The sequence below is a fragment of the Elgaria multicarinata genome, chromosome 8 (assembly GCF_023053635.1).
Source record: "Elgaria multicarinata webbii isolate HBS135686 ecotype San Diego chromosome 8, rElgMul1.1.pri, whole genome shotgun sequence".
Classification (NCBI taxonomy): Eukaryota; Metazoa; Chordata; class Lepidosauria; order Squamata; family Anguidae; genus Elgaria; species Elgaria multicarinata.
In genome coordinates this window covers 85123137-85182773 of record NC_086178.1, presented here as the reverse complement: position 1 = coordinate 85182773, position 59637 = coordinate 85123137, and the positions used below count along the sequence as shown (strand labels likewise).

Here is a 59637-nt window from a genome sequence, read left to right as displayed (position 1 = left end):
TTAGAAACCTCAAACTCGGCACCTTGACAGCTTATCCATGTGTCCACATGGATGCCCAGACTCAAGGCAGTCCCATCATCCCCTGATTTTGGCGCGGCTCTAACCTCTAATGCACCACCCATAACCCTAATTCACACCCCTTTCGATAGCTCCGTCAATTTGCACGTTAGAAACCTCAAACTCAGCACCATGATAGCTGATCCACATGTCCACATGGACGCCCAGACTCAAGGCAGTCCCATCCATTATCCAGTCAGCTTATCCACATGGACGCCCAGACTCAAGGCAGTGCCATCATCCCCTGATTTTTGGCGCGGCTCTAACCTCTAACGCACCACCCATAACCCTAATTCACACCCCTTTTGATAGCTCCGTCAATTTGCACGTTAGAAAACTCAAACTCGGCACCATGATAGCTTATCCACGTGTCCACGTGGATGCCAAGTTTCAAGGCAATCCCATCATCCCCTGATTTTTGGCGCGGCTTAAACTTTTTAACTCACCCCAAATCAAGTCCCATTCTACAACTACGTCAATTTGCACGTCAGAAACCTATGCTTTGGTCCCATGACAGCTTACCCATGTGTCCACATGGATGCCAAGTTTCAAGGCAATCCCATCATCCCCTGATGTTAGGGGAAGTTTTGAAAATCGGACACTCCAGTATGTCAGGGATTTAAAGTTGCAATGCAGACAGCTCAATGGGGCCAGTTCAAAGGAAATCCCAACATGCCACAAAATAACCCTAAATCTTCTTCCACATTTGAAAAATGGATTATTGAACTTGATAAAGTCTAAGTGAGCGCAGGAAGGACTTCTCCCCTGAGTCAAAGCAAGACACATACACCATCCCTGCGATGGTGAGGGAGAAGGGAGGGAAGGCGAGAAGGGAGGGAAGGCAGGCAGGCAGGCAGGCAGGCAGCACTAACGCATAGCAAACCAACCCGTAAGCGGGCGCAAGGAGCAAGTGAGGCAAAGATGGCTGGTTGTTTCTTTCTAAGCCAGCAGTTATGCATTGAGGGGCACAGAGGAGGATGACTGGGAGCAAGCGTGCCGGAGGGTGCTGGGCACGAACCGCAAAGCCCATCTCCCAGGCACCAGGTGAGCAGAGAGGCAGGCAGAGCAGGCGAGGAGTCAGTCCTGGCAGATGCCCCACCACACCAGCACCCCGGGGGAGGCAGGCAGACAGACAGGCAAGCAGGCAGGCAGGCTGCGGGCATTTCTGGGGGCACAAGAAAGTGAGGCCAGGATGGCTGGTTTCTAAGACAGCACAGAAGTTAGTCATGCATTGCAAACGCAAACCATCCCAGCAAGTCGGTCACCGAGGAGGACAGGCTAGCAGAGGGGCAGGCAGAGAGACATGTCATAGATCTAGTATTGGGGAGGAGTCAGTCCCGGCAGATGCCCCACCATAGTAGCACCCTGGGTGGGCGTTGGAAAACGCCATCTTGTGGGTCCATACTTCCCCCACCCCATGTCCTGCAGGGTTGCCTGCCTAACCCTTGTGGGGATGGGAGATGGAGAGCTTAGAGTGGCAGTGCCAGCAGCAGCCTTCGGCTTTCCCCTGGAACCAGTCGCCTTGCCTGCCTCTTTCCCCAGGAAGATCGCCTGGTGCTGCCTCTGAAGATGCAACTTCGTGCTGCTGGTTCCATAATGCCCTGTAGATGAACCCCTGCTTAGGGTGAGTTTGCAGTGGCGACAGACAGCAAAGCGGGGATCTGCTCCCACCTCAAAGTGGTCCCACACTATACTTGTCTTTCGCTTCTGTGGTGACACCAATTGCCCGCCTGAGCTCTCTGGTGTTGCCACAGAAACAGGGGTTGCAGCGGAAGAGGGGTGGGATGAGTCTGGGGAGAGAGCCTCGGCCTGCTGCTGCTCCTCCTCAGCCCCCACATCCTGGGGGACCACCACCTCCTCCCCCTCCCCCTCCACTGTGCTGAGGACCTCGTCTAGGTCCATCAGCGGGCTCTTGGGCTCAAAGGATAATGAAGGAGTTGGGGATACTCCTCCTCCTCCTCTAATGGCACTGCTGCCACGTGCCTCTTGCAAAGGGGCACTTTTCCCATTCCCACCCTCAAAAAGAGAACGCCGGGCACAAGTTGCAGAAGAGAGTGGCTCTGCCTGCAGCTTGTCCTGCTTCTGTTGCCGAGCAGCCAGCCAAGGAGTTGCCCGTTTGATTTTCACAGCAGGAGAGGCAGCCTGCTGCTTACTGCTGGTAGCCTGAGCCTTGCTGCTTTCAGCACGCCTGCTCCCTCTTCTCATGATGACTAATATCTACTACTACTAATATGTATAAGAAGAATAAAATATTAATACTACTAATAATATGTATAAGAATATACTAATATACTACTAAGAATATGTATAAGAATATAATAATATGTTTAAGAATATTACTAATAAATGTAGGGAAATGGGACAAGAAGTGTGTGTATGCTTTCCCCAAAATGCTCAATCTGTGGCTGTTGCACTTCACAAAAGCAGTGCACACACAGCACACTCACAGTCCAAGTTACACAGAGAAGAAAAAGAGAATAATATTTTTTTGGTATTTTTTGGTATTTTTTTTGTATATAGATAGAAGGAAGAAGGAAGATCAAACACAATCAGGCTTTAAGAGAGGGGAGGGGGGGACAACCAAACAAACAAACAAACACACACTCCAAAATTTAAAAATAAAGTTTATATTAAATCAAAGTAAGGGAAAAACACAGAGCAAACTAAGCTAAAAGTCAGAAAGAAGCAAACAAACACACATGCCAAGCTAAAATCCTAATCTATTTCCAAAGTACACAGCAGCAGCTAACTAAGTAGACCCTCTCCCAACGAACGCAAAACTCACAAGAGGCTGAGAGCTCTCTGACTGTGAGGGTGACTCTGGCTTAGTCCCCGCCTCAAACGCTGGGATTGGAGGATGATGCTTCATGAGGTGATCAATTCTCATCAGGATTGGGAGTTGAATGTGCCTGTCATCACGTCAAATAAACCCCGCCGCGCCGCAGCCGGTTTACCCTACCGTTTGTATTGTAAATGTACCCGATTTTTTTAAAAAATATAGCACGCGACCCGCACGACGGAGAGAGCTGAGAGTAGTCTCAAAATGACCCCCATCCACGACTCTCTGAGCACAAGAATTTTCAGAACGATAGCTTCAAAAACAACCCAGTTATCCGCAATTCTTTTCCGCAATGCAATCCTATGGGCGAAATGTTTCAAGATGGCGATCGGAGCGGTCCGCCTGAAAGAGGAGCTCCGAAAAATGGCCACTTCTCTTCACCTTGCTTCTAGAGGTCCGCGGTCCGCTTCTACTCCGCCTCTGGGCAAGGCGGAGCAGGCCAATTCGCTACTGCTTCTACGCATCTAATCGGAGTGGAGCACATACCTAATGATAACCCCCTACAGCCCATTTCGCTAAAAGCAGTACAGGATCAGATCCAAGTTTCTGATATGCAGGATCCTTGGACACTAGCCCCACTGAGAAAGAAGCCCCACCAGATGAAGAGAGCAAAAGATTCCAACTGGAACTTAATACTGGATCGTCAATAGTTGGTTTTAGTGAATTATCCTAAGCCTGCAGGACTCCCTTCCCCGTCCCTCAAATATCTTTTCTGACTGTATCTTCACTCATTGCAAGCTGCTGTTGTTGTTAACAGGGTTAAAAGCTATCATGGTGCCAACTTTCAGCTCTTTATCTTTAAAAATGACAGTTTAAAAAATAATAATTTTAAAACCTCATTTTTAAAAAAAATTCCTAAAAAATCAATGGATGAACAGATCTGTTTCAAATTTGGTGTGGCTAAAGCTCTACCTAAATTATATCATGGTACAAAGTTTCATCTCTTTATCTTTAAAAATGACAATTTTAAAAATAATAATTTTAAAACCTCAATTTTTAAAAAAATTCTAAAAAATCAATGGATGAACGGATCTGTTTCAAATTTGGTGTGGCTAAAGCTCTACCTAAATCCTATCATGATACAAAGTTTCATCTCTTTAACTTTAAAAATGACGATTTAAAAAATAAAAATTTAAAAACCTCAATTTTAAAAAAAATCCTAAAAAATCAATGGATGAATGGATCTGTTTCAAATTTGGTACAACTAAAGCCCTTCCTAAGAGCTACCATTGTGCCAAGTTTCATGTCTTTATCTTGAAAAATGATGGAGTTATAAGCATGTTTGTTAATTCCCATTAGAGCTGCTCTTTGAAAGAAAATCCGGATTTCCCCTCCCACTCCCGGATTTGCCATCAAAACCCCGGACAAATCTGGGCAAATCTGGTCATATGGTCACCCTAGGATCAGTAGAACAGATACTATAAGGATGATGAACTCTATACTAATGAGGAGATAGCCCTTTTGGACTTTTTTGTGCATTGACCTTAGAAGCACAAAATGATATCTTGAGGCGTCTGACATCTTTGAGAGAACATTTGATAACCAGGCAAGCAGAATGTGCAAGCCCATTGGCTAAGAGGGAAGCACTTGGGCCAGTAGAGGACTGTGCCCTAATCCACCAGAAAAATGATCAAACCAGTGGGAGGGGAGTTGGAAATGGCTCCAATGGAGGGGAGAAAGGTTTACAGAGAGATCTGAGTGTAATAGAAATTATTCCCCAGGATAATAAATTTGTGCAGCATGACCCAGTGGCCAAAGAGATTACTGCAAATGCCAGCAGATTAAAATCTCTAACATGGGTTAATATGTGATAATTGGAAGAAGAGGAAGTGGGATCCCTGGAAAGGGCTCCTGAACCCCCTCATAAAGTTGACTGTGTTGAGAGTGACCATCTACCCTTAATGCTATCCCTAAACCTGAGAAGCCTTAATGTGCACGCTGATCACAATTTTCCAATTATTGCAGAGGTAGAAATGAGATCCTCACTGATTAGGTGGTCTGCTAAACTAGACAAAGCAACATCTGAGATGTTATACTCGGATTGCATTCTCCATCTTAGTGCTGTTCATTTTTGAGGTTTTTTTTTTTGGCCTCCTGAGAAAGAGGCAGCTCTTTATCTCCCTTTTGTGTGGGCGTGGGGGTGGGGGTAGAATTTCATTTAACTTTCATAGTGGGGGGGATTCTGCTTACTGGAGAAGTTCTCTGTGGCAGTGTGATTTCATCTTTACCTGATGAGGAGCTGTTGAAAAATGGATGAGATGTGCGTGTGTCTTAAGCCATTTTACAAGCAATGGTAACCAAGCCTCCAGTATTGGTATATACACTTCCTTATAGAGGCTTTCTAAAAGGAGGCAGGACTTTGGCAAACTGCCTAAACTGTGCCTGAAAGATGAACAATCTCTTTAAGTAACTCTTAAAAAAATACATTTGAAAGCTGATCATGCCATTCCTCCAAGAGCAACTGGATGAGGATGGGCAGAATAATGTGTTGTTACCTCTTTTTTCTCATAGAAGTCAACTTCAAATGGGGGGGGGGGAATGAGGGTGAGAAGATCCAAGTAAATGCTGTGTAACTCACAAGCCCAATTCTCCCCTTTAAATGCAGGTAGGGAATCGAGGGATAATAAGATTAATGATTATGATAAGGCTTTTTTTACAGTATAATTATGAAATACACTTTTATATTCTTAATGGGAATCACCTGAATGATAAACCAGGTAATATAACCTTTTTCTTTGGCCAGGGTGGAAGTGTTACAGACTACATGGTTGTCTCAATTGATTGGATTCCTCATATTAGTAGTTTTGAAGTATATTGCTATCCTGAGAGTTACCACTACTCATTCCACCTATCATTCATGGTGACAGCTGTGCATTAATTGCAAGTGGATAATATTAGGAATAAGCTCTCTATTAACCCTTCCAAAAGAATTAGATGGTCAGCTCAAGTGGGGCATCAATTGCTTGAGATTCTGTATGATGAGAAATGGATTTGGCTATGTAGTAATTTTATCCTTAACCCAGAGTGCAAGGAGTTGGTTTTGTGGTTTTCTAACATTTTACAGATACTAAAACCTCTATTTTCTAAATAGGTGTCCCTAAATCCATCTAATTCCACCTTTTCTTTTGAGTGGTATGGTAGAGAATGGAAATTGCCTAAATCAAAGTTTCAAGTGCTTGCAAGAATAGTTCATAAGATTCAAGCCCCTACACTAATTTCTTATTACAGTCAGTTACGATGTTACTACAAGACATTATTAAGACATAAAAAGTCTCTATATGCTAAGACTTAACGACAGAGCTCCTAATGGCTGCTCAAAGTAATGATTCACAGAGATTCTGGAAATGTATCAACAAATTGAGTTCCAACGGTCGTTTATTGAGGGAAGCAAATATCCATTCACATGTATGGGAGGCTCATTTTCAAGGCCTGTTCAATGAACCTATCACCCAAGAGTATTTATAGAAATCATAGATAACACCACACTTACCGCCACCACCATAGAGGACTGCCCACTAGTGTGGGATCCTGTTTCTCCAATGAAATCTGTGAATTAATTACCACTCTAAAGAATAGGAAGGCACCTGGGGAAGATGGAATCATTGGGAAAGTTTACAAAGCGCCCCCCCCCCATTGGTGTCCTTGCAGCTTTATTTACAGAAATTAATAATAGTCCCCCTGCAATGGAATATCAGTATGGTGACCCCCATATTTTAAAAAGGTGACCTAGTAAACACAGCCAACTACCATCCTATTAGTTTGCTGGATATTTCATCTAAAATTTATTCCAGCTATCTATTAAATAAATTAAATTGCTGGTTTGAGTCTAGCAAGCTGATTGCAACTGATTTGGGGATAAACTAAACAAATCCTCAATTGACAAAAGATCATTGATGCTGATGCAGAGACTTCAATCTGATACAAAAATCCAGATTGGGACAGATCTTTCAGGTTCCCTCTCAGACTTGATTAATTCTATGTGAGGTGTTCATCAAGGATGTTTATTAGCACCAACACTATTTAAGATGTATGTTAATTCTTTAATAATTGACTATGTGCCCTCAAATTGGAATCTAGCAGGATCTACTCTACTGCTTTAAAGTGCTTTATAACAGTTATAAAGCGCTTTAACTGCTTTAAAGCGCTATAAAACTGTTATAAAGCGCTTTAAAGCAGTAGTGTAGATCCGGCCTAGGATAGTTACGCTTCTTATGTATGCTGATGACACTATTCTACTTTCTCAGATGCAACAAAGACTAAGGAGACAACTAAAATCTTTCAATCAATTGGCTCTACAAGCAAAGCTGAAAACAACTATTAAAAAGACAAAAGTGTTGGTCTTCGCCAATAGATTCAAAATATACAAGTGGCAAATTGACGGATGCCTTATAGAGCAGGGCTGGATCTACACTACTGCTTTAAAGTGCTTTATAACAGTTTTATAGCACTTTAAAGCAGTAGTGTAGATCCTGCCCAGGTGAAATCTTTTTAAAAATTGGGCTTATGGTTTTTCTCAACAAGAAACTGAATATTCATTTAGTAATGCAAAAAACTGGCTACTAACACATGACTTCCCCATTAATGTTTTATTGGAGCAAAGGTGGTAGACAGAGAGGCCATAGCTAGACCTAAGGTTTATCCCAGGCAAATAGAGGGATCATCCCTGCCAGCTCCCTGGATCCCCTGTGTGTCATTTAGATGCACAGAGATGACCCCGGGACGATCCTGGGATACAGGTCTGGCCAGACTCTCCCAGCTCTCAAAACCTACGAGGCCACAGTTTTGCTATGGTGCTCAAATATGAGGGTCTTTTCAGAAAGTGAACCTGGAAACACCACAAAATAAATATCTATGAGCTATCTTTGAGCTACGTAAGGCAACGGAGTCCTCCATTCTCTGACTGGAAGCTTGCTTCTGTTCACTGAAGGTTAAAGTATAAACTCTTGCCCTCAGATATTGGTTGAAACTGAAAAAGTGAATAGGGTCTATCTTAGTATTAATTGCTTTCAGGGAGTTGTTGAACTTTAATAATAGAGTGTTTTTATCCTGGAATCAGGAAATTATTGAGATGTATGGACTCTCTTTGGTTATGTTGAGCTCTTCAAATTGTGAAACAGCTTCTCGATATTTGAAATCTTTTGAAGATAGAGGAAGAAGTCATAAAATAATAACTCAGATGCCAGAGCTTGGGTAAGCTATGGCCTCTTTATTAAATATTGGGAAATTCACCCCTCCATGGATCTGCACGTGAAAGTGCAGGAATCTAATTGCTCTTTCTCTAGGCAATTAGCCTGGGTTATGGGCGAGCCATTCAGCCAAGCCAGGAGTTGTGTAAAACTCAGCTCCTTTCTTATGCTGCACGTGTGTGCTTGAGGATAACCAACCCATTTCACAACCACTTGGGCTGCTTAACTCCGAGTAGGTGAGACAGTGAGGTCCCCAGGGGCAGGCCGTATCCTGGGTCGAGAGCTGCTGAACCCCCAGAGGACCAGGCCTCAGAACCTGCCAATCACCATAAAGGTGCCCAACGAGTGCTCACCAACCTCATCTGATCCTAAGATTCCTGCACAAACCTGCACCAATCTAATTGACCTATTTACCCACCCTCTCCTGAGACATACTGAGTTCCAGTATGGAGTAGGCAAAAACCTGTACACAGAGCCAATGTGTGTCAGGCAAAATTCCTACTCAGCCCCACATACAAAAGGGGTGACTGGCTAGTCCCATGCTAGACTTTTAGAGAGGGAGGGCCAAACTGAAGAAAGAGGCCTAGGGTGCATGCAGGACCCACTTTTAAAGGTGAGCCCCATCCATGCCTCTCCTTGGGAAGGTGCCTCACAGATGGGTCATCATTCCCCCTCTTCCCTCCTGAAAAAGCCCACCCCCACCCTAGCCATGCTGGCAGGGCATGAAAGGGACTTGCAGATAGACGAAGAAGTCAGGAAATAACTCAGACTCCAGAGCTTGGGTAAACTAGGGCCTCTTTATTAAATATTGAAAAATTCACCCCTCCCTGGATCTGCATGTGACAGTGCGGGAATCTGATTGCTCTTTTTCCAGGCAATTAGCCTTGGTTATGGGCGAGCTACTCGGCCAAACCAGGAGTTGGATAAAACCCAGCTCCTTTCTTATGCATGTCAACACATCTGTGCTTGAGGGAAACCACCCTGTCCCACCGCCGCTCAGTTTGCTTAATACCAAGTAGGTGAGACAGTAAGGTCCCCAGAGGCAGGCTGTATCCTGGGTCGAGAGCCACTGAACCCCCAGAGAACCAGGCCTCAGAACCTGCCAATCACCATAAAGGTGCCCAACGAGTGCTCACCAACCTCATCTGCTCCTAAGATTCCCACACAAACTGCCTAGGGGCAGCAGCCAGTGTCACCTTAGTGCCCGACCTGCATTGGTCTGTCGTAGACCATCTGAGGTGCAGGATTACTGGGGCCACTGCTGAGCACACCAGCGATCTCCCAAAATAACACCAAAACCATAGGTGCCAGAAGCATCAGAATGCACCTGAAGTGGAATCTCCAAAAGTAATTCCTGCCTCCAGAATAAAACCCCATTGTATTGGTCCAAAAACTGGTCCCATATCTGCTCTGATTTCAGCTGAGATGCGAATGTGATGAAGGGGGCACTTTGCCCCCAACATGGCATCGCACAGCCACCTAACAAATGCTGTTCCAGGAGCTATCATGCAGTATGCGAAATTGAGGTGGCCAACAAGCTCCTGGAGCTGTTGCAGCATGATCTTGTGCGCAGAGCGGGCCTGGGAGATTAGCCCCAGAGGGTGTCCAATTTATCGCTAGGTAGGCTGCAGCACTGGGATACAGACTCTAGTTGTATACCTAAAAAGGATAAGATTGTTGCCAGGCCCTCTGTTTTCTCGCTGGCAAGTGGGATGCCCAACTCCCTAGCCAATGCCTCAAATTCAGACATGTGTGAATGGCACTGGTCTGAATTGAGTGTACCCGCAAAGAGAAAAATCATCTAAGTAATGAATTGAGTTGAGGCAACTGGTACAGGGCCTCCTAGCCCACTCAAAAAAAGGTGCTAAACTTTTCAAATATGGAGCATGATATGGGAGGTCTCATCCACATAGAACTGGCCTTGGAAAGAGACCATGAGGAGATCAAAATCCTCAGGATGCACTGGTAGGGGATGAGAGGCAGACTTGATGTCACACTTTCCCTTTAATGAGCAGCAATTTTAAGGGGGAAAGTTTGTGATAAATGGAACTGCCTTGATGAGCCATCCGTTACTTAGGGTGACCATATGTTAAAGATACAGGACAGGGCTCCTTTATCTTTAACAGTTGTATTGAAAGAGGAATTTCATTTATATGCATGCAACATCTGGTGAAATTCCCTCTTCATCACAACAGTTAAAGCTGCAGGAGCCCTGCCCTCTTTTGTATCTGAACACGCTAGGCAGGGTTCCTGCAGCTTTAACTGTTGTGATGAAGAGATAATTTCACCAGATGCTGCATGCACACAATGACACCTGTTGAAATCCCCTTTTCTACACAACTGTTAAAGATACAGGAGCCCTGTACTCCTTTCCATATGGTCACCCTATGTGTATTTTACTCTTGTTTTTATGTGTTCTGTTTTATTGTAATGGCTTCTGCTACACAAATAAACTATTTGATTGACTGATTGAAGTAAATGATGTGAAGATTGGAGATGGGGAGGTTAAGAGGCTGCTGCCCTTAGTAGTACACTGCCAGTGCACTCCTGTGCAAGTATACTCAGAAGCAAGCCCCACTGAGTTCAATGGCACTTAGTCCCCGGAGTGAACTGATGCTGGATCCCAAACACTCTGAGGACTCCAGCGCCTGGAATAAACAAGATCACCCTTTCTTTCTTTTTTAAAGGAAGCTCTTGCAAGAAAAAAGCATAGCTTGCCCCTATTCCATCACAGTGAAATTTGTATTATTGTTATTTTTTAAAAGTGATGCAAGAGGACTGCAGCCTTACATCCATGTGTTTACTCTGAAGAAAGCATTACTGTGTTCAGTGGGATCTCGGAGCCGCCTTGGGAATGTTAAATCTACAGCAAATGTCTTTGCATGTCTACTCAGAAGTAAGTCTTATTAAGCAATGGGAGTTACTTCCAGGTAAGTAGGATTATCGTCTCAACCACACACACATGCACAATCAATTCTTGATCTGATGGTTCCCCCCTCCCCCCACTTCACTTCCTATTTCTGTATACAGCTCATTTCCAAATGCCCTGTTAGGTTTCTTCAGGCTCAGGCTCAGCCATTTATTCAATTCAATTCCAAAACGCTCTACACTTTTGCGTGGTATTAGAAGTCCTGAACCAACTGTAATTATTCTTTGTAAGTTTATTTGCATATTACTATTTGTGACAGAAAATGGATAGGGATGGGCATCTTTTACAATGGCCCTGCCTTTAAAATTAATTGAAGTTGACACCTATACAGTATTTTAAAATGGCCACACAGAACAGCTTTGCATAGGTAAGTATTAGGGGTGTGCACAGACCCCCCGCTCCACTTCATTTCCAGATCCGCCATTTTTGGAGCGGCCCGCTTCGCCCCGCCTCTTCTGCTCCGCTCCGCTCGGAGCTCCGGATCCAGATCGGAGCTCCGTTTTTCCCCCCCCATAAGGTTGCATTGAAAGCTAAAAAATTATACAACTTTTTTTTGTTTCAAGTTAGAAACCTCACGTTTGGCACCATGACACCTCATGGACATATACACATGCACGCCAAGTTTCAAGGCAATCCCATCATCCCCTGATTTTTGGGGAATTTATGGAAATCGGGCACCCCATTCACAACCCTTGGGATAGCTCCGTCAATTTGCATGTTAGAAACCTCAAACTCAGCACCAGGACAGCTTATCCATGTGTCCACATGCACGCCAAGTTGCAAGCAAATCCCATCATCCCCTGATTTTTGGAGCGGCTCTAACCTCTAACGCACCACCCATCACACCCCTTTCAATAGCTCCATCAATTTGCAAGTTAGAAACCCCAAACTCGGCACCATGATAGCTTATCCATGTGTCCGCATGGATGCCAAGTTTCAAGGCAATCCCATCATCCCCTGATTTTGGGGGAATTTTTGAAAATCGGGCACCCCATTCACACCCCTTTCCATAGCTCCGTCAATTTGCATGTTAGAAACCTCAAACCCGGCACTATGACAGCTTAACCATGTGTCCACATGGACGCCTAGACTCAAGGCAATCCCATCATCCCCTGATTTTTGGCGCGGCTTAACTCACCCCAAATTGTCCCATTCTACAACTACGTCAATTTGCATGTTAGAAACCTCAAACTCGGCACCATGATAGCTTATCCACGTGTCCACATGGATGCCAAGTTTCGAGGCAATCCCATTATCCCCTGGTTTTTGGGGAATTTATGAAAATCGGGCACCCCATTCAGACCCCTTGGGATAGCTCCGTCAATTTGCATGTTAGAAACCTCAAACTCGGCACCAGGACAGCTTATCCATGTGTCCACATGGACACCCAGACTCAAGGCAATCCCATCATCCCCTGATTTTTGGCGCGGCTTAAACTTTTTAACTCACCCCAAATCAAGTCCCATTCTACAACTACGTCAATTTGCACGTTAGAAACCTATCCTTTGGTCCCATGACAGCATACCCATGTGTCCCCATGGACACCAAGTTTCAAGGCAATCCCATCATCCCCTGATGTTAGGGGAAGTTTTGAAAATCAGGCACTCCAGTATGTCAGGGATTTAAAGTTGCAATGCAGACAGCTCAATGGGGCCAGTCCCAAGGAAATCCCAACATGCCACGAGATAACCCTAAATCTTCTGGCACATTTGAAAAAGGGATTATTTAACTTGATAAAGTCTAAGTGAGCGCAGGAAGGACTTCTCCCCTGTGTCAAAGCAAGACACATACACCATCCCTGCAAGGCGGGAAGGGGAGAAGGGAGGGAAAGCAGGCAGGCAGGCAGCATGCATTGTAGTGCCGCAAGGATGACTTGAGCACTAACGCATAGCAAACCAACCCGTAAGCGGGTGCAAGGAGCAAGTGAGGCAAAGATGGCTGGTTGTTTCTTTCTAAGCCAGCAGTTACGCCTTGAGGGGCACAGAGGAGGACGACTGGGAGCAAGCGTGCCGGAGGGTGCTGGGCACGAACCGCAAAGCCCATCTCCCAGGCACCAGGCGGGCAGAGCAGGCGAGGAGTCAGTCCTGGCAGATGCCCCACCACAGCAGCACCCCGGGGGAGGCGGGCAGACAGGCAGGCAGGCATGGGTTGGCGGGCCCAGAAAAGCTGGTACCTTGCACAAGTAAGCCATAGATCTGTGGGGGGGTCAGTCCCAGCAGATCCAGCTACCTCACAAGGACGGCTCCCAGGCAGGCGGGCAGGCGCATCCACTGTAGTGGCTGTACTCAACTTGGCGCACTACAAGACGAGTTGAAGTGAGAGCTCACTTCTCAGGAAACTTCAACTGTCCGTACGCACGAAGTGGCTGTGCTACGGGAGATCGGTGCATTACTGGAGCTTAGCTTTTTCTCTGAGGGGAAGTCCATGAGTTTCAGTGACAGCTTGCTTCTCAAAGAGGGCGTTACAGCGGAAGAGGGGTGGGACGAGACCAGGGAGAGAAGCTCGACCAGCTGCTGCGACTCCTCCTCCTCACCCACATCCTGGAGGACCAAAGCATCCACCGGAGTGGCTGTGGTGAAGTCAATGGCTGTCATGAGTCGAAGTGAGAGCTCACTTCTCAGATACCTTTAATTGCTCCATATGAGACTAGGGAGAGAAGCTCGACCAGCTGCTGCGACTCCTCCTCCTCACCCACATCCTGGAGGACCAAAGCATCCACCGGAGTGGCTGTGGTGAAGTCAATGGCTGTCATGAGTCGAAGTGAGAGCTCACTTCTCAGATACCTTTAATTGCTCCATATGAGACTGGGGAGAGAAGCTCGACCAGCTGCTGCAACTAATCCTCCTCAACCAAATCCTGGAGGACCAAAGCATCCACCGAAGTGGCTATGGTGAAGTCAATGGCTGTCATGAGTCGAAGTGAAAGCTCACTTCTCAGGAGGAAACTTAAACTGTCCCTATGCAGTCAGTGGTTGGGGAGAGAGGCACGGCCAGCTGTGCCTCCACCGTAGGGGCTGTGCTCAAGTGTCTGAACTTGAAGTTGAAGTGAGAGCTCACTTCTCAGATACCTTTAATTGCTCCATATGAGACTGGGGAGAGAAGCTCGACCAGCTGCTGCAACTAATCCTCCTCACCCACATCCTGGAGGACCAGAGCATCCACCGGAGTGGCTGTGCTCAACCTGGCGCACTACAAAACGAGTTGAAGTGAGAGCTCACTTCTCAGATACCTTTAATTGCTCCATATGAGACTGGGGAGAGAAGCTCGACCAGCTGCAGCAACTAATCCTCCTCAACCAAATCCTGGAGGACCAAAGCATCCACCGGAGTGGCTGTGGTGAAGTCAATGGCTGTCATGAGTCGAAGTGAGAGCTCACTTCTCAGGAAACTTAAACTGTCCCTATGCACTAAGTGGCTGTGCTACGGGAGTTCGGTGGACTGTTGGAGTACCAGCCGCAATTGGGGAAGTCCATGAGTTGAAGTGACAGCTTGCTTCTCAAAAAATCACCAGACTGGATCACGAATAGTGCATCTGATCCCTGAGCTCTCCAAAGGGCGACCCGTGGACTGCTGGAGTTAACCTCCCTCAATTGGGGAGTGACGGGCAGGCGGGCATGGGCAGGTAGGCAGGCATGGGCCGGTGGGCACAAAGGAGCTGGTACCTTGCACAGGTATGCCATAGATCTCTGGGGGAGTGAGTCCCAGCAGATCCAGCTACCTCACAAGGACGGCTCCCGGGCAGGCGGGCATGGGCAGGCAGGCAGGCAGGCAGGCAGGTGAGCAGGCAGGCAGGCTAGGGCCGGTGGGCACAAAGGAGCTGGTACCTTGCACAGGTATGCCATAGATCTCTGGGGGAGTGAGTCCCAGCAGATCCAGCTACCTCACAAGGACGGCTCCCGGGCAGGCGGGCATGGGCAGGCAGGCAGGCAGGCAGGCGAGTCGTAGATGGCACGCTGTTGCTCCACCATCCACTCCAGCATCAGGTAGGTGGAGTTCCAGCGTGTCACCACATCCTGCACTAGCCTGTGCTGTGGTAGATTCAACTCCTCCTGCTTCTCCCGCAGCAAGCGACTGCCCTTGACGCTGTGGTGGAAATGGCCTGCCACCTTTCTGCAGCTCTCCAGGAGGTTACGGATCCCGGACAGGGGACCGAGGTTGGGCTTGCTGCTGCCCATCCCAAGGCCATCCCTCACCACCAGGTTCAACACGTGCGCGATGCAGTGGACGCCCTCGAATCCGCCGTCGCGCACCGCCTTCACCATGTTGGCTCCCCCATCCGTGACCATGTAACCGCGGGTGACCTTCTGCCCAGCTAGCCACCCATCCACCATGCGGTTCATAGCCTCCGTAATCTCCGCTGCCGTGTGGGACTGGTCCATCACTTGCGTGTGGAGGAGGGCCCAGCAGTAGCCCTCCTTGCCAGTCCCTGTAGTGCTGGATCCTTCCTGCCCCACGGCTGCCCACCAGTGTGCCGTCAGGGACAGGTAAGCGTGCACTCCGCCCTCGCTGGACCAAATGTCAGAGGTGAAGTGCACCATCCGTGCCTCTGCCTGGCACAGACGACCCAGCACTAACTCCCTGCAGGAATGGTACAGGGAAGGCACCACCCGCCTGCTCAGGGTGGTGCGACATGGCAGCTTATAGTATGGCACCACAAGCGCCATCAGCCTCTTGAAGCCTGCGTTGTCGATGAGGCTGAATGGCTGGTCGTCCAATGCCACCATCTCACCGATTGACGTGGTGATCTGGGAGGGCGTTGGAAAACGCCATCTTGTGGTTCCATACTTTCCCCACCCCATTTCTGGCAGGGTTGCCTGCGGCAGGGTCTTGCTATTTACTGTTTTACTCTGTACAGCACCATGTACATTGATGGTGCTATATAAATAAATAATAATAATAATAATAATAACTAACCCTTGTGGGGACCAAAGCATCCACCGGAGTGGCTGTGGTGAAGTCAATGGCTGTCATGAGTCGAAGTGAGAGCTCACTTCTCAGGAAACTTAAACTGTCCCTATGCACTAAGTGGCTGTGCTACGGGAGTTCGGTGGACTGTTGGAGTACCAGCCGCAATTGGGGAAGTCCATGAGTTGAAGTGACAGCTTGCTTCTCAAAAAATCACCAGACTGGATCACGAATAGTGCATCTGATCCCTGAGCTCTCCAAAGGGCGACCCGTGGACTGCTGGAGTTAACCTCCCTCAATTGGGGAGTGACGGGCAGGCGGGCATGGGCAGGTAGGCAGGCATGGGCCGGTGGGCACAAAGGAGCTGGTACCTTGCACAGGTATGCCATAGATCTCTGGGGGAGTGAGTCCCAGCAGATCCAGCTACCTCACAAGGACGGCTCCCGGGCAGGCGGGCATGGGCAGGCAGGCAGGCAGGCAGGCAGGCGAGCAGGCAGGCAGGCTAGGGCCGGTGGGCACAAAGGAGCTGGTACCTTGCACAGGTATGCCATAGATCTCTGGGGGAGTGAGTCCCAGCAGATCCAGCTACCTCACAAGGACGGCTCCCGGGCAGGCGGGCATGGGCAGGCAGGCAGGCAGGCAGGCGAGCAGGCAGGCAGGCTAGGGCCGGTGGGCACAAAGGAGCTGGTACCTTGCACAGGTATGCCATAGATCTCTGGGGGAGTGAGTCCCAGCAGATCCAGCTACCTCACAAGGACGGCTCCCGGGCAGGCGGGCATGGGCAGGCAGGCAGGCAGGCAGGCAGGCGAGCAGGCAGGCAGGCTAGGGCCGGTGGGCACAAAGGAGCTGGTACCTTGCACAGGTATGCCATAGATCTCTGGGGGAGTGAGTCCCAGCAGATCCAGCTACCTCACAAGGACGGCTCCCGGGCAGGCGGGCATGGACAGGCAGGCAGGCAGGCGAGCAGGCAGGCAGGCGTGGGCCGGTGGGCACAAAGGAGCTGGTACCTTGCACAGGTATGCCATAGATCTCTGGGGCAGTGAGTCCCAGCAGATCCAGCTACCTCACAAGGACGGCTCCTGGGCAGGCGGGCATGGACAGGCAGGCAGGCAGGCGGGCAGGCAGGCAGGCGTGGGCCGGTGGGCACAAAGGAGCTGGTACCTTGCACAGGTATGCCATAGATCTCTGGGGCAGTGAGTCCCAGCAGATCCAGCTACCTCACAAGGACGACTCCCGGGCAGGCGGGCATGGGCAGGCAGGCAGGCAGGCAGGTAGGCGGGCAGGCGGGCAGGCAGGCAGGCAGGCAAAAAGGAGCTACTAGTTATTGAAGCAGTTACTTTGAGTATGGAAGATTTGTGTGCATGCTTGGAGGATTAACGTTGCTGCTGAGCCCTCCAAAGGACGACCCGTGGACTGCTGGACTTTACCTCCCTCAATTGGGGAAGTGAATGATGAGTTTAAGTGAAAGCTTGCTTCTCAAAGAGGGGTTACAGCAGAAGGGGAAGAGGAAGAGGGGTTGGATGAGACTGAGGAGAGAGAGAGAAGAGAGCATCCACTGCAGTGGCTTTGCTAGTGGCTGTGCTACGGGCGATCGGTGGACTGCTGGAGTACCTCCCGCACATAGGGGAAGTCCATGAGTTTCAGTGAAAGGTTGCTTCTCAAAATCAGCACACAGATCAAGGACTCCATTTGATCCCCGAGCTATCCAAAGGGACTGCTGGAGTTTTCCTCCGGTTCCCGGTGGCTGGGATGGGTCTCGGCTTCTCAAAGCCATGGCACTGCTGCATATGCAGTGCAGCTTCTCGTAAGAGAGCTGTCCCACGGACAAACGGTGCATTACTGGAGCTTAGCTTTTTCTCAAAGGGGAAGTCAATGAGTTGAAGTGAAAGGTTACTTCGGAAGTCTATGGCTTTCATGAGTTTCAGTGACAGCTTGCTTCTCAAAGAGGGCGTTACAGCGGAAGAGGGGTGGGACGAGACCAGGGAGAGAAGCTGGACCAGCTTCTGCGACTAATCCTCACCCACATCCTGGAGGACCACAGCATCCACAGGAGTGGCTGTGGTGAAGTCAATGGCTATCATGAGTTGAAGTGAGAGCTCACTTCTCAGGAAACTTAAACTGTCCGTACGCACTAAGTGGCTGTGCTACGGGAGATCAGTGGACTGCTGGAGTACCTCCCTCAATTGGGGAAGTCCATGAGTTGAAGTGAAAAGTTGCCTCTCAAAATCAGCAGACTGGTCGAGTAGTCCACTTGATCCCTCAGCTTTCCAAAGGGCGACCCGTGGACTGCTGGAGTTTAACCTCCCTCACCCTCAATTGGGGAAGTGAATGAGTTTCAGTGAAAGGTTGCTTCTCAAAATCAGCACACTGATCGAGTCACCCACATCCTGGAGGACCACAGCCTCTACGTAGTGGCTGTGCTGAAGTCAATGACTTCCATGAGTTCAAGTGAAAGGTTGCTTCTCAAAGGCGAGGACTCGCCTGTTTCATTTTCGCAGCGAGACAGGCAGCTGCAGTAACACTCACAACCACACACACAATGACAGCTTTTGCACAGAGGCTCATGAGTTCAAGTGACAGCTTGCTTCTCAAAACCATACTTCTGGATCAGGGAGTACGTCTTCCACTCCAAGCCAAGGGCACTCCAAAGGGCGACCTGTGGACTGCTGGAGAGAGGCAGCCTGGCTAGTGGTGGTGGTGCCAGGCATTGCCTTGCCCCCTGCTTGCACCTCACCTAAACACGTGCAGTCAATCATGGAGTCTTTTGGAACTGGGTGGAAAACTATCCGGATGAGTTGACTAAGCTGTACCGGACGCCACAGAAATGAAATGAACTCAAGTGCGGTGCTTTGCCCTCACAGTCAGTCACACACACACACACACACGCACGGTGACAAACTCTGCCTACAGAGACGAATCGAATGATTCAGAGTTGATGTTGTGAACTGTAACACAGCCACTAAATAAGAATAAGAATAAGAATAAGAATAAGAATAAGAAGAAAAATATAATAAAAATAATAATAAAAAGAAAAAACCAGCCTGCCTGAACTGTAGTGTGCCTGCCAACCAAAGGAGGGGTGGAATTAAAGGGAGGGGAGCCTGCCTGTCACTCCCACGAGGGCTTGAGGGTGGGGTATCCCAGCAGGGGTAGATTGCCCTTCAGAAAGACCAGCTGCTCCACCAAGTCCGGCTCCAAGCGAGAGCGGTGAGGGGTCACTATGTCGCCCGCCATAGAGAACACCCTCTCGCTTGGAACACTGGTGGGTGGGCAGCTGAGTCGATCCATGGCCACCCGCGACAGGTCCAGCCAAATCTGAAAGCGGGATGACCAGTAGGCCAGGGGGTCCATGGAGCAGTCCTCCATGGGCTCTGACAGGTAACACTGCACGGTGGTTGCAGCGTCATCCTGGCCGGTGGCTGGGGAGGGTCTCTGCCCAACCACGGCATGCAGAGCCTCTTCCCAATACCCCTCGCCTGTGCTGCTGCTGGGAGGGATGCAGGTGAGGCTGCTGCTGGTGCTGTTGCTGCTGCTGCGGGAGGGGTGGCCTGCTCCTCTGCCTCACTCTGCCCCACCCTCTTGGCCCATGCCGCCCGCACTTCGCCCACCAGCGTTTCCACCCAGTGCTGCCTGCTATTTGGCCCACAAAGCCCATCCTTCACACGAGGGTCGCACATGGCTGCCAACATGTGGACCCTGTCGGTTTGGATGGGCTCCAGCCTCTGCGTCAGGCCGTCCCTCAGCCTAGTCACCGCTTCGCGGACCTTGGGCTCGAAGCGCCTGCCGGTGACGGGATCCCTGTACTCCAGAAAGTCGCACATCTGTTTCTGGAGATGCCTGCATACAGGGATCACCTGGCTGAGGAGGGCAGAGCTTTTGCTCAGGGTCTCAGTGGCGTTCAGGAACGGCTTGAGGACCGCCACCAGCTGGGACATGGCATCCCACTGCTGCTTGCCCATGTGGTGGACGCCCATGTCCCTGACCCTGAACAAGTCGTAGATGGCACGCTGTTGCTCCACCATCCACTCCAGCATCAGGTAGGTGGAGTTCCAGCGTGTCACCACATCCTGCACTAGCCTGTGCTGTGGTAGATTCAACTCCTCCTGCTTCTCCCGCAACAAGCGACTGCCCTTGACGCTGTGGTGGAAATGGCCTGCCACCTTTCTGCAGCTCTCCAGGAGGTTACGGATCCCGGACAGGGGACCGAGGTTGGGCTTGCTGCTGCCCATCCCAAGGCCATCCCTCACCACCAGGTTCAACACGTGCGCGATGCAGTGGACGCCCTCGAATCCGCCGTCGCGCACCGCCTTCACCATGTTGGCTCCCCCATCCGTGACCATGTAACCGCGGGTGACCTTCTGCCCAGCTAGCCACCCATCCACCATGCGGTTCATAGCCTCCGTAATCTCCGCTGCCGTGTGGGACTGGTCCATCACTTGCGTGTGGAGGAGGGCCCAGCAGTAGCCCTCCTTGCCAGTCCCTGTAGTGCTGGATCCTTCCTGCCCCACGGCTGCCCACCAGTGTGCCGTCAGGGACAGGTAAGCGTGCACTCCGCCCTCGCTGGACCAAATGTCAGAGGTGAAGTGCACCATCCGTGCCTCTGCCTGGCACAGACGACCCAGCACTAACTCCCTGCAGGAATGGTACAGGGAAGGCACCACCCGCCTGCTCAGGGTGGTGCGACATGGCAGCTTATAGTATGGCACCACAAGCGCCATCAGCCTCTTGAAGCCTGCGTTGTCGATGAGGCTGAATGGCTGGTCGTCCAACGCCACCATCTCACCGATTGACGTGGTGATCTGGGAGGGCGTTGGAAAACGCCATCTTGTGGTTCCATACTTTCCCCACCCCATTTCTGGCAGGGTTGCCTGCGGCAGGGTCTTGCTATTTACTGTTTTACTCTGTACAGCACCATGTACATTGATGGTGCTATATAAATAAATAATAATAATAATAATAATAACTAACCCTTGTGGGGATGGGAGATGGAGAGCTGAGAGTGGAAGTGCCAGCAGCAGCCTTCAGCTTTCCCCTGGAACCAGTCGCCTTGCCCGCCTCTTTCCCCATCAAGACCGACTGGTACTGCCCATGAAGATGCATCTTCATGCTGCTGGTTCCATAATGCCCTGTCGATGAACCCCTGCTTAGGCTGAGTTTGCAGTGGCGACAGACAGCAAAGCGGGGATCCGTTCCCAACTCAAAGTGGTCCCACACGATGCTTGTCTTTCGTTTCCGTGGTGACACCACCAATTGCCCGCCTGAGCTCTCTGGTGTTGCCACAGAAACAGGGGTATGGGATGAGACTGGGGAGAGAGCCTCGGCCTGCTGCTGCTGCTCCTCCTCCTCAGCCCCCACATCCTGGAGGCCCACCGCCTCCTCCTCCTCCCCCTCCACTGTGCTGAGGACCTCGTCTAGGTCCATCAGCGGGCTCGTGGGCTGAAAGGATAATGAAGGAGTTGGGGATACTCGTCCTCCTCTAATGGCACCTGCCTCTCGTAAAGGGGCACTTTTCCCATTCCCACCCTCAAAAAGAGAACGCCGGGCACAAGTTGCAGAAGAGAGTGGCTCTGCCTGCTGCTTGTCCTGCTTCTGTTTTGGAGCAGCCAGCCAAGGAGTTGCCCATTTGATTTTCACAGCAGGAGAGGCAGCCTGCTTACTGGTGCCAGCCTGAGCCTTGCTGCTTTCAGCACGCCTGCTCCCTCTTCTCATGATGACTAATAAAATATTAATACTACTAATAATATGTATAAGGTACTACTAAGAATATGTATAAGAAGAATATAATATGTTTAAATGCAGGGAAATGGGACAAGAAGTGTGTGTATGCTTTCCACAAAATGCTCAATCTGTGGCTGCCTGTTGCACTTCACAAAAGTAGCACACTCACAGTCCAAGTTACACAGAGAAGAAAAAGAGAATAATTTTTTTTTGTATTTTTTGGTATTTTTTTGTATATAGATAGAAGGAAACACAATCAGGATTTAAGAGAGGGGAGGGGGGGGAAAGAACCAACCAAACACTACTACTATACTAATATGTATAAGAAGAATAAAATATTAATACTACTAATAATATGTATGAGAATATACTAATATATATACTACTAAGAATATGTAAAAGAATATAATAATATGTTTAAGAATATTACTAATAAATGTAGGGAAATGGGACAAGAAGTGTGTGTATGCTTTCAAAAGAAAGCTTTCACAAAAGCAGAAGGAACACAGTCAGGCTTTAATAGAGGGAAGGGGGGGACAACCAACCCAACCAACCAAACACACACTCCAAAATTTAAAAATAAAGTTTATATTAAGTCAAAGTAAGGGAAAAACACAGGGCAAACTAAGCTATAAGTCAGAAAGAAGCAAACAAACACACACACACGAGCCAAGCAAAATCCTTATCTATCTCCAAAGTCCAAACAAACACACAGCAGCCAGCAGCACTAACTAACTAAGTCTTCCCTCCACGAACGCCAACCCACAAAGAGACACAAAGCAGAAAGCTCTCAGGGTGGGTCTGCCTTAGTCCCCCCTCCAACGCTGGGATTGGAGGATGATGGTTCATGAGGTGATCAATTCTCATCAGGATTGGGAGTTGAATGTGCCTGTCATCGCTTCAAAAAAAATTAAAAAACCAAACCCCGATTTTCAAAAAAATATTGCACGTGAACCACAGGATGCAGAAAGTTGAGAGTAGTCTCAAAATGACCCCCATCCACGACTGTCTAAGCACCAGAATTTTCAGAACGATAGCTTAACCCCCCCCATTTATCCCCGATTCTTTCCCGCAATGCAATCCTATGGGCGAAAAGCCGAAAATCACCGTTTGAGCCGCGCTGTTGACCCAATTTTTAAAAATTCTAGCACGTGACCCGCACGACGCAGAGAGGAGAGAGTAGTCTCAAAATGACCCCCATCCACGACTCTCTGTGCACAAGAATTTCCAGAACGATAGCTTCAAAAACAACCTAGTTATGCACGATTATTTCCCGCAATGCAATCCTATGGGCGAAATGTTTTCAAGATGGCGACCGGAGCGCTCCGCCTGAACTAGGAGCTCCGAAAAATGGTTGCTTCTCTTCGCCTTGCTTCTAGGGGTCCGCGGTCCGCTCCTACTCCGCCTCTGGGTAAGGCGGAGCAGGCCAATCCGCTACTGCTTCTACGCTCCTAATCGGAGCGGAGCACATGCCTAGTAAGTATTTTAATCAAAGTCCACCTCCGATAATTTAATCCTTCTTCTCCAATCACATATATTACTTCTAATACATACACATCTGAAAACTGTTTCCAGTTGGCGTATACATGTCATTCTGAAATCGTGTTCTAGTGTCTAGGTATTTACAAATGTTGTTATTTTTCTCAGACTTTAAAAGCTGAAGTTGAAATTCCAAACCGATACATGTGGACTCGTAAGCCTTTTATTACAGACTTGCTGTATTCCCAAATCCAAAACAGTTCCGACCATTCTCCCAGAAGAATGGGAGAAACTTGTTTTACAGGCCTCTTGGTTAATAAACCCATTTCACGTTAAGCTTCTCCAGACACCATCATAGCATTTTTAGCATGGGGAGAGGGGAGGAATTAAGGGTTCTTTCCTCAAATTAAATTTGTTATCGTCCATAGTAGGTATGCACTCTTGCTTCTCAACCCAAGCACTCAAATTCTCCAGAGCTGGTCAAGATTATACCACTCTGGAGAATTTGCATGCTTGGGTTGAGAAGCAAGAGTGCATACCTACTATGGATGATAAATTTAATTTGAGGAAAGAACCCTTAATTCCTCTCCTCTCCCCACACCAAAAGCACTATGATGGTGTCTGAAGAAGCTAATGCAAAGCGGGTTTATTAACCAAGAGGCCTGTAAAACAAGTTTCTTACAAAGTGTCTTGCAACTATAAATAACTCTTGTCTAACAAGTTTCTTATCAAGCTTTTTGCTACGTCAAATAACTTTTGTTTAACTGTTAATTAGGGTAACCATATGAAAAGGAGGACAGGGCTCCTGTATCTTTAACAGTGGCATAGAAAAGGGAATTTCAGCAGGTGTCATTTGTATATATGGAGAACCTGGTGAAATTCCCTCTTCATCACAACAGTTAAAGCTGCAGGAGCTATACTAGAGTGACCAGATTTAAAAGAGGGCACGGCACCTGCAGCTTTAACTGTTGTGATGAAGAAGAAATTTCACCAGGTTTTCCATACATACAAATGACAACTGCTGAAAGTCTCTTTTCCAATACAACTGTTAAAGATACAAGAGCCCTGTTCTCCTTTTCATATGGTTACCCTAGTTGAGTGGACTAATAGTTAACACAGCATTTGACTGACACAACCCTCGCCTCTCTCCCCACCCTCCCTCCTCCCCCAGTCATCCCAGTGCTATCCCAGCAGCCTCTGCAAGTTGTGCTAGCTGTAGCAGAGCTGCCAGTGCAGTTTTGGGCACTCCTGCCTGGAAACTCTGTAGCCAGCCAAAATACTCCACTCAACCCTGCAAAATATTTCACTGAGCCCGACAGACAACACACTAACCGACGGTTGTGCAGATAGCCAACTCTGCAGAGCGTTGGTTATCTCAGTTGGTTATTTTGGGAAAATAGTCAACCGTGGGGTGGTTTTTGCCTGACAGACAACACGATAACCAACCATTGAACACTCAACTGACGGCTGACTACTTAAACCACCATTGCTTATCGTGTCATCTGAACCTAGCCTCTATGTTGGTTGCTTTAGGGAAATGTAGGGGTGTAGCTGTGAATTTGATTGTACCAGCAGAGAAATTTATTAAGGTCTAGAGGAGGTGTTGGAATGTATGTATCTGTGCAGATATACTTTATGAGACAATGCAAGTTTTAGTTCTTACAAGAGGCCTTAGCTGGGGAGGGGGGTCACCCTCTCTTTTTTTAGTACAGGCTTTATAGTTGAGAGAGTGTTCCATGCAGCTCCTCAGAAGTTAGTTAGTTAGTTAAAACATTTGTATCCCACCCTATATCATTTGGATCTCAGGGCAGCGTTAGTGTTTTCTCTTGTACTGTAGTAAATATTTAAATAAAAGAACTCTGTGGTGAAGGCACCTGAATCTATTGTAACTCCAAGCTGAGCAGGCCACACACATGTTGGCTGGGGAATGCTGGGATTTGTAGGACTTTTTGTCAATTTAAACGTGCAGAGAATTGCACCCTTCATTATTTAATTTCTTTTTATTAGGTAGGGGAGGGGGAAATTATTCACAACTTAATTCTACACAAAGACATATACACATGCGGGCAAAGAGGGAGAGAAGACAATGCAGAACGACAGAAAAAATAAATCTCAAAAAGCTTTTGCAGGGAAAATACTGAGAGAAGGATTGAATTTCAGTACAAAGGAAAGGGTGACTTTGAATGAAATTAATCTAAACAAAATTGAAGGCAAGGCACCCCACCCCAGCTAGAAAGAAAGAGGTTATCACTTCACTCCCTTCTTTCAGCTCTCAGCTGCTATGCTGTAGCAAAAAAATGGAAGAGTGAGAATTTTATCTTTTATTGTTGTTCCCCGCCTCGATCAGAATGGAGAAGCAGGTAAGAAATAAAATTATTATTATTATTATTATTATTATTATTATTATTATTATTATTATTATTATTTTAATGAAACACTCAAGAGAATGCAATGCAGTCCCTCCCACAAAGCACAGTGACTGAAACCCATGGTAAAATGTGCCGTAGGATTAGAAGGTGGACATGCCATTCACTCATCCACACTCCCTTCCTTCTTCCCCTGCTCATAAGCAGCATATCAAGAAATATGAATCCATGAAACATCTTTAAAACATGAGTTGCTGTAGAAGTCTCTGGATGTGTTGGCTTTGGAAGAAAGTCCACTTCACCTGGCCAAATTGGCCCAATTCTGCCTGGGCAATGGGCTGCATCCAAATGCAATGTACATACATTAAAAAAAAAAATTTATTATATTTTTATTCTACCCATCAGCCAAAGCTCTCCGGGCAGTGCACAATTAAAAACCATAAAATACAAGTATAAATTTAAAACATAAAAAGTTTAAAAGGCAATATAAAACCAGTTACGTTAAAGACCAGGGAAAGCCTGTGTGAAAAGGTATGTCTTCAGGAGACATTTAAAAGATATTATGTTTTCCGCCTCCCAAACCGCACGAGAGAGGGTCCTCCCGAGGGTGGGTGCTGCCACAGAGAAGGCCTGCCGCTGACGTTCTTCATGGCGGCATTCCGTTCATCTTGGATTGGCCAGTAGGGCTGCCTCTGAGGACCATAGCTGTCATCTGGGTGTATATAAGGGAAGGCGGTCTGCTAGGTATCCTGGTCCCAAGTTGTTCAGGGCTTTGTAGGATAACAACATAACCTTGTTTGTGGCTTGGTAGCTAACAGCTAATAAAGATAGCAAAAATTAGAAATGCTTTTAAAAGAAAACTAATAAAACAATAACAGCAGCGGATAAAAAAAAATCAGTTAAAACAAAACACCATAAAATCACCCAAATGCAGACTGATAAAATAGTTCTAAAGGCTTTACAAAGCTTTTTTAGGATGTTTTTAGGATGTTTTAATAATGTTTTTAATTCAGTTTTATGTATTTCATACTTATTGTTGTTCCCTGCCTTGATCCAAATGGAGAGGTGGGTAAGAAATATTTTTTGTTGTTGTTGTTGTTATTAAAAGACAAGCAGAAAAGGGGGTATGTATTTTCCTGGGGAAGAAATTGCTAAGAGAAAAGAGCCCAGGGGGTGTCTATACGAGGTTGCATTGGCACCTAAAGCCCCCACTAACCTGCACGTGTGCTTCTGCCAGTTATCCCCATGCAAGGAGTGAGCGCAGAGTTTGCCTTGATGGAGCTGCCACCACACCTGTGCACTGCTGTGCAACTGCTTCCGTGTGCCCCTCTACGTGTTTTTTAACCTTTTGTTTTCCCCTTCCCCTCATTTCCTTCTCCCCACAAGGGAGAAGCACAGAGGCACAAAAGTATCTCATCAATCAGAGTTAATCATCCATCAGAGTGTTCCTCTTCCTTTGGGAAAGGGATAGGGGGGCAGGATCCAGATGTGGGAGGAGGATCTTAGTGACTCCAGTGCCAGTGTCATCATCGCTTTGGGGAGGGTATGGCCTCACTGGAAAGGAAGAGGCCTGCCACGCTCCCTTCCTTCCCCCACCCCCATTGCCTGCAGCTCACTGGCCCTCCTCCTCTTCCCTGTCCGCAGATGGCAACCAACCAGGGGTCACCATCTGCTCAGCCATGCCTCCAATGCAAGACAGGAGCAAGCGACAGATGGCAGATGCCGCCGTCGCCTCGCCACAAGACGAAGAAGTCGAGATAAGTCCTCAACTTGTTAAATTTGGAGCTTCAGGGGAAAAGCCCTGGGATGGCTCTGCAATGGCTGCTGCGTCATGTAATTGAGCTAGGGCCAGTGCAGAGCCACCCCGGGGCTTTCCCCTCATCAAGACAACCCCCCATTCCTGGGACTCTCCAAACTACATATGCATGTATGAAGGGGTTCCTTGATAGGAATTTTGACTTCTTTGATTTGAACATCAAAGCCCATGTTTTATGCTTTTGAAAAGTCCCCACCATTTTGAAAGGGATTTCTCAAGTAAAGAGGGGAGTTGTGTGGGTGGCTGCTGTTCAGAAAACATGTGGATACATCCCTCTGGGTTGTGAGGTAGGAGCTAATTCTTTGGATCTTCGCCGCATGATTTGCAATCACATCATTATACAATGGAATAATTATAGTTTTATTTGGAGTGTGATTTCCACCACCTATCTGATATAAAGGTCCCTGAGAAGCTTCCTCAATTCTCTGTTTCTACTGCCTTCAAATGAAGTCGAAACTAAGCTAAAACAATTTTGTGGTGCCATTAACATTTGCAGAGAAATTTCTCCTTTACCACTCTGGGAGCTCTAGCTCAATACCAGAAAAGCTGAACATCTGTAAGGAAGCGTGAGGACCTTGCTTTGGGGTGAGTAGTCTTTTTTTACAGAGATATTTCTTTCTTCTTAAAATAAAATAATCCATCAGCAATGTTCTGGGGAGAACTGTAATGTAGACAGCCTTTTCTTTTCACCTTTTAAAGAGCCACCCTTCAATCATCCTTCACCTTACATTTATATATATTTAAAATCAATTGTGCCAAAACCCTTTTGTCTCAAAGGGTAAGAGACTGTGACCTACAGGTTTTAAGATCTGCAGCAGATAGAACTTGCTCTCCTCTGTTCTTAGGCATTAACCTGAGTTAAAGAATGGCAGACGCGAAATATTTTTAAATACTTAACATCCCTAAATATCAGTGTGCATTAACTCTGGCAAGATTTATTGTCCTGCCATCTGCTCTGTTACAGGTGAGGTTTCAGAAAATCAGTTCTCCAGATCACTTATGCCCATGTGGAAGCAATGATATTGAATCGGTTATCCACGTTCTACTCTGTTGCTCTTTTTATAGAGGGATTAGAGAGAAATTGTTGCTTGACACCAGATTAGAAATTAATGCACTTCTTGGTTGCTTCAGGGCCACAGAGGACAGAGACACAATTGACGCTTTTGCAAAATTATTTTTGAATGCTATGAGAATTAGGTCTCTCCAGAATTGATTCTGCTGCATACTTCTCAAATTTGCATGTAACTTCGCCCTACTCTTTTATATGTGTAAAGTCTGGTCGGTAACCATAATAAAGTTGATGATGACGAAAATCAATTGCAGAGCATTTCCAAGTATTGTGTATAGGAGTGTATGTTACTTGGCTCCTGAGACATTGTGGGGTCTTCCATGCATGCACCTTTGCAGTCATGATTCACCTCTATTCCACGAGAGGGACTGGATACATCAAGCGGAACTTGATGTAGTAGACATGGTTGACATCTATTATGGAAGAGGGAGGGGATGGGACAATTATTTCTTGTGATAGTGTTTTAATAGGTTATTTCTCCCCCCCCCAATATTATTATTATTTTATTTATTACATTATATACTGCCCCGTAGCCAAAGCTCTCTGGATGGTTGACAATGATTAAAAATGTGTGTGTGTGTGTGTGTGTGTGTGTGTGTGTGTGTGTGTGTGTGTGTGTGTATGTATGTATATATATGTATATGCCAGCATCCTCAATTTGCTGCTCTCACTGGACAAAATTATAATAGTGTGGGTGATATTTCCATGGTGTGCTCATTTATCCATTTCCTTAAAATGGTTGCCTAAGGCAAACTAGTATGATACTGATTTGCCAACTGGTTAACAGCAGAATTACTATTTGCTCTAAGTATAATATTGAGACTTGGGGCATCATTTACTAATAAATATACTCTGAACCAGAAAAAGGAGAGTTAAATGGAATAGGAACCAGTACTTTTTAAATAGTTTTTAATGGTGCTGCTTTTAATGATGCACTGGTTTTAAATGTTTGAATTAATTGTATGTAATTTATGGTGTTTTTATTTGTGTTGTACCCCACCTCGATCCAGAGGAAGAGGTGGGTAACAAATAAATATATTACTACTACTACTATTACTATTATTATTAATGGGCACACATTATGTAATAGTATATGCTCAATAATTGTAGAGCATATACATTGTAAATGCTCATAATTGTAGCGCTTAATGATATATCTTCAGCTCATAATCTACATGACACACCCAAAGTTTTGTATTGGAATTTGAGTGTATGTTAATAAGTACATAGGAACTGATGAAATCAGACCATGGCTGGGGTCCAAAGAATTATTTTAGGTGTATCCAAGAACTTGCATTTTGCTTTGTTTTTTGAAGAGCACGCATGCCTACACACACATACCATGCCATATCACAAACATCTTTAGAAACTCCACTGAGAGCTCATTCAAGAGCATTAGCAGGAGGTCACTGGACTATCAAAGGGCTCCTTGGCCCTCAAAAGCACTGCCACCATCATTCTTTGCATGGAACATTTAAAATGGTTAGAGCAGCCTTCCCCAAACCAGTGCCCTTCAGATGTGCTGGATCGCAACTCCCATCATTTCAAGACAGCATGGAACCAGGTTGGGAAGGGATGAGAGAATTGTCAGCTTGCATGCCTTGCTTTATCCCTGTTAAGGGAACCCACTGAGAGTGCTGTCCTTGCTGAGAGACACTCACTGCTTCTGTCCATTTCAAAAGCAGCTTGCTGTCATGCCTCAACTCCAAGAAGAATCCTTTGAGGAAGAGAGCCAGGTCATGGTGCCACAGCCAGAAGTACAGGGAGGGGGAGAGGCCCTGATTGACAGTGTTTCAGAGGTTTCGCAAGTGCAGGAGGCAGAAGTAGGGGTATGCACTGCCCCCCCGATCCGCTTCTCTTCCAGATCCGCAACTTCCGGATCAGGTCCACTCCGCTCCGCCTATAGTCCACTTTGGTTCGCTGCGAAGCTCCGGATCCAGATCGGAGCTCCGCTTCCCCCCCATAGGCTTGCATTGAAATCCAAAAAAGCCTACAACTTTTTTTCTGTTAATGTTAGAAACCTCAAACTTGGCACCATGATAGCTTATCCATGTATACACATGCATGCCAAGCCTCAAGCCAATCCAAGCCTCCCCTGATTTTGAACCACAAAGCCCATCTCCCAGGCAACAGCCGGGTGCAGAGGCAGGCAGAGATATGCCATAGATCTATGTCGGAGGAGTCAGTCCCGGCAGATGCCCCACCACAGCAGCACCCTGGGGGGAAGGCAGGCAGGCAGGCAGCAGACATTTCTGGGGGCACAAGGAAGTGAGCCAAGGATTGTTTCAAAGCCAGTAATGCAAACCATCCCTGTGAGGTGGGAGCAGCACAGAGAGATGCCTTTTGTTTTGCATCCCATAACTAGGAGGCTAGGAAGATAAGACTAAAGCTTTGTGATCTTTGCTTCAGAGTTGATTGACTGCACTGTGATCACAGCCATTATTAAATAACAACAATAACAATAGTAACATTAAAAATAGCAGTACTAATTAATATTAATAGCAACAACAACAACAACAACAACAACAAGGAGTTGAACCACAATGAAAGCCTGCCTGACTTCACTGAAGAGGAAAAGCCAGGAGAGCTTGGGCTATGGGGTGTAAATATAAAATGGAATAAATAAATAAATAAATAAATAAACAAACAAACAAACAAAAGAGGGGTGGAATTAAAAGCAGCAGTGTTGCTGAATAAACAACAACAAGATTTTTTTTTAAATAGGCTATGTCTGTCTTTTACCAGTAAGAGGAAAGTGGACGTGCCCAGGGGGAGGGGGATATGCCAATTTTTGACTGGCCCTAAGTAAGTACCAGTGTTTAAGAAGCTACCTGTCACTTCAACTCATGACAGGCATTAGTCTCCACTGGTTACTCTTTGGAAGGCTCTGATGACCCTCCAGGGTGGGAGAGTGTGTGCACTGGGCACGTCCACATGCCCTAGGGGACCTTATCCCCTTGCACCACATCTATTCAGTTGTTCCCCAAGGTTAGGGTGGGTAGCAGTGCTGTGTTTCTTATCTGTTATTTATTTGCTTAGTATATGATTTCAGGTGGTGTTTGTGCATTTGGTGGGGCTACTGTTTTAAAAAACACTGGGAAAAGTCTGTTAAGACTAAGAAAGAGAGGTTTCCCAGTATCCCAAGTTACTAAGTATCCCATTTTGCCTATCCCCTCCTCCAACTTTGGGATTGGAGGATGCTTCATCAGGTGATCATGACTGGGAGTTGAATCTGCCTCACAGCACTTCAAAAAGGTACCTCTCCTGCTTTTTTTACCCTATTTTTTAGAAAATTATAGCAAGCAAACTGCACCACGCAGAGTGCTGAGAGTAGGCTCAAAATGACCCCCACCCACGACTCTCTACGCACACTATGTATCAGAAAGATAGCTTTAAAAACAACACAGTTATGCCCTAATCTTTTCTGCAATGCAATCCTATGGGCGAAATTATCCAAAATGGCGGGCGGATTGCTCCGCGAAAAGAGAAGTGCTCCACCTTTGGCTGCTTCTCTTCACCATGCTTCTCCAGGTCCCTGGCTCACTTCTCCTCCTCCTCTGGACAAGGCGGATCAGGCCAATTCTCTCCTGCTTCTCCGGTCCGAGGAGAAGCGGAGCACATCCCTAGGCAGAAGGGCAGCCTGGCACATTGGGCTGCATGCCAGAGGTGCCTGAGTTGCAGAAGGTGGAGCTGGATGTAGTTCAGCTGGCGCAGCGGAGAAAAAGCAAACGGCTGGAACAGTGAAGGAGGAAAAGCCAATCACAGCAGGAGAGAACACTTAAGTACCTCATATAGCCTTGGAGACCCAGCTGTGCTAATTAATAGCCAGCTACAGTATAAATCAGACCAGGACCAGGCATACCTCGCTGAAGGCAAACTGTCCGTTTCCTTGACTTCTTCACCTCCTGCATCACAACTCTGATTCTTAGACCCTCAGCAACATTTCTGATACTACTTTTCTGGACGCTCCCTGACTGCTTAGATGCTTGGCTCCACGACCCCTTGGCAACAGACTACGGACTGACCTGACAACACTTCTGCTTTGCGATACCTGACTGGAATTTCACTGAGAGGACCTGGACTGCTTGCCCTGCCAACCTGTCTTAGGACACGACCCACCTGTAAACACAACACTTGCCATCTCTGCCAAGAAGTGCAGTTGGGGGAAAGAGACTGCTCCTCTCTCTCTCCCTCTCTCTCCCTCTCCCTCTCTCTCCCTCTCCCTCTCTCTCCCTCTCTCTCTCTCTCTCTCTCTCTCTCTCTCTCTCTCTCTCTCTCTCTCTCTCTCTCTCACACACACACACACACACACACACACACACACACACACACATACACACACACCTACCTCTAAGGACCCTTTGGGTTTGCAGAACTAGTTGTACACTTTCTTGGATACTGGAGTGTCTCTGAAAGGATAGTCAAAAAAGGAAAATGGCAACAAATGCAAAAGGGAACTTATCTCAAAATGTGACTGCATAAAAATCAATCCATACTCACCCCAAACATGTTTCAAAGTTGTCTGAATACTTTATTTTCCCAGGAAGGTGCTTTCTTAAATTCTCTTTTATGGCTATCTAACATTGAGCCAGCTAAGAAAAGGCCCCAGATGGCTGTGTGGAAGCTGGGAGGGGCTTGCAGGCATTTCAACATCTATGAAGCATCTTGGGTATGAGAGGCATATGAACAATCTCTCAGCCTCTCACACTTTCTTCAAATCACTGCTGCCTTGTCCCTCAGAGTCCAGGATTTCAGTTAGCCCTAGAGTTAGGGACAGGGAAACTGATGTGTTCACAATGATTTCATTTGTTGAAAATCATTCCTTTGGGGAGCCACCATGTGTTCCCATCACTCTAGCTGTCATATATTACCTGTGACTGTGAGGTATAAATGATAAAATCTTACTTCGTCATTCACTGCTGTGCTAAATGACTTCTTCCAGTGTTCCCTGGGGTTTGGTTTGATGAAAGACTGCTTTGAGGTAACTACTGAATTTTGGAAGGTTTTGTTCCTGTCCTCCATCTAGGGCCAAAGTTTCATCACAATTCAAACTGGAAATCTGCTATTCGGAGGAGTCTGGGCATACTTCCCTCATTCTGGGAAGATACTAACAATGCACTCTATCCAGAAATAAGACTCATTGAGTTCAATGGGGTTTTCTTCCATGTAGAAGAATCTCAAAGGTTCAGGTTCAAGGGGAATCATTGTTTTTTTCCTGTCAACTCAAAGCTGTGGGCTTGCGATTGTTGCTTTAAACTTGTAAAAATCATGTTAATCTTATTAATAAACAACTGTTTTGTTCCATACAGGTTGAAGATGTTGGGTTTTATTATAGTAGCCTGTTTCTGCCAAGGAATTTTCAGGACAGAAGCATTCAAAATTCCACAAGAACCTGTGACTAAATATACAGTGGATCCTGAATGCTTTTTGAATGTTGTAAGTGAAGACAGTTTTGAACATTGGTCTTTTGGATGGCTGGTGAGAGAGATGAGATGGAAGCATTAGACTCCTTAAGTGCCATTCTTTTTAGTTGAAAGGTGGGGTGCAAATCAACTAAATCAAATAATGAATAAGGGTTCATACTCCGCACAAGGTCTTATCTGCTGCATCCAAAGCCACTCCATTTCCCTGGAACAGTAGCCATGGAGCTGGTATAGCTAATTTCCTCATTGCTGTTGATATGAACTGCAAGCGAGCAGGATTTGTGATGTGGTGAACTCAAATCCTTCCCAGTTTCACTTTGGATTCTTCAAGCAATTACAGCAGGGCATGGGAACTATGGGCTTAAGCGAAAATCCACAAACTTGCCCATTTCAAGCATATGGGCAAAAAGGGGGAAATGGAAAGGGTAGAGACTGCTGAAGGAATGGGAGGCATTGAGATGGCAATGGATGAATGGTTTGATAGATCCATCCCATGTGTGTCATGTCACCATGAGCGCATTCCAGGTCTGGCGTCAGTGGAATGTAGTGTGTATATTTTGCACTCAAATGACTCCGCTTGCCTTTCAAGCCAAGACACAAGTTTCTTCCCAAAATACAGTCACTTTTTGAGTGTTTTTTTTAAAAAACAACAGTTTATGCAAATTGCAGTTGCAATTTGCAGAGTTTGCTCAAATTGTGACTGCAATCTGCACAAATTACACATATTGCAGTCACAATTTGTGCAAATTTCTGTTTACACAGCTTTTACATAACAACGAAAATCCACAAACTTGCCCATTTCAAGCATATGGGCAAAAAGGGGGAAAGGATAGAGACTGCTGAGGGAACGGGAGGCATTGAGATGGCAATGGATGAATGTGTGTCATGTCACCATGAGTGCATTCCAGGTCTGGCGTCGGTCGAATGTAGTGCGTATATTTTGCACTCAAATGACAAGGCATGGTTCAATGAACGTTTCTTTGGCAAGAAACTACACCACTGGTAATGACTTTATGGAAACCTGCATGTGGACTCCGTAACATCTAGATCCATCCCCCCTCCCCCAATACTAAACATGGCATTGGATGGGCCAATCATGCAGTAACTCCCCACATCACCATCACCCTACTCTGGATTTTTAGTAACAGTATAATGGATCCTTAAAAGTTAAAATTGAAGTGCTGGCCTGGCGAACCACTTCTATTTTCATTTTTTTTAAAAAAAAGGAATTATATTTTGTCAACTCCACTTTTATAAATTTTTCCACTAAGCACCATCAAACTATCCTTTGCATCCCGACTTAGTCATACTTAGAGCAGACCCGTTGAAAGAAATGGCTCACAATTTCAATGGGTCTACTCTAATTATGACTCCATCTGGATCCAACACTATGTAGGTTTGTTTATTTGTTTGTTTTTCAATTAACCCATGGGTAAAAAATTGAAGGGTACAAAATCAGAAGAACTAGAATAAAATGGAAGGAACTAGTTATGTACAGCCACTGCCTTGTGTTGAGAAGACCTTTGCAAGTGTAAGCCAGCAGTTCCAAATAAACAAAACCACACAGAAGAACCCCACAAGGGCTAGTGCCAGACTATTTTGCACCCTAGGCAAGGCGAGCTACTTGCACACACCCACACCCCAAATTGCCAACTTTGATTCAGCTGTTCAAGAAGAGTTTCTGAACTATTATATTTTCCTTTTATTATGTTTTTTTTTCCTAAAACAGCTAATTTGTATAAAACTGTGACCCTTAAAGGTCAATACTGCACCCCTCTGAGGTCTGCGCTCTAGGCGGCCTAATGGTAGCGCCAGCCCTGACCCCACAGCATGAAGGTAAAAAGAGCAAGTCCAGAGACTTGCCTGCCGAGTGGCTAGGTCAACATCAGGATCCATATGGGTGCAGATTGGGAACAGTGGCACTGGCATGGATGCAGACGTGTGCACAAATTGTGGGCCCTATTGTAACAGAGTACTGCATATGTTGTGACCCACCAAACTGACTGCAGCCATGTATGGTGGACCATTCGATGAGCCTCCATTTATTGGCTATCTGTATCTGCCAGAAAGTGAGAGTTATGTTTGATCTATCAATATTTTAATAAATTACAGCACTTGAAATCTTTTGCTCATTACAGCTTTCAGCTCAAGAATGAATGTGTGTTTGGAGATGCAGGGGGTGGAGTTGCATGTCATAAATACAGCCTATAAGTGTCCAAGTCCATTTTCCTTATCTATGGTGACCATATGGAAAGGAGGACTGGGCTCCTGTATCTTTAACAGTTGCATAGAAGAGAGAATTTCAGCAGGTGTCATATGTATGTTTGCAGCACCTGGTGAAATTCCCTCTTCATCACAACAGTTAAAACTGCAGAAGCTATAATAGAGTGACCAGATACAAAAGAGGGCAAGGCTCCTGCTCTTTATTTTTGTTCAGTCTGGTGAATGCAAACTACCCATATAAACTAGCTCAACACCATTCCTGCACCAGCTTTTTGCTGGGCCAACCTTGGAATATGTGTAATTTAACCTATAAGGACACATCTGATCTGACCTTGGCTCCACCATGTTTAATTGTCATTATTCTTGGTTTCTATTAACAATAAGCAATAAATGAAGCAAATAAATGCTTCATTTAGGTAGAGGATTCCTTCAAATAAGCCTACTGTGTTTTCCTCCTACAGACTGAGATTATCCATTATCATGGCTACCCAAGTGAGGAATATCAGGTTGAGACAGAAGATGGATATATACTCACAGTTGACAGAATACCTCATGGGAGATATAATGATGGAAACAAAGGTAATGCCATGGGAAAAACTAAGTGAATCAAATACCAATTTCCCCCCTTTAATTTACTCATGTAATTTGTTGGCCATAATATTTTGCTTATTCAGTGTCTACCTTAAGATTTCCTGTTGCTTCTACTTTATATATGTTATTATCCCTTTAAGAGAAACCAAGCTTCCCTCTGGGGAAAAGAGAGATAAAGCAAACTCCAGGACAGCCATGTTAGAGTTTTGAATTGGTCCAGGAGTCTGTTTAGACCTTTGCTCCACTGAGGGAATTCTTTTCAACAATACAAGTCTGCTTTTTCTCTGGCTTCCTGGACTGGAGTAGAATACAAACATGTATTGCGACGCTAGCATTAGGTGGTTCAAGGAATTGCAATGCTGATGGGATCATTTCTTTTTGCATTCTAGAACATAGAAAGCACAAAATTAGGTAAATTCACATTAAAGTGGGAGCTAAACTAATAACCAACCATGGTGTGAAAAAGTCTAGGCCAGTGTTTCTCAACTTTTTCCAACTGTGGCCCCTTCCGACCTTGTTTCCTTTCTGTGCCCCCCCTGTCCTACCGGTAGAAAGGTAGCTATTTAAATGTTTTATTTGTAAATAGAACATGTTTTATTTATAATTTTTATAATTTATACAAATAACAATTACATAAAAATGTATACTTTAAGTATTTCTCGATCAATGTGACCCTTGTGCTTGATGACCAGCAACAAGCTTTTTTATATCCGGTTCTATTGCTGTGAGGGATAACCGAAGATCATCTCTGTCCATTATGTTAAGGTGATTCTGCGTTAGGCTGAGTAAATAATTCACATGACTGAAACCTGATTCTACCAAATACGAAGTAGGAAATGCCATGAAAAACAATTTTGCTTTATCCCAAAGCTGTGGAAACTTTTTAGATATTGTACTCTTTATCCAAAAATTGTGCTTTTCTTGACTGAAAGTTAATTTGGCTGCTATGTCGCTCTGTAGCTCTATGAGCACTTCTTGCAAAAAACCCCCATCAACGTCAGCAGCATTCACAGCAAATGGATCAACTACCCAGGCCGGAATATCCATGTCCAGCAGATCACGGAAACGAACTTCCATATCATTATAAAGCTGCATCAAATGATCCACATACACAATTATTTCATCATCTTTCATCACTAACTGCTGCCAAAGAGGAAAACTGGGTGAATTCTTGACTCATGCAAGCACCCTGCTAGTTATTTTGAAACCAAGTTTTGAAACCTCTGTGGCCTCCTATTCATAGAATCATAGAATAGCAGAGTTGGAAGGGGCCTACAAGGCCATAGAGTCCAACCCCCTGCTCAATGCAGGAATCCACCCTAAAGCATCCCTGACAGATGGTTGTCCAGCTGCCACTTGAAGGCGTCTAGTGTGGGAGAGTCCACAACCTCCCTAAGTAACTGATTCCATTGTCGTACTGCTCTAGCAGTCAGGAAGTTTTTCCTGATGTCCAGCTGGAATCTGGCTTCCTTTAACTTGAGCCCGTTATTCCAAGAAGAGAGCATGGCCCTCCTCTGTGTGACAACCTTTTAAGTATTTAAAGAGTGCTATCATGTCTCCCCTCAATCTTCTCTTCTCCAGGCTAAACATGCCCAGTTCTTTCAGTCTCTCTTCATAGGGCTTTTTTTTTAGGAATTGAGCACTTCAGCCTTTTCTTTGTCATCTGTTATCAATTTGCCATCCTCATTAAGCAGTTGAACCACCATTTCTTTCCTCTGTCTTTTACTACTCACGTATCTGAAGAAAGCCTTTTTATTGCTTTTAGCATCCCTCGCTAATCTCAGCTCATTCACTGCTTTAGCCTTCCTGATGCCATTTCAGCACTTCTGTGCCACCTGTCTGTATCTTCTTTTGTAGCCTGGCCTTCCTTCCACTTCCTATATGTATCCTTTTTTTTTTTTTTTCAGGTCATCTCTAAGCTTTTTGTAGAGCCACATTGGTTTCCTCTGTTGTCTTCTACCTTTTCTCCTTGTTGGAATTGTTTGTAACTGTGCCTTTAAAATTTCCTTTTTTAAATACTCCCACCCATCCTGCACTCCTTTTCTCATTAGGCTCACTTGCCACGGGACCTTACTTATCACAGTTCTGAGTTTATTAAAATCAGCTTTCCTAAAATCCAGAGTACGTGCATGGCTACACTCAACTTTTGTCTCCTTCATAATCAAGAATTCAAGTATGACGTGGTCACTTTCCCCCAGAGTTCCCGTAACTGCCACTTTATCCACTAAGTCATCCCTATTGGTCAATATCAAGTCAAGGATTGCCGATCCTCTAGTTCCTTCCTCCACTTTCTGTAGGAGAAAGTTATCACCCATACATGTCAGGAATTTCTTGGAAGGGCTGCTTTTGGCAGTATTGGTCTCCCAACAGATTTCAGGGTAATTGAAGTCCCCCATCACTACTACATCACACTTCCTTGAAACACTGGCAATTTGTTTCTCAAAAGTTTCATCCTCATCCTCTCCTTGATTGGGTGGTCGGTAGTAGACTCCGATTATCATGTTCTTTTTATTCCTTGCCCCATTTATTTTAATCCAGACGCTCTCGATGGGGCTCCCAGTCTGATCCACCTGTATTTCTGTGCAGGGATAGGTATTTTTTAACATATAGTGCAACTCCACCTCCCTTTCTATTTCTTCTGTTCTTTTTGAACAAGTTATATCCTTCAATTGCTATATTCCAGTCATGGGAGTCATCCCACCAAGTTTCAGTTATACCTATCAAGTCGTATTTGCCTTCATGTAATAAGAGTTCAAGTTCATTCTGATTGTTTCCCATGCTTTGGGCATTAGTATATAGACATCAAAGACCATGTGTTTTATAGTCTGGCTTTGTTCCTACATTGTTGCGGACACTATTTTGGGGCACTATTGGAGCTGTTCTCTGTACTGTGGTGCATTGGCCTTCATCCATTGTTGCCTCGAAGTTTACGTCTCCCGCCCCCATAAGATTCAGTTTAAAGCCCTCCTGATCAAGTTCTTCATGCTGTGGCCGAACACATTCTTTCCAGCCCTTGTGAGGTGCAAACCATCCCTTGCCAGCAGTCCATGTTCCAAGTAGTGTAGCCCGTGGTCCCAGAATCCCAAACTCTCATGTCGGCACCACCTTCATAGCCAGTCGTTCATCCGGAGTATTTTTCTTTCCCTTTCTAATCCTTTTCCAAGAACTGGGAGGATGGATGAGAAAACTACCTGGGCCCCAAAGTTCTTCAGTTTCCTTCCCAAAGCTTCAAAGTCTGAAATGATTTCTTCGTATCTCTGCTTGGCGACATCATTTGTTCCCACATGGTTGAGAAGAAAGGGGTATGTGTCTGTGGGCTTTATGAGCTTTGGTAACCCTTCAGTCACATCTCTAATCTGTGCTCCAGGGAGACAGCACACCTGGTGAGTCCATGGGTCTTCACGACATACTTGGGTTTCAATCCCATGCAGCAGGGAGTCTCCCACAATGACTACTCTTCTCTTCTTCTTGGTTGACCTACCTTCTGCCTCTTGTTCACTGTTGCATGGTGTCTCCTGTACTTCTTCCTCTGCAAACTGTCCTTCAGTCTCATCGTCCAGTAGCTGAAAGCGGTTGCTTAACTCTAATGGTTCCACCGGTGCAGAATGCCTTCTAGTTCTTCTGCTCCTAACTGTCACTCTTTTCCAGAGAGTTTCCTCTTCATTGGCTTTCCTCCCCTCAGCATACTCCACTTCTGCTTCAGCTGGCTGATGCTCATCAATCTCATGTGCTTCTTATTGCTGTTGCAGTTCCACCGTTCGGTCTAAGAATTTCTCGTCTTCTCTTATTCCTTGGAGGGTGGACACTCGCCACTCAAGTCCTCTCACTTTTTCTTCCAAAAGTGCCATCAGCTTGCACTTGTTGCAGGTGTACGCCATGTTGAGCTCAGGCAGAAACACAAACATTGCACACCCTTTGCAGGTCACCACCTCTAGGGACTCCTTTCCATCCATATTGTCTATTTCTGCTTTGTTTTTTCCTTTCAGATTATAGTGGAATTGCCTTAGCATGAATAGTCTCATGCTGTGCCCCCCCCATTTACGAGATTTTCAGCTGCAGCCCCCTTGGAATATCCTGGGGGGCCAGGGGGGCATATGGCCCCCGGTTGAGAAACGCTGGTCTAGACAGATGACACATTAACCAACCATTGACTATTTAACCCACCATTGACTATTTAACCAACTGTTGGTTATCATGTCATCTGAACCAAGTCTTTGATATGTTGAACTACTCTGGTCATCAGCTTCCCTCTCAGCCACCTAATATAGTGGGAGACAACATCATGTGTTCTGGACTTAGGTTGCAGAATATGCCATCGTAGCGTTGGGGACAATGAGATGAATCTAGATTTAGTCATGCTTAGAGTGCCTTCATTGGCATCAATAGGACATAAGTTAGTCACCACTAACTGATGTCCCATGATTTCAGTGGGTATCTTCTACATAGTGCTAAGTCTAGATCCAATCCAGTGTGTGTGTGTGTGTGTGCGTGTGTGTGTGTGTGTGTGCGTGTGTGTATAATATATGGATAATTGAGAGTAAGCAGAGTTTGCTGGTTCAACATTTTTGTAAACTACAAAGACATGCACAAAAGTAGTCTTTTCTGGGCACAGATCTATCACAATGTTTTTGTACACATACATTTGTGACATACTACTCCCTTTGGAATGCAAAAAACAAGCTAACCACCCCATCACCCCAGCAAAGGCTCTTTTACATTCTGATTTACTAATTAAATATTATCTGTCTTTATCAGAACTGGTACAAGTAAAGAATACTAATTTGTCTAAGTTCCATTGACAGTTAATGAGAAATCCAATGATCTCCTGTCCTCATTGGAATCTGGCGTCCTTTACGAAGACCTTTTTAAGATGTGCCTTAAGCCTGCTGCTTCTGGATTCTTCATGGAATTAGGATTGGATCTCTACACAACACTTTTGTTTTTCCTTTCCTGCCTTTCTGTAGATTCTGCTACATAACCTCTAGGAGATGCTATGGTGTATTGGTATGAAGCAGAATAATGGATCTACTCTGGTAGAGAGTTGCACTTTATATCATGATTCCAAAAATAACCACATCTTTCCTTCTCCCTGCCACTCCCTACAATCTGAGAAAGTGGTTAGAAGACACAGAAGTCATACTGGCAGTTGATGGTGACTAAAGCACCCATAAGCTACCATGAACAAGGAATTGCAATGCGCCTCTTCGTATTTTACAGGTCCCCGGCCTGTTGTGTTTCTGCAACATTGTGTGGTTGGAGATGCTTCCCAATGGATTTCAAACCAGCCCAACAACAGTTTGGGTTTCATACTAGCAGATGCTGGATATGATGTTTGGCTTGGGAACAGCAGAGGGAACTTGTGGTCTTCAAAACATAAAACACTGGACCCAAAAAAGAATGACTTCTGGAAATTCAGGTAACAAAGCACATGGACAGTAACACTTGATGTGAAACTAATACTTCTCTCTATCATCATATTTATGAATGTGACTATTTATGTGACTAAGAATGAAATTAGAAATGTTTACAGCTGCCATGTTCGTTTTCTCTTGGGTCTTTACAAAGGGTTAGCGGACTAACCATAGCTTAGTTTGCTGTTTGAATAGCCCAATAAATGGAGAAGATCTAATGTTTTCAACCAAAGATGCATGTAAAAAGATCTCAAATTATGTCATTATGAGCCAGTTCTAGTTTTCCATGCATATTTTCCCTTCAATTTGTGCTAATCCTTGCATCTGATTTGCACATCATTAAATCTGATAAAGCATTAACTCACTCTTCCCCATAATTTTGTTTCTATCTCCAGTTTTCATGAAATGGGATACTATGACATTCCAGCAGTCATATACTTCATTCTGGATAAAACCGGTCAGCAACAATTATCTTATGTAGGCTTTTCTGAAGGCACAACAATTGGTACGTTACAAAACGCAGGGTTGGGATGGGAAAAGAGCTTCTCAAAGGGATTGGGAAATGTTCCATCAAAAACACATTGGGAGAATTCAGGTCTAAAAAGAAGTAAAGACATTGGAGATAAAAAACATACATTACATCACAGTGCATCATGCCACCCTCTTCCCATGCTGATCAATTGTGAATGCCTGCAGTGTGGAAATCTGGTAGCCCATCTGCCCCTGGCAAGTATTTCTTGATGGCTAAGTCAGAAACAGCGACGAACAAGCCACCTTCTCACTCTCTCCATATTTGCAGGCTTTTGTAAACTGTTCTGAAGTGTTCATTTTAGGAACATAGGGAAGTTATACGGAGTCAGATCATTGGTCCATGTGGCATTTCTGTCAATCCCATCCCTACTGTGCAATAAGGCTCTCCCCTTTTCAGCAAGCCTATGACCCTCCCATTCCACTATACGAGAGTGATAGAATCCTATTGACACTGAGGTTTAACAGGAGTATACCATTACCTCTTTATCACCTGGAAAAGCTGTGAGGATCATGTCTCACTGGGGAAAAAATGGTAAATTTCCTTGATGACTTGGTATATCTTTTATTTCCTCAGGTTTCATAGCTTTCTCTTCTTGGCCGAAACTGGCAGAAAGAGTGAAAGTGTTTTTTGCATTGGGACCCATAACAACTGTAACATTTGCTACAACCCCCTTGGTAAAATTGGGACTACTTCCTCCATCGTTATTACGCGTAAGTCTTCCTGGACTTTATTCATATTACTATAGAATGATGCATAGTCCAATCAAATACCAATATTTATTTAAGCATTGATCCTACTTTTATTGTGTCACAAACTCCAAAAACTGCTATCAGACACATAACTAGAAACAAATTGATGTAAGTCCCACTGAACTCAATGGGACCTATTCCTATATATTTGTATATACTGAGCCGATGTGGTGTAGTGGCTAAGGTGTTGGACTGGGAGTTGGGAGAACTGGGTTCTAGTCCCCACTCGGCCATGGAAACCCACTGGGTGACTTTGGGCCAGTCACAAACTCTCAGCCCAACCTACCTCACAGGGTTGTTGTGATGATAAAATGGAGAGGAGGAGAAGGATGTATGCCGCCTTCAGTTAATTGGATATAAATGCAACAATAAATAAATATTATTATTATTATTTATTTATTTATTTATATAGCACCATCAATGTACATGGTGCTGTACAGAGTAAAACAGTAAATAGCAAGACTCTGCCACATAGGCTTACATTCTAATAAAATCATAATGAAACAATAAGGAGGGGAAAAGAATGCAAACAGACACAGGGTAGGGTAAGCAGGCACAGGGTAGGGTAAACTAACAGTATAAAGTCTGCACAACATCAAGTTTTAAAAGCTTTAGGAAAAAGAAAAGTTTTTAGTTGAGCTTTAAAAGCTGCGATTGAACTTGTAGTTCTCAAATGTTCTGGAAGAGCGTTCCAGGCGTAAGGGGCAGCAGAAGAAAATGGACGGAGCCGAGCAAGGGAAGTAGAGGCCCTTGGGCAGGCGAGAAACATGGCATCAGAGGAGCGAAGAGCACGAGCAGGGCAATAGTGTGAGATGAGAGAGGAGAATTAGGAAGGAGCTAGACCGTGAAAAGCTTTGAAGGTTAACAGGAGAAGTTTATATTGGATTCTGAAGTGAAATGGAAGCCAATGAAGAGATTTCAGAAGTGGAGTAACATGGTCAGAGCGGCGAGCCAAGAAGATGATCTTTGCGGCAGAGTGGTGAACAGAAACCAACGGACTGATGTGAGAAGAAGGAAGGCCAGAGAGAAGAAGGTTGCAGTAGTCCAACCGTGAAATAACCAGTGCATGAACAAGCGTCTTGGCAGAAGAGGCAGACAAAAATGATCGAATCCTGGCAATATTATACAGGAAAAATCGACAAGATTTAGCTACTGCCTCAATATGAGGAATAAAGGAGAGCGAGGAGTCAAATATAAAGCCAAGGCTACGAGCTTCCTTGACCGGAGTAAGCGTATCATCATTGACAGTAAGAGAGAATGAGAGATGAGGAGAAGGTTTAGGAGGAAAAACAAGCAATTCAGTCTTTGCCATATTGAGTTTCAAACGACGATGAAGCAGCCAAGCTGAGATATCTGAAAGACATGCCGAGATACGATCGTGAACATCAGGAGAAAGTTCCGGAGATGACAGATATAGTTGTGTATCATCGGCGTACAGATGATATTGGAGGCCATGAGATTGAATAAGCTTGCCCAAGGGCAACATGTATAAGGAAAACAACAACGGGCCAAGCGCCGAGCCTTGCGGGACCCCTACTGAAAGGGGAAAGGAGGAAGATGAGTTGCCATTAGCCAACACGCTGAAAGAGCGACCCGCTAGATAGGAGGCAAACCAGTTATAGACAGAGCCACAAAATCCAAGGTCATGAAGGGAATCTAAGAGAAGATCATGATCAACCGTGTCAAAGGCTGCAGTTAGATCAAGGAGAATAAGAACGGAGTAATGGCCTTTAGACTTGGCAGTAAGGAGATCATTGGTGATCTTAGTAAGGGCTGTTTCGGTGGAATGCAGAGGACAGAATCCAGATTGAAATGGATCCAAAGCAGAGTTACTAGAAAGAAAGTCAAGACAGCGAGAGTAGACCACACGCTCCAGGATCTTTGAAACAAACGGCAACAAAGAGACAGGTCGGTAGTCAGACAGAGATAGCCTATCAAGAGTAGGTTTCTTGAGAATGGGAGAGACTGTAGCATGTTTAAAAGCAGAAGGAAATGAACCCGAGGACAGAGAAAGATTAATAATATGAAGCAAGGAAGGGAGGATAGCAGGAATAAGATTAATAAAGACACGAGAAGGAATTGGATCACGAGAACAAGTGGAAGGCTTCGAAGAGCGCAGTATTGTAGACAGTTCATCCGCTGAGACCGAAGGAAATGCAGAGAAATTTGCAGGAGGAACTGACAGATGAGGAACAGGAACTGGAAGAGGAGCAGAGCTGGCCAGATCAGAGCGGATAGTTTGGATTTTAGCATTGAAAAAAGAGGCAAAGTTATTAGCAGACAGAGAGGCGGGGAGAGATGGTGGATTAGGCTTCAGAAGAGAATTGAAGGACGCAAAGAGCCGCTGAGGATGCCTAGCATTTGACTGGATCAGCGTTGAGTAGTACTGCTGTTTGGCCAATGAAATGGCAGAAGAGAAAGAGGAGAGTACAAATTTGTAATGGACAAAGTCCGCCCGGTCCCTGGTCTTACGCCAAAGGCGTTCAGCTGCCCGGGAACAAGAGCGAAGGTAGCGGAGGGAAGAGGTGAGCCACAGTTGGGGTTGAGAAGGGCGAACTATCCGAGTTGTAGATGGAGCAAGATTATCAAGAGTTGAAGATAAGGAGGAATTAAAGAAGGAGACAGCCGAAAAGACAGAAGGAAGGGAGGAGGCTAGAGACTGGAAGAAAGCCTCATAATTGATAGATTGCAAGTCACGACAAGAGTGAGAAGCGGGACGTGAAGGAGGAGGAGGATGAGTAATATTGAAAGAAACTAGGTGATGATCTGACAACGGAAAGTGAGCAGTAGAAAAGTCCAACACAGAGCAATTCCGAGTGAGAACAAGATCCAGACAGTGTCCAAGGGAATGTGTGGGTGCATCAGACCAGAGCTTAAGATCATAAGAGGAAGATAATGAGCGAAATCGTAGAGCTGCAGCATCTTGAGGGTCATCCACATGAATATTGAAATCACCCAAAATAAGAGTAGGACAGTTATCAGAGAGGAAAAAGGACAGCCACGAATCAAAATCAGAGATAAATTTTGAGGACGAGCCTGGGGGGCGGTACAGAACTGCAATCCGCAGTCGCGATGGAGCGAAGAGCCTCACCACATGTACCTCAAAGGAGGAGAAGCAATGTGAAGATGGAATGGAAAGAGGCTGGAACTGGCACAAACTAGATAATAAAAGACCCACACCACCACCCCGACCCTCTGGGCGACTAGTGTGAGAGAAAGACAATCCTCCAAGAGAGAGGGCAGCAGAGATGGCAGTATCATGGGCAGGAAGCCAGGTCTCAGTAAGAGCAAGGAGGTGGAGAGACCTAGAGATAAACAAGTCCTGGATGACAGGGGCCTTAGAAGCAACAGAGCGACAGTTCCATAAGGAACACGAAAAAGGCAGCTGAGAAGAGGGGAGACACCGGATAGGAACTAAGTTAGGAGAGACGAGATTGGAACGAGCCATAAGGAACAGATATGAGGAGAAAAGAATTGAGAGGAGAATAAACAAATAAACAAATATTTGTAGCTTAAGGCTGCAATATTGTGCATACTATCCAGAGAGTATTTATTCCAAGTAAGAATGCATAGGATTGTGTTGTTAGATTTGTAATCCTTCTCTCTCTCCTCCCTTCCTTCCTCTAGTAGTAGTAGAAGTAGTAGTAGTAGTAACAACAGTAATGATAACAATGCTAACAATTATAATGCTTAGCATTTGTATGGTATTTTCATGTATTTAAAGTGCTTCATACATGTTATCTGACTGTAATCCTTATAAAACCCCTGTAAGATAAAATCAGTATTGAGGTCCCTCATATTGCAGCATTTGAGGGTGGGGGACTTGCCTAAGGCCACCTAGTGGGCCATGCACCCATGGCAGAGGTGAGATTCAAACTGAGGCCTTCTTGATTCATAACCCGATCTCTTAGGCCGCAATACTATGCTCTCTTACATGGGAGTAAGTCCCATTGAATTCAGTGGTGCTTAATACAGAGTAGAGATGTATAGGACTGTGCGATTAACTTCTGCATAACTATAAGAGAGTAACATCTTTGCATAATTAAATTCAGCTAATTTAGCTGGAAAGCGAGGACACGAGAGCTGGAAGAGGTCCTATATTTTGTTCCCATTTTCAAAGGGGCTTTCCATTAAATTTATGGTAAAGAAAGACAGAGCAGGATGTGTACAGCAGAGAGCAAGGGTGGGTTGATATTTGATTTGTCTTAGTGGTAATTTATTACAAATATTTATTTATTTATTTATTTATATTTCAGGCTATACTGGGCAACAAAGAACTGCTTCAGTTGCCTTTATTTCTGAGAAAGCTGTTGGCTGCGGTTTGTAGTCATCAACCTAAATTGTGCGCTGGTGCAATTAATTTTTACGCTGGAGTAAACATTGCCAATTTAAACATGGTAAGTGGGAATTTTGTAAAACTTGAGGGAAATCTGAGGCAAGCTTGTATTTACATTCAGTTGTCTTGGGAGGAGAATGGAAGGCTAAGTTATTCTTTCTCTGGGATTCCCTGATGTTTTAAGTAAGACCAACCTGAGCTCTACTAGAAATCTCTGAGAGAATGGTTTTGATTCCCTGACTGGGTTTGGATAACATGATAACCCATGCTGGGTTAAATAACCCATCATGGATTATTTGACTCACTGTGGGTTATCATGTCATCAAGTTAGGGATTTTTAAACCTATGATTGGTTATTTACCAAATGTGGGGGTCACAAATAAACCTTTGGAAAATAAGCAAAAACAGACAAAAAAAGTGTGTTTCCCCCAAGCACAAAAAGTGTGTTTCCCCACAGTTGCACAGGTCCAAATTTGCACAAATGCGAATTCACAAAAATCTCAATTGCACGAATGTGCATTCATGTGCACTCATACCTGTGCAATTGTGTGCTTTAGGCTATGAGGGAAGTGCACGGTTTGCTTGCTTGCTTCATTTCACAGGTTACCCAGTGAATTTCTCAGGGACGTGTTAAAATTACAGTTTAACCCAGAGAGCCACCGGCCTGACAGACATGCAACCTCCCCAGTGTTAATTGGAAATGGAGGAATGAATTCTCTGTAGGCCTTGGGCCTCTCTTGGTGCCACAGCTAACTAGGAGTAGGCACTAAACCACTAAATGGTGTGGAATGTTCCTACCCGCACTGCTGTCTTGGCTGCTGCAGTTTCCTGCTACAAGTTGCTAGGGTGCATTGAGCTGGGCATATATAATGTTTCTGGTGCCGTCCTGACTGATGCCAAAGACTAAAAACCCCTTGGCTCTTGCTCTTTGGTTTGTGCCAAAGCCTGGCACCTCTGCCAAGGAGCAGCCCTAAATACCAGGCAGAGAATGGAGAGAGACAAACAGCTCCACCTCTTTCGGTGAGATGGAAAACGGACTCTCCTCCCTGCAAGAGAGTCTCCCCCACAAACAGATTCTGCCAACCTTTCCTTACTCTCCTGCAAATTTGTATAGCTCTAACTAGGCTGACCCTATGGAAAGGAGGGCGGGGCTCCTGTGTCTTTAACAGTTGTGTAGAAAGGGGGATTTCAGCAGGTGGCATTTGTGCGCACGCAGCACAAATGAAATGAAATTCCCTCTTCATCACAACAGTTAAAGCTGCAGGAGCCCTGCCCTCTTTTGGATCTGCTCACTCTAGTATAGCTTTGACTGTTGTGATGAAGAGGGAACTTCACCAGGTGCTGCATGCACACAAGTGACACCTGCTGAAATGTCCTTTTCAGTACAACTGTTAAAGATACAGGAGCCCTGTCCTCCTTTTCATATGGCCACCCTAGCTCTGACCACATCACGTTTGTGGCTCTGACCACATCACCCCTGTTCTGTAATAGGTAAGAACTCTTAGATTCCAACAAAGTCCCTTTGAATTATAGCTATAGGGTAGATGTCATTCATTAAGACAATATGATTAATAACTGTTTTATTTCAGAGCCGAATTGACATGTATACGGCACATTTTCCTGCTGGAACATCTGTGCAAAATGGCCTTCATTGGCACCAGGTATATTGATTTTTAAAATATTTTATTTATTTATTATGGATTGAATCCAGACTTAGTCATACTCTGAATAAATTTATTGAAAATGGAACTTACGTTAGTCCCTGATTTCAATGGGCCTGCCTAAATATGACTACAGCTGGATCTATCCCTATTAAAACACATATATCTTATTTTTCCATCCCTAGTAGGTAATGAGTATAATTAAAAGATAATCACGTGAAATAACAAATATTCCAAATGCAGTAATACAATATTAACACAAGTACATAAAAAATATTGAACCATTTCAGTTTGCTTCAAGGAGCCCCTATTGAAATTTATTGCTTTATATAATTTCTGTCTCAGCTTCCCATATCCAAGCAGCAGTTTTTAACTTATCAGCTGCATGCAGAAAAAGAGAAGAATGTTTTAATATCTCGGGGTAGAATTCCACACTGGGACTGTGGCATTCCCTAACTTTTGATGGCTCATTTCCCCCCACACACACACACTCCAAAGCATTGAAGATATTTTTAAATTAAGCCAGGTACTATGTATTAGATACCTGTCCAAGCAATAGTAGTAAAGACATTACAGCTGCAGCACTCATTTTAATGAGTTCCAAATGTTCATTAAAGGGAGGCCCCTTTGCATTGTTATCTTGTGTGCTGAGCCACCAGGGCCACAGGTTGGTGTATCCCTCCCCAGGCAGTGAAGAGTTAAGGTACTGAAGTGGCTCCATCACCATTGGCTCCTTCATACAGGAAAGTTATCAAGGCTTCCTGTTCAAGTTGGGACTTTGACTGGACATTGATCATCTTTCCTGGCTCTTGCTCCCTGGTTCGGACTCTAGTCTTCACCTCTTCGCTCTAATAGTTGGAAGAATCCCTTGGTTTTGTTGGGAATATTGCAGCTTGCCTGTACAGCACCATGTACATTGATGGTGCTAAATAAATAAATAAATAAATAATAAGTGGGCAGTGTTGCAGTTAGTGAGTCTATCTAGGGGCATGACTAGACTGCGGGGGGAGGGGGGAGGATCTCGTGATATTCTGCTTGCGAGATCCTCCCCTTTGTCCAGATGCGTGTGCAACATCCCAGAAGGACAGATGTCACGCCCGCCATTTTTTAAAAATAAATTACAGCAGGATGAGTGCATGTGCACTCCAACTAAAAGTGAGTTGCTGTTGTTTTAAAAAAATACCCACTCCCAACCCCAACCCCGATGGGCATGGAGCATCTTAAGAGCTCTGTGCCCTTTGCCTGGTTCCCACCTCCTCACATTTACTTGCAAGGAGGCAGGACGAAGCTGGGATGGGCGCCCACAACTCCCGTGGACTTGGGACAATCCTGAGACTGCAGGAAGAATCAGGCTAAAAGGGCCTGCTGATATCTTGGGGAACTGGAGGGATCATCCGTCCCTGCTCCCGGGATCCCCTGTGCATCATCTGGATGTACATGGACAATCCTTGGATGATCCCCGGGATAACGACTGGTCTAGTCATGCCCTTAGACAATGCTAACAGGATCTCTATAGCCTACAATGTGGTTTCCTGTGATTTCTTCCTTTCGTTCCTCCGCTTCCTTCCCCACCCACCCCAGCTGGCCATAGAGTCCACTGGCAAGAGCAACCTGTACTTCTGGTGGTGCTCTTGCCAGTGTGGACTCTCTCCATGATAGCCGTTGCATAGCCAGCAAGGACAACCTGGGACCTATGCTGCAGGGAGGGGTAAGTGAACCACGGGAAAGCCCTTCATGGTTGTGTGACAGCCCCCCTTGAAGTGGTTTTCCTACCCTTCCCTGCCACGTGGATCCTGTGCCCACCGCTGCTCCATGCACATCTGATTGGGGTCCTTTTTTTGGCGTCAGTACTTTTGCACTGCGCTGAGTCTCCTTCTGCTTACCCCTGGTCTGCCGTGTTGCCTTGAGACCTTGCTGCCTGTCACCTGGACCATTGAGACCTTGCCATTTGCCTGATACGTGTTTCAGCAGACCACCTTGGACTGCTTAGACCCCTCAACCTCCAACTGCTAGGTTCAGATTCGGAAATGTGACTTGCAGATCTGATGAACCCATGTCCACTCCCCAGCCACCCCAGCCCTTTTCTCCCCCCTCCGTCATCCTCTTGCAAGGTCATGATGCTGACTTTGAAGGAGCTACCATAGAGCTTTCTGTAGCAGCTGGGTGGGATGAGGTGAGACTCTGCAGAGGGATCTCAGGCCTGCCAGGTCATAGTTCTGACTATAGCCAGCCAGTGTGAGTAAGGATTCATTCTGCCATATCCTATGAGTCACTGGGACACACTTTCAGGGACGATACAATTGCTCTCTGCATCCAGCTCTATGTAAATACTAATTATCAGTGTCATTCTTAATAAGGTGGTTGTTCATGTCTATAACTATGCACTATTTATTTGTAGCTATTAAATGGAAAGGTGTTCCGAGCATATGACCATGGCTCTGAGGAAAAGAATATGGCAAAGTACAATCAGGTAGGAAAGTAAAATACTTAATATGTTATATGCTCTGCACTTGTACTTTTGAAATCAGAATTACATCTCTGATTGGTGTTTTTGCTTCTTTGAATCAAACTATTTTTGGTGCCTCTTACCAAATCATACAAATTCGGCAACAATAGTTTTGAGCTAATATTCAGAGGAATGCCTATCACACATAGCTGAGTAGAGATTATTACTTGTACTTTTTCTCTCATCAACCAACTAAAGTCTGTTTTACGCATAGGGTGACCATATAAAAAGGAGGACTTGGCTTCTGTATTTTTAGCAGTTGGGTAGAAAAGGGAATTTCAGCAGGTGTCATTTGTGGGCAGGCAGCACCTGGTGAAATTCCCTCCTTATCACAACAGTTAAAGCTGCAGGAACTCTGCCCTGAGTGACCAAATACAAAAGAGAGCAGGGCTCCTGCTCTTTATTTTTGTTCAGTCTGGTGAATGAAAGCTACTCAGATAAAAAAGACACCTGCTAAAATTCCCTTTTCTATGCAATTGTTAAAGATACAGGAGCCCTGTCTTGCTTTTCATATGGTCAGCCTAAAGGATAATATCTAAAATCTAAGTTTACATTCCATTCCAGAATCTAAAATATAATGACACTTAAGAGGGTTTGGTAAATTTGGGGTTAAAAACATTTTAAAAGTTTAATCTCTAATCACGTCTGGAAATAATTCACAGAATCAGTTACACAACCATAATAGTGAATTACAAGGGGGCTCTGAAAGTAGCTTTTTTTCCTTTGCTCAACTCCATAGAAGTGACAAGATTGCTCCACACACCTATGCAGCTTCAAATCAACAGGCTCCCCCACCTTCTCTCAGCTGTGCTCCTTCATAGTTGTGAAGCTTTGGATCAACAAAATTCCCCCACCCTCCCAATCATAAAGTGAAATGGAGGAGTTACTTCTGAGTAGACATGCAAACATCCACCCTTGCATCCCTCTCTCTCCCTGTGGTTGGAAGGGTGCCCTTAAGCCCTATGTTGTGAAGGACTGAGCAATAGCAATAATAATAATAATAATAATAATAATAATAATAATAATAATAATAATAATAATAATGCAGGGTGACCATATGAAAAGGAGGACAGGGCTCCTGTATCTTTAACAGTTGTATTGAAAAGGGAATTTCAGCAGGTGCCATCTGTATATATAGAGAACCTGGGGAAATTTCCTCTTCATCACAACAGTTAAAGCTGCAGGTGCCCTGCCCTCTTTTAAATCTGATCACTCTAATATAGCTCCTGCAGCTTTAACTGTTGTGATGAAGAGGGAAATTCACCTGGTTCTCCATATACACAAATGACACCTGCTGAAATTCCCTTTTCTATGCAACTGTTAAAGATACAGGAGCCCTGTCCTCCTTTTCATATGGTCACCCTACTTCCTACTACTAAAAATAATAGTAGGGGCTGTCTTGGTTGTGGCCCTGAATGACTGAGAGCAGCATTAGCAGCAGCGGTACTAATATTACTACTAGAAGTACTAGAAGAAGCTGGTGCTGCTTTCCTCCCTGAGTTGTGGCTGCAGCACAGAGGGGATGAAGGGGACGAGAGAGAAAGAGGTTTACAAAGCATTGATGTGTCATACATCCCAAAGCTCAGTTTGCATACTCCTACTTCATGATTACCTAGCACTCAATGGCCCCATTCTGACAACACGCTAAACCATGCTGCTTAATGGAATGCATTAAGGTTAATGCATTCCATTAACCATTTTGTGGTTAAGCAGCACGTTTCAGCGTGTTGTCTGAATGGGACCAATGAATATCTAAAGCAAGAGGCAGTGACTGAGCCCACATTCCTAATGCAGGAGTTTTTAATGAAAAGGGGCTAGCAAAGGAATTCTACAAATCCCTCTACTCCTGTACTCCCAAAATACCAACTGAAGACGATGACTTACTTCTGAGTAGACATGGTTAAATCTCTGCTCTCCCCACACCCTTGCCCTACATGATTTTCCTTTCTGTCTGTCAGTGCCCAAAGTACACCCGCCATCCTAAGCTGCTTCGGCTATTGGGTGGTATAAAATGTAATAAATAAATAAATAAATAAATAAATAAATAAATAAATAAAAAACCCACCAATGACAGATGCACAGAGAACTATGGCGATAGCAGAGCAAAATTAAAATACATGGTAAAATGGGACCGAGAAAATGCACAGCTTTAGGACAGAAACCACAATGGGACTGTGAACTGGTGGCTGTGTCATATAAACAAAGGTGCGCAACTTCACAGCCATGATGGTGTAAATGTCCCATGTAGACATGCCCCAGCTGCACAACATGAGCTATGCAGCAACAGATTTTCCTTCTGATTGGTGTCTGAACATTGAGTCAGTAGATCTTTCCTCTGCTTCTTATCAGCAGCTCTGCAAAATACAGCTTGCAGTGACCTCATTTCTGTTTTAGCAATAAGCTGTTTCATTTTTCTTTACTTTACTTTTCAAAGCCAGCTCTCTGAAGTCTCAGAGTTATTATAATGCCATAAAATTGGTATAAAACCCACCATTCTAGCAGGAGTTTTCCCATTGGTCAGTGGCCTGGAATATAAATCTTCTGGGGGGTCTTTCAGGAGGTGGTTGTTTAGCTCTCCCCAAAACCCTCATTCAGATCATTTAACCCGTACAGATCAAATTAGCCATCTGCAATTTGAAGTTGAAGCCATCTGTTCAGTCTTTTGTTGGCAAAATTATTTAAGTCCTTTCAGTGTCAGACTAACAATCATACTGTGTTTCTTTGGGTTTCCTGATCAGTAGAAGTTCAAAGCATCCTTTGCAAGGCCATGTTTATTCATAGAAAAAAAGCTCTGGAGCCTTGAAAACCCAAATATTCCTATAAAACATAACACTGGACAGCTGGACATTTACACAAGAAAGTCACCTTACCCACCAAAGTGATGATTTCCTGCAAACAGCTATAGATTCTGTATGTTGTTCCCAGAGACAATGAGGCAGCCCATGTTGGAAAGCAATACTTGGCTCAGTATGCAAATTCAAAGCATTATTTAGTCACACAGGAAACATAACATAAAACACCGTCATATATGAATAATGATTCCAAGATATGCTATCTCACCAATCCTCTAATTCTGAGTGAGAAAGAATATACCGATCTGGAGAATTTGCGTGCTTGGGTCGAGAAGCAAGAGTGAATACCTACTATGGAGGATAACAAATTTTGTTCAGTTTGAGAAAAGAACCCTTAATTCCTCCCCTCTCGCCACGCGAAATATGCTACGGTGGTGTCTGAAGAAGCTTAACGCGAAACGGGTTTATTAAGCCGGCAGCCTGTTAAACAAGTTTCTTACAAACAAGTTTCTTACTAAGCGTCCCGCAACTATAAACAACCTTTGTTTAATCGAGTTTAACAAGTTTCTTATCAAGCGTCTCGCTACTATAAATAACTTCTAACTGTTAATAACTTTCTGTTTGTGTGGTAAACATTACATGCTTGGTACTGTTAACAACCTTCTGTTACATTGTAAATAATTTGTGGTACTATTTCGATATTATATAAAATGTTTCCTTAAACCATTTACCCCATTTCTGTTTCTCATTTAGTATTGCAGTTTGTATGCTGGTTAGCGCCACTTTTTGCTGTTTAGAATCATAGAATAGCAGAGTTAGAAGGGGCCTACAAGGCCATCGAGTCCAACCCCCTGCTCAATGCAGGAATCCACCCTAAAGCATCCCTGACAGATGCTTGTCCAGCTGCCTCTTGAAGGCCTCTAGTGTGGGAGAGCCCACAACCTCCCTAGGTAACTGATTCCATTGTCACACTGCTCTAACAGTCAGGAAATTTTTCCTGACGTCCAGCTGGAATCTGGCTTCCTTTAACTTGAGCCCGTTATTCCGTGTCCTGCACTCTGGGAGGATCGAGAAGAGATCCTGGCCCTCCTCTGTGTGACAACCTTTTAAGTATTTGAAGAGTGCTATCATGTCTCCCCTCAATCTTCTCTTCTCCAGGCTAAACATGCCCAGTTCTTTCAGTCTCTCTTCATAGGGCTTTGTTTCCAGACCCCTGATCATCCTGGTTGCCCTCCTCTGAACACGCTCCAGCTTGTCTGTGTCCTTCTTGAATTGTGGAGCCCAGAACTGGACGCAATATTCTAGATGAGGCCTAACCAGGGCCGAATAGAGAGGAACCAGTACCTCACGTGATTTGGAAGCTATACTTCTATTAATGCAGCCCAAAATAGCATTTGCCTTTCTTGCAGCCATATTGTACTGTTGGCTCATATTCAGCCTGCGATCTACAACAATTCCAAGATCCTTCTCGTTTGTAGTGTTGCTGAGCCAAGTATCCCCCATCTTGTAACTGTGCCTTTGGTTTCTATTTCCTAAATGTAGAACTTGGCATTTATCCCTATTAAATTGCATCCTGTTGTTTTCAGCCCAGCACTCCAGCCTATCAAGATCACTTTGAAGTTTGTTTCTGTCTTCCAGGGTATTAGCTATCCCACCCAATTTTGTGTCATCTGCAAATTTGATCAGTGTTCCCTGCACCTCCTCGTCCAAATCATTAATAAAAATGTTGAAGAGCACTGGGCCCAGGACTGAGCCCTGCAGTACCCCACTCGTTGCCTCTCCCCAGTTTGAGAAGGTTCCATTGATAAGTACTCTTTGAGTCCGATTCTGCAGCCAACTAATAGTTGTTCCATCTAGCCCACTTTTAGCTAGTTTGTTAATCAGAATGTCATGTGGTACTTTGTCAAAAGCTTTGCTGAAGTCAAGATATATGATGTCCACAGCGTTCAAACTGTCCACAAGGGAGGTTACCTTATCAAAAAATGAGATCAAATTTGTCTGACAGGACTTGTTCTTGACAAATCCATGTGGGCTTCTAGTGATCACCGCATTGATTTCAAGGTGTTTACAGATTGACTTCTTTATAATCTGCTCCAGAATTTTCCCAGGGATGGATGTCAGACTGATTGGCCTGTAGTTCCCAGGTTCCTCCTTTCTGCCCTTTTTGAAGACAGGGACAACGTTAGCCCTCCTCCAGTCGTCTGGCACCTCACCCGTCTTCCATGATTTTGCAAAGATAATAGACAAAGGTTCTGAGAGTTCTTCCGCTAGCTCTTTCATTACTCTAGGATGCAGTTCATCGGGCCCTGGAGATTTGAACTCATTCAAGGAAATTAGGTGTTCTTTGACCATTTGTTTATCAATCTCAAACAGGGGGTCATAGATCCGCTTTTGGGAGAAGACTGAGGCAAAGTAGGAATTGAACACTTCAGCCTTTTCTTTGTCATCTGTTATCAATTTGCCATCCTCTTTAAGCAGTTGAACCACCATTTCTTTCCTCTGTCTTTTACTACTCAGGTATCTGAAGAAAGCCTTTTTATTGTTTTTAGCATCCCTCACTAACCTCAGCTCATTCACAGCTTTAGCCTTCCTGACGCCATTTCGGCACTTCTGCACCACTTGTCTGTACTCTTCTTTTGTAGCCTGGCCATCCCTCCACTTCCTATATGTATCCCTTTTTGTTTTCAGGTCATCTCTAAGCTTTTTGTGGAGCCACATTGGGTTCCTCTGTTGTCTTCTATCCTTTCTCCTTGTTGGAATTGTTTGTAACTGTGCCTTTAAAATTTCATTTTTTAAATACTCCCACCCATCCTGCACTCCTTTTCTCATTAGGCTCACTTGCCATGGGACCTTACTTATCACAGTTCTGAGTTTATTAAAATCAGCTTTGCTAAAATCCAGAGTACGTGTATGGCTACACTCAACTTTTGTCTCCTTCATAATCAAGAATTCAAGTATGATGTGGTCATTTTCCCCCAGAGTTCCCGTAACTGCCACTTTATCCATTAAGTCATCCCTATTGGTCAATATCAAGTCAAGGATTGCCGATCCTCTAGTTCCTTCCCCCACTTTCTGTAGGAGAAAGTTATCACCCACACATGTCTCCGCTGTGGCACCCCGGTTGTGGAATGAGCTCCCCAGAGAGGTCCGCCTGGCGCCTACACTGTACTCCTTTCATCGCCAGCTGAAGACCTTTTTATTCACTCAGTATTTTAACACTTAATTTTAACTTAAATTTAAATTATACTGTTTTAATTCTGTATTTTAACCTTATATCAATTTTGCTGCGTGGTTTTATCTGCCTGTATTTCTGTGCAGGGATAGGTATTTTTAATAAGCAGTTTATTTCAATAAGCAGTTTATTTCAACTGCTGCCTTCTATATTGTATATGTAGCGGTTGGCATGCACATTTTTGGCCACCTTCTGCCATTGGGACACCAAGAGGAAATTTGTTTATTTATTATGTATTTATTTATTACACTTATATACCGCTCCCATAGCCAGGGCTCTCTGGGCGGTTTACAGAAATTCTAAAATTGAGGTAAAAACAAGTATACAAAATTTAAAACTCTAAAACACAGAACATACACACATAAAGCATTAAAACTGATTAAAAACTAAACATGTGGGTAATTAGGATGTGCCGCCATATGCCTGGGCAAAGAGGAAAGACTTAACCTGGCGCCAGAAAGATAGCAGCGTTGGTGCCAGGCGAGCCTCATCGGGAGATCATTCCACAGTCTGGGGGCCACCACTGAAAAGGCCCTATCCCTCGTTGCCACACTCCGAGCCTCTCTCGGAGTAGGCACCCAGAGGAGGACCTTAGATGTTGAACGTAGTGACCGGGTATATTCACGTTGGGAGAGGCGTTCCGTCAGGTATTGTGGTCCCAAGCCGTGTAAGGCTTTATAGGATGACATGGGAGGGAGGAGTAAAGATGGCATAGGAGGAGTAAGGGCAGGGAGAAGTAAGTGAGCCACAGGGCAGCCTGTCATTCATGGTCATGTGATGGGCCCCCTTGCAGTGTTTTTCTTACCCCTCCCTGAAGCACTGGTCCCATACTTACACCCGTGTGTGTGTATGGGTGTGTGAGAGAGAGAGAGAGAGTATGGGGCCAATACCTTCTAATGTCAAGACTCCCCCCTTTAAATCAGCTCTAGACATTTCTATCAGGAATAATAATAATAATAATAATAATAATAATAATAATAATAATAATACCCTCATGTGAAAAATCCTATATTGTGATACATTTGCAAATTGATGTTTTGGGTTTTTTGTTCCCAGACAACTCCTCCTGTATACAAGATAGAAGATATAAAAACTCCTATTGCATACTGGACTGGAGGAAGAGACTTATTTGTACATCCAAACGACATCGCAGCATTACGGCCACGGATTAAGAATCTCATCTATGAAAAACATATTCCTGAATGGCAACACTTAGACTTCATCTTTGGAATTGATGCAACTGAGCGCATGTACATGAAAATGATGGAGATAATGACGAATATTTAATTCTACTAAGAGATGTTTGGAAGTCTTGATAAATGTATTACATATACACAGATATCATGGATAAGATGAGAGAGCCATAATGCAAGTCAATACTGCTTTGAAGTCTTAGTGCCACTGAGCTGATAATTTAGATGAGGAAGAAACATCTATAATGCTTCTTTGATGCAACAGAACAGACCCATGCACATGCTGAAGCATATTCATTATCCACTAAATGCTTCCTTGAAGATTAAGAAGTGAATTCTTCTCCTGCTACCTGCTTGTTTCATACTTTGCTGTCCTTGCTAACTCTGTTGGTATTTAATAAAGCTATGAGTTGAGAATGGCCCTTTGTGTGATTACATTATTATAGTACATTTTATATGACAAAACAACATCATTAAAACCTAGCGTCTTTCATTTTGAGGTATCTTTCTAGTTTTATGTTGTCTCATCAATTAGAAACAAATCTAAAATATTGGAGTCACTGGTTATTTCTTCAGAGTCCTAGAGGACAGGGGAAGGTCATCAGAGGTAAGATAGCAAACATTGT

At 45.0% G+C, this 59637-nt stretch overlaps 1 protein-coding gene across 1 annotated transcript; it reads left to right on the top strand.

Annotated features, from left to right (window-relative positions):
* Window positions 1-33676: 33676 nt before the first annotated feature.
* LOC134402966 (lysosomal acid lipase/cholesteryl ester hydrolase-like) lies at window positions 33677-59353 on the top strand. Its single transcript, XM_063132941.1, has 9 exons — window positions 33677-33798; window positions 36470-36587; window positions 41817-42015; window positions 42406-42515; window positions 43116-43252; window positions 47548-47688; window positions 49217-49288; window positions 51687-51758; window positions 58875-59353. The coding sequence occupies exons 1-9, from the start codon at window positions 33679-33681 to the stop codon at window positions 59103-59105; spliced, it is 1200 nt and encodes a 399-aa protein (XP_062989011.1). The 5' UTR covers window positions 33677-33678; the 3' UTR covers window positions 59106-59353.
* The last annotated feature ends 284 nt before the right edge of the window (window positions 59354-59637 follow it).

What these genes read in the sequence shown, in the direction of transcription:
- LOC134402966 (XM_063132941.1), top strand. Translation starts at nt 33,679, where the DNA reads ATGTTGGGTTTTATTATAGTAGCCTGTTTCTGCCAAGGAATTTTCAGG. An exon ending in AATGACTTCTGGAAATTCAG is followed by an intron (nt 42,016 to 42,405) that starts GTAACAAAGCAC and finishes TTCTATCTCCAG; the next exon opens with TTTTCATGAAATGGGATACT. An exon ending in TTCCTCCATCGTTATTACGC is followed by an intron (nt 43,253 to 47,547) that starts GTAAGTCTTCCT and finishes TTTATATTTCAG; the next exon opens with GCTATACTGGGCAACAAAGA.